At 46.7% G+C, this 71,115-nt stretch overlaps 3 protein-coding genes across 3 annotated transcripts; 2 read left to right on the plus strand and 1 right to left on the minus strand.

Moving 5' to 3' along the window:
• The first annotated feature begins 39,812 nt into the window (after window positions 1–39,812).
• Klk4 (kallikrein related peptidase 4) lies at window positions 39,813–44,603 on the plus strand. Its single transcript, XM_028858288.2, has 5 exons — window positions 39,813–39,876; window positions 41,990–42,155; window positions 42,396–42,646; window positions 42,729–42,865; window positions 44,167–44,603. Exons 1-5 carry the CDS (start codon window positions 39,813–39,815, stop codon window positions 44,317–44,319), a joined length of 771 nt encoding a protein of 256 aa, XP_028714121.1. The 3' UTR covers window positions 44,320–44,603.
• A 9,973-nt stretch (window positions 44,604–54,576) lies between these two features.
• LOC119086834 lies at window positions 54,577–58,882 on the minus strand. Its single transcript, XM_037200284.1, has 2 exons — window positions 58,257–58,882; window positions 54,577–55,210 (listed from the first exon to the last, which is right to left on the minus strand). The coding sequence occupies exon 2, from the start codon at window positions 55,055–55,057 to the stop codon at window positions 54,701–54,703; it is 357 nt and encodes a 118-aa protein (XP_037056179.1). The 5' UTR covers window positions 55,058–55,210; window positions 58,257–58,882; the 3' UTR covers window positions 54,577–54,700.
• An 8,229-nt stretch (window positions 58,883–67,111) lies between these two features.
• On the plus strand, window positions 67,112–68,078 carry LOC114683953 (serine/threonine-protein phosphatase PP1-gamma catalytic subunit B-like). Its single transcript, XM_028858343.2, has one exon. It carries the CDS (start codon window positions 67,181–67,183, stop codon window positions 67,904–67,906), a length of 726 nt encoding a protein of 241 aa, XP_028714176.1. The 5' UTR covers window positions 67,112–67,180; the 3' UTR covers window positions 67,907–68,078.
• Window positions 68,079–71,115: the final 3,037 nt, after the last annotated feature.

Below are 71,115 nucleotides of genomic sequence, written 5' to 3' on the forward strand. Positions count from 1 at the left end.
GACTGTACAGACGGGCTACTCTTGTCCTGAGAGCAAGAGTCGCATCTTACTGCAGCCCCATGGGGGCTTTTAAAGGAAAAACCCACAAAAGCCATAAGATTACAGTTCCCATACAATTTCATTTCACAAGATCATGGTCTGATCACAGAGTGGATACAGTCATGTCTGCATGTACATCCTTCCTGAAACCTCAAGGCGGGTATCAGGGCTGGAGTGGAGTTTACACAAAGGTCACAGTGGTCCTTCCTGGAACACCTGCAACTATCCCAGTCACAGTTGAGCACATGTCTTAACAGAAATCTCTTTACATTGTTACATTGTTACAGGGGTGGTTGAACAATGGCTGAGTCAGCTTGCCCTTGGAACTAGTTTTCTTTTTAGTTCCTTATTCTCCTGGGGCTTGGGTGGGGGGGGTGTAAGCCTGAAGGGTTCGGGTCTTTCACTATTTAAGCTATAAATTAAGTAAACAGAGAATTCAGCCACAAAAGGTACTATTAGGAGAGAGCAACCGCATACTCTTAATGATTGTCAATAATTATTGGGTGATATTAACTGGTTGTGGCCTATAATTGGATTGTGTACCCCAGAATTAAGTAATTTGTTTCAAATTTTGCAAGGTGACTCAGATTTAAACAGTCCAAGACAGTTAACAGCTGAGGCTGAAATAGAATTAGCCATGGTAGAACAAAAAAATTACAAAATGCCTGTGTGGATAGATTAGACCTCAAAAAGAGGTATATTTTAGTAATTTTGTTTTCAAATCATTTGCCTACTGGACTTATTATGCAGAGAGAGGACTGTATTTTGGAATTAATTCTCTTAGCTCACAAACAGAGCAAAATATTAAAAACCTATATAGAAAAGGTTTCTGAACTAATCATAAAGGGAAGATTAAGACTTTGTCAATTATCAGGTATGGATCCAGCTGAAATTGTGGCACCTTATACCAGTGCTGAAATTAGGCAGTTGTGGGAGATTAATGATGACTGGCCAAGAGCATATAGTAATTTCTTAGGAGAAATTAACAACAAATATCCAAAAAGTAGCAAATTCAGCTTATAAAAAGAACTGAATGGATTCTTCCTCACATAGTGAAGAGAGCACCTATTCCTGGGGCTCTTACATTCCATACTGATGCAAACAAATTAGGAATGGCTGGTCATAAAGCAGGGAACATCAGCAGGGTTGTTCAAAGTCTGCATGATTCGGTTCAGAAATCAGAGTGTATACCATTCTGATGGCTTTATTAGACTTTAAGGGACCTCTCAACATAATTACTGATTCTCAACATGCTGAAAGGGTTGTATTGCATATAGAGAGTGCTGAATGTCTTCCTGATAATTCAGAATTAACTTTATTATTTGTACAACTACAACAGACAATCTGAGAAAGAGATTGCCCACTTTACATTAGCCATATATCATCCCATAGTGGGTTGGCTGGGCCATTAGCAGAAGGAAATGTAGAAATTGATCAATTATTGATATGATATGTGTTGGAAGTCTCAGAATTTCATAAAAAACACCATGTTAATAGTAGAAGCCTAAAGAAAAAGATTTTATTGCTTGACAACAAGCTAAGGAAATTATTAAAAAACTGTCCTGCTCCTCAGCTATTGGTTCATAGTTCATGTGTTTCCATTAGTTTAGCTATTTGTCCCTGTGCTTTTTTCAAGCTTGGTCTTAACAATTCTCACTCCTCTTTCTCGCCAATTGGACTCCTGGAGCTCCACCTGGGGCCTGACTGTGGATCTTTGCATCTGTTTAGCTGAATCCTTAGGGGAGTCTTTGCCCTGGAGGAGAGGGGAATGGGGGGTGGAGTGGAGGAAAGCGGGGGGGGGGGGGGGGGGGGGAGTGTCAGAAGGGGGAGGACAGGGGAATCTGTGGCTGATATGCAAAATTAAATTATAAAATAAAATAAAATAAAATAAACCGTCCTGCTTATTCTTTTCATAACCAAGCTTCTTCACCTGCAGGAACTAATCCTAAAGGTACACAAAGGAATGAAATTTGGCAAATGGATGTATTTCATTTAGCAGGTTTTGGAAAATTAAAATATGTTCATCATACCATTGACGCTTATTCTGGACTCCAATGGGTATCTGCCTTAAGTTCTGAAAAGGCAGATTCTATAATTACACATTTATTAGAAACAATGAGTGTAATGGGTGTACTGGTACAAATTAAGACTGATAATGCCCCAGCTTATGTTTACAGTAAAATGAAACATTTTTTGCACGTTACAACATAAAACATGTTACCATACCAAACATGGATACCATACAATCCCATAGGACAAGCAATTGTTAAAAGATCTAATCATGCTCTAAAAGAGATGCTTGCTAAACAGAAGGGGAATATGAGGACCCCTAGAGATAGACTGCATAATGCCCTACTAACTTTAAATTTTTTAAACACTAATGAAACAGGAATAACATTGAGTTATTAAAGAATTGCTGAATTAAGTCAGTCCATGTATTATAAATCTTTTAACATCAAAAGAGTCCAGGGAAAGTGTTAAGTTAGGGCCAAGAATATGCTTCTATTTCCATAGGAGATAAAAAAAATGTGGATCCCATCAAAATTGATAAAAATCCAGCATGAACAAGAGAAATCTCCCTGATGCTGCAGCTGTGGAGATGCCTCTATGAAAGCCAAGACACAGGAGGCCTTTGGAGCAGACAACTAATCCCCCCACCTGGAGACATCTTAAGAATTTGTGTGAAAAAGAAATGATACTTCACATGATTCACAAGCCTCTAAATGCTACAAACTTATTTCTTGCCATGCTTTCCATGATAGCGGTGCAGGTAAAAGGGATGGATCATAATTATTGGGCTTATATCCCCAATCCTCCAATTAAATAGCAGTAAATTGGGGAGATAAGAATATTCCTGTAGTGGTTAATGAATCTTCTTGGCTACTTGGTCTTTATGACAACTGAGGTCCCGCTCAGCCAATGGAGGAGGGTAGAGTGATTGATAATTACACTGTTGGAGTACAAGGAATTCCTATTTGCATGGGAAATGGAATTCAATGCCTAAAAATAACCTCTCAAGTATGGCTATCCCTAGTCAATACTACCCAAGGTTATCATAAGTTTTATTTGCTTCATGCATCAGTTTTAAAGGACCAGAGATCCCAGGCGGTGGTAGCACACGCCTTTAATCCCAGGACTCGGGAGGCAGAGGCAGGTGGATCTCTGTGAGTTTGAGGCCAGCCTGGTCTACAAAGCAAGTTCCAGAAAAGGTGCAAAGCTACACAGAGGAACCCTGTCTTGAAAAAAAAAATTAAAAAATTAAAAAAAATAAAGGACAAGAGATTTATGCTACTAGTTCCATAACTCTACCGTTCTGGGAGATGAGGGTTACCAACAAGGAACCTGACTGGGCACGTTGGCAACAGTGTAAGAGTGAGAAACCTCTAGTGCTAATTAATATCTCCCAAGGAGATGTCATTGATTGGAGCCCTCACGGCACCCCTCAAGGAAATATTCTCACTCAGAGTTGAGATGGAAATGGTATAATATAAAGGGACCTGTGGAAATCAGTGCTTCTGTTAATGAACCTATTTGATGGCATGGAGTTGGAATGGCAAGTCCTCTCCTGCAATTTGGCAATTCAATTCAGACTAACTTGTGGAAATTGGCAAGTGCCTTCCACCCTCTTAAGGCGTGGGAAGGAAAATTAAACATTAAGGATGATAAGTACACTCTGTCTTTTAGACTAAGTCAAAGCCATTCTTTTATGGCATGTGTACCATTACCTTCCTTGCTACTGAAAGTGCCTGTACAATGGCACCCTAATAATTACAGTATCACTTGTGAATGCTGTACCCTACATACCTGGGTTAATTCTGTAGAGGGGCCCCAAAACAGCTTGACCACACAGCTGCCATGACAGACTTAGAGACCCAGACACAGATTCTGGCAGACCCCACTCAGTGGGGCCTGTGTCTAAGGGGAAATACCCAAGGCCCAGACACAGCTTCTGGCAGGCAACCCCTGGACCCAGGAAGAGCCATAAGCTGACCCCACCCAGTGGGGCCTGCATCTCAGAGGAAATGCCTGACATTCCAAACATTCCCCATACCCCTAGACAAATGCAGCCAGTCAGGGTCCTGAACCCTGGAAATTCCCTCCCCCCAACCTCTGCTATGATAAAAAAAAAAAAAAAACCCACCCTGCCTGGGCTCTGGGCTCTCTGCTCTCACTGCTGCAGCAGACAGAGAGCCCAAGCTAAGAGCTTGAGGATAATAAAGGCTCTTTGCTTTTACATGCGAGATTCAGTCTCCATGGTGGTCTTTTGGGGGTCCCTGAGATCTGGGCACAACAAGTTCTAGTATGTTTTTAAATTTGACCTTTGAAAGTTTATATATTTTTTGAGCAAGGCCAGCAATCTGGACACCAGTGAAGTTGTCGAGGCCATGGCAAGACTCTCCTGTGGTGAACCTGGTACAGAAGCTCACTGAAAGAATATTAAACAGAACATGTCATGTGGTTGGACTGGTGATTGCAGGTATTATGGGAATCATTGCATTGATGGCTACGCCAGCAACAGATGGAGTGGTGCTTCATAAAGAAATCCAAACCACTGAATTCATTAGAGATTGGCATAGACATTCAGAAGAACTTTGGAATGAACAAAATAAGATTGATAATGAGATAGTAAATGAATTAGCTGAGTTAAGGAAAGCTGTTGTATTGATAGGGGATCAGTTAAAAAAACTTTGAAGGAGCAGTTAAAATTAAAATGTGACCAGAATGTTTCTTTTTATTGTATCATACCCTTGAGATTTAATGAAAGAAAGTATGATTGGAATAAGGTTAAGATGCATTTGATGGGTCACCCTAATTCTTCTCAAACGGTTTATGATTTACATAAAGAAATTAAAGAAACTTTTGCAAAAAAAAAAAAAAAAAGGTATGTAATATGTCAGGGATGGACATTACAGAAAATCTTGCAGATACCATAGCCTCATTCAATTCTATGAATCACTTTTATTGATTTCTTATCCTAACAAGTGTTGCTATTATTCTAGCAATAGTAACTTTACTTTAAAATGTGTTTTGGTCTACTTACATAAGATTGTAAGACAAATAGATAGAAAAAAGGCTGTATTTACTTTAAGGCTGTATAAGCTTTAAGATAATTAATTTTGTATAAAGGAAAGGGGGATCTGTGGCAGCATTCCCACTGGGCTGTATCTGGCCTGCCCCCACAGAACAGCACCTAGCCCTAATCCATCTTTTGTTTCTGTTACTTTTTGTTTCTCTTGTTGCCCTCTATGTGAATCTTGTCTGAGAGTCTTCGAAGGATACAAAGCCTGTGCAAAAATTTGGTTCAGGAAACCCAGAAAACCGTGGTGCCTGATGAATCCAGAAATCTGCACTTGGCATTATATTTTTGGAGGCTTCATTCAGGTTGTTTTGAGTATATAGAAATGAACTGGCTAAACTGTAAATATAGAGAAAAATAAAAATGCCCTGGGTGAAGGGAAAGTACTTCAGTCCTTAGAGGCTAAATTCTCCTGCAGCTGCAAAAGGCTAGATTCATTCTTAAGGTGCCTCTGAGTTTTCATTCAGTGGATCAGCGTGAACACACCCACCCATGCTGCAACAATAAACACTAAAAACAACAAAGACGATGACGATGATGATGATGATGATGATGGTCTGATTCTAAGGCTTTTGGTGGGGTCAGAAAACTCAACCCTGTTAGCATACTCAGAACTTGTAACCCTTAGAGAAGAAACCATTAGCAAATGGCAGTCACTGTGTAAATAAAAATTGTTATGATATATCGCATGTGGAGGAGACCCAGCTCTCTGGACCAGGGTGTCCCACGCATGGGGGAAACATGCTGTGCAGATGTAGCGGCAGACAGTGGGCAGCAGCAGGGCATTCACTACCCAGGCGCTGTATTCACAACCCAGGCGCTGCATCCACACAGAAATGAGTTTATTTAAACGGGAGATGAAGAGAGAGATAGGGAAAGAGGGAGAGAGAAAGAAGAGAGAGGAAGGGGGGTTGATGATGCACACCTCATGGGAATGGAGAGAAAGAGAGGGGAAGAGAGAGAGAGGAAGGGGAGGAGAGTTCCTTAAAATGAGGCTTTTACATCAGGACGCAGGGCAGTACCAAGGGGCAGGTCAGAATATTAACATTCCTCCATTTTGATTATTATTAAAAAAAAAAAAAGATGAGTTATGGGAGACTGAATTCTGGAGACTGCTTCAAGCTGACAAGGGATGAAGTGGGGAGGGGGAAGCCAGGAGTCATATATGGCAGCAGGCAGGAGTGAAGAAGCATTCAGTTAGCTGTCATCATGGAAATCTCAGGCATCTCTTCCTTGAGTGAGCTAAGAGGGCAGGTTGCTAGGAGGGGAAAAAAATGGATTGTTACCATTGGCCTCATGAGCAGGGATAGCCATGGGAAAAGTGATAGCTGCCAGAAAGAATGGAACAGAGCAGTGCCCTGGTTGTACAGAAGAGGCAAGAGCGAGTGAATGGGACACAAGAACGGATGTGCCCTTCATTGCAACATCTTGGAAAACCAGGTTCCAGCTGCTGAGTAGGTGCCCACCTGAGCCTGGAGAGATGGTACCAGCAGTGATTTGAGGAATGATGTGTTCTTTAGGAGTGGAGGAGCCATCATACCTGCCATTTTCTCTATAGATGGGGGTGCACCCGTCCTAGTTGGCTTCCTTGGTTGGTGGTTGGCATCCACGGAGCTGGTGCCAGCTGGTGCAGGGGCTGGCATATCTGGAGAGTCTCTTGGCCCAGACAGAAGGAGAAAAACTGCAAAATATGCTCAAAACTGGGTGAAGTAAAAAATGGGCTCCAGAGATTGCTAGTTTTCATCAGACCAGATTTTTTAATACAGTAACAGAACTTTTCCCAGGAACCTGTAGGTATCTGTAAAACAGCCAGAATGGAGTTACATCATAGCAAAAGGGTTAAAAATCCATAGAAATTTAAGGACTCTTCTTGTATAATATTAGAGGGACCAGCCTTAATATTATATATCCCAGGGGCTCAGGAGAGAGAACTACTAATGGCGAGGACTATTATCAGGAAATATAATCTCAGCACACCGAGTTCTATAGTCCACTTGCTTTAATTCCTCTGGCATAACATCCTTTATACACAGCTTCAGTTCTGTTCTCATGTCTAGCTCCTTTCTTGCCTGATTTCTCTCTATATTTATCTAATGCCCCCTCTAGGTTCTATCTTAATTCCTTCATCTAGTTCTGTCCCTTCTAGGTTCTCATCTATCTTGTTCTTTCCCCTATCAGCTCCTCTCTCGTCTCCTTCTCTCTCATCTGGCTCTTCCTCATCTTGTTCTTCCTCATCTGGCTCTTCCTCATCTTGTTCTTCCTCATCTGGCTCTTCCTCATCTTCCATCTCGTTCCTCTAGTCCTCTCTTTTAGCCCTTCAATCTAGTTCTTCCCCATCTCAGTTTGTTCCTCTCAAGTTCTTACCCATCTCGTTCTTCCATTCTCTTCTCTCTTCTCCTCTGCCTCCTGGAAGTCTCGGTATATAAAGGGAGGGTCCGAGCTAAATTGTATAAAGCTATTACTTAACGTCCACCTCTCCTAGGCGGTGTCTCCTTGTGGAATTTACCGTAAATCAGGAGACTTGCATGTGGGCTGTTATCATTGTTAGGCCAGACTTGCCATGAGCTTCCAGGTGGAAGTTCTTCTGCAGCCATCCATCTTCTTGGAGGAGGTACAGGATGCTGCCAGGAGCTGGCATGTCTGTCTATCATCAACAGCTTTTATATTAAATGCCATATTCTCAGATCTCTAAAGATGTTTGAGTACTGGGGGAACAAAATCTGTTAGATTTATAAATTAAATTAATTTTGAGAGCATATATAAATTAAATATGAATATACAGGCTTCCCAGTTAGTTACAGCTTAATGAGGTTAGCAGGGACAGGGAGGGTTACATTCTTAAGCCTGAATAAACCTTGAGTAAGGAGACATTTCTTAAACCATTGACAGTGATACCTGAATCTATTATCATTTTAAGGCCCTGTAGCTATAGTTCTGATCTTCAAGTATAGCCAGATTATAATCCTGCATGATTTATATAGAAATAATTATTTCCCAAGGTCATACAATGCCTCCCTGGTTCTGCATAAAGAAAGTCAAGTGTCTCATCCTATTGCAGAATCGTTCTAGCCAATAAATATCAATTGACAATATTGGGTCTGGTTTCCTGGTACATCAATGACCATTTGGTAGCCAATTTTCCCCCTATGTCAGGGTTCCCATTCTTAACCTAGCCCTCTAGCCTTTCCTGGGAACAGGGAGCACAGGACAATGCATTCTCCTCCATAACTGCTTCAAGCTTAAATGGGACGTAGGTGGTCAGGACTCTGGCTAGTCAAAGGTAAGGAGGCAATGGGGTCATCTGACCTAGCTGTGGAGAAAGGAAATAATTATATCTGAACCACCTCAGCCTTCAGTAGGTCCATGTTGTCTCACAGGTTGAAGTCAGTAGCTGGTGCCTAGATGTGTCAATCAGCCAGATGGAAGCCCACTGAAGCAGATACAGACTAGAGACAAGAGTTAAAATTTATAAACTTATTTGGAATCTTTTGTGCTGTGGATATCGCTCTGTATCAATAAAATGCTGATTGGCCAGTAGGCAGTCAGGAAGTATAGGCGGGACAAGCAGAGAAGAGAATTCTGGGAACAGAAAGGCTGGGTCAGGAGACAGTAAGCCATGAGCCATGTGGCAAGGTATAGATTTATGGAAATGGGTTAATTTAAGATGTGAGAACTAGTCGGGCGGTGGTGGCGCATGCCTTTAATCCCAGCACTCGGGAGGTAGAGGCAGGCAGATCTCTGTGAGTTCGAGGCCAGCCTGGTCTCCAAAGTGAGTTCCAGGAAAGGTGCAAAGCTACACAGAGAAACCCTGTCTCGAAAAACCAAAAAAATAAGAAGATGTGAGAACTAGATAGCTAGAAGCCTGAGCCATTAGTTCAAACAGTTTATATAATATAAGAGTCTGTGTGTTTATTTTATAAGTGGGCTGCAGGACTGCGGGGCTTGGCAGGAGCTGGAGAGAAACTCTCCAGCTACAAATGGTGCCCAACGTGGGGCAAGAGTTTCCACCTAAAACCTGAGAAAAAAGATTCTAAAATAGAGCTAAAAACAGCTTCCTAGTTGTCTCTCTCAAGTTAGCAGCAGCCTGCAGGTTTGAGCTACTGTGGCAGGTTCCTGGTGTGTGCACTTGACTGCAGAATGGCGGGAATGTGGTGTCTACAAGCAACACATTACGCTGCGTGGTGGATTTAGTCTTTGCTAGTATAAAAAAAAAAAAAAGGTGTCTGGGCTACATGATGCTTTGATAGAATCATAGAACCACTGTTTCTAAGAGTTGATGGCTCCCAGAGTTGGCAGTAAACTACCACCGCCATGTTGGGAAGCTGAGGTGGGCAGAGCCACCAGCCAAAGTAATGCTGCAGTTTAAAACAATAGATTCACAATAAGACAGATTCTGATGGAACAAGACTTTAAATGCTTTACAATGTGTGTAAAAATGTATGTAGGCTTGGAAGAGAGAAAAAAGGAATATATACAGTTATATAAAGAAATAGAGAGTTTTAAAAAATAAAGTCTTTAAAAAGATAGTAAAGGTAGTATAAAAATAAACCATGTAAAGATAGATATTACACAGAGAATCTGGATTGTGTTGTCTTTGATATTCTTAACTACAGAAAGACATTTGATTGTAAAAGCTGTTGAGTTAAGCCAATATGTATATTTTAAAGATACCTTGACTTCAAAATTTGGATCTACAGATATGTTGCTTTGGAAAGGAGGCTCTGCTTTTGTTTCCACAGAAAGCCAGAGGCTATGGATTTGTTCCAGATTAAGATACATCAGGTTTGACCAGCCAAGACCTCCTGAAAGGTCTCCGATGACACCAAAGGCCCAGATGGTCCAACATCCAGAACGGTTTCAAGACAACTGGCTCAGACGATACAGTCTCACGGAATACTCCATAATCCTAAACTTTTCTTTGTGTCCCCATAAGATACAGTGCCCCCATCCAGCAGGAAGTAGTATGAGAAGCAATACCCAAATTCCCAAATATACCAAGCTCGATTTGGAGATGGAATTGGCTCACTTCTCTAAACCCAGGCATACTGCTAAAAGAAAAGGCTAAGAGATTCTTGTGTCCCAAATCAGAAGAGCCCTCTGGTGTGGAACAGAGAAAAAACAATGTTTTTATTTAAAACGGGTTGATTGTAAATGCAATCTCTTTCTAAAGAAAAAAGGGGGATAGTTTAGATATGATAGGAATGAAAAGGTAGATTAATGAACCTACTTTTAAAGAGTAACAACTTGTTTAAAAATGTTTTACATTGCTATGGATTTTAGTTTATTGATACAAATTTAAAGTTAATTTTGTTGTACTGTGTGTATATTTCTATTCTTGTTTAAGGTATTATGTATATACAACTCATTTAAATTGTAATGAAACAATTAGTCTTCTATGATAGTCAAACTTATAATCATTTTAAGTTTCTAGGTATACATAGATATATTTCAGATAGATAGGTAATCTTCAACTACTTCAAAGACCTACAGAATATGACATTTAAAATGTTTTAAAAATTTAGACTTTCCAAAGAATGAGACATATCTGATCCTGGCAGCATCAATTTACTTCAGAGAGGATGATGGGCATCAAAGACACTCTATATGGAGTTTATCTTCTTCTTGGCAAAACTAGCCATTTGGGCAAGAAACTGTTCTTGCCTGGACTGCTTGATCAACTGGACATGTAGGACCCATAGGAAGGTGACCACTGAACTTTGCTTGGCAAAATGGTCCTTCAGGTTCTTGCTTCACAGAGGAAACTGCCAGATATTCTACAGGACACAGAGAGAAACGACTGAGAGACTCTAGGCCTGTGGGCTGAAGACAGATGCCACAACTTTACAAAGGAACTTTGGATGACTGTCCAGGCTGCCAGCTGTCTCTGTCTACCCTGCAAGACTCCTGAAAGTTGCTTGCATCCTTCTCCTGTTTCTCAGGTAATAGCATATCCTGTCTCGGAGGAAAAAAAAATCCTGAAGACAATATAATCCAGACTCTCTGTGTCTGTTCTATCTCTATGTGGCTTATATTTTATATTATTTTTAGTGTCTCTTTAAAGACTTTATTTTTTTAATTATCTATTTCTTTATATAACTGTCTATCCTCCTCTTTCCTCTCTTCCAAGCCCACGTACATTTTTACATATAATGTAAACCTTTTAGGGGTTTATTCCCTCTGAATCTGTCTTTTGTGTATCTATAATCCTTTTCTGAGCATTGTAAACTGCAGTATGGCTAAGATTGAAGAGGCAGCCCTGGCTGCTGACTCTGCCCATTTCAGTTTTCCAATAGGGCAGAGGTACCCAGGAGAGCGACGCTTACCTCGCCAACTCTGGGGTCCATGCTGCCATCAGGTAGCATGCAGCTGGCCCATTTACCCTTTTTTTCTGTATGAGTAAAAGCTAAATAAACTGAACAGATAAGGAACATATAAACGGAGGCATTTAAAAGTCATTCAGAAAGAAATACAGGTGGCCACACCCATTCGCACATAGGAAATAGACTTTTTGAAAGAAAGGGAGAAAAGTTCCCCTGGGAAACTTTTACAGTTAGTGAATTGGAGCTTGGAGGCGGTGCTGTGGAGGGGACCGGGAAACGGAGTAGCAGTGCAGCTGGGTGGGAGAGGGGGACCCCTGGACTGTGGCATGGTGCAAGCAGCAGCAGAGGAATGAACCCAAGCCATGAGTCAGCGGCAGTGGTGGGGGCGGGGTGCCCCTCAGCCTCTCTGTCCCTCAGTCTCCCCTCAGCCTCCCCTCAGCCTCCCCTCAGCCTCCCCTCAGCCTCCCCTCAGTCTCCCCTCAGTCTCCCTGCCCCTCCATCTCCCAACACTGGCTCAGTGGCTGCTGCTATCACCACCATTATTGTTACTGGTAAAAGGTAACCCACAGCAGCCTCTGCAGCCAACAATGAGATGCTTATCTGAGTGTGGAAAGCTAGGGAGAACCTTCCCACCAGTGAAATTGGAACCACTCCCTGACCTCCCTCTGGCCAAGAGATCATCTGCCCTGAGCCCTGGTGCCCAGCAGGAGGAGCCAGCTTTCCAAGGTGCAGAGGCACAGGCATCTTGCCTCAGAGTCCTGCACATTATGAAGGAACATGCTGTCAGCCAGGGATCAGCCACATCGATTTAACAAGTCAGAGAGTGGCCACAAGGTGGAAGAAACCACAGCACACTGTTCCAAACCCACAGGCAGGCTCAGGTGTGGCTTTTGGGGACATGTGCCTTGCATGGGGAGTCATGGGTCTGAAGCCAACACTGTCAAAAACAAGTAAGTGAACCAACAGGGGGATGGCAGCTCATGCTTGTAATCCCAGCACTTGTTAGCTGAGGCAGTCAAGGGAGAAGGAAGGAAGGAAAGAAAGAAAATCATTGACGAATTCTAGGCAGGGGCTCTACCACTGAGCCACACCCCAGCCCCTCACTGGGGGATTCTAGGCAGGGGCTCTACCACTGAGCCACACCCCAGCCCCTCACTGGGGGATTCTAGGCAGGGGCTCCATCACTGAGCCACACCCCCAGCCCCTCACTGGGGAATTCTAGGCAGGGGCTCTACCACTGACCACACCCCTAGCCCCTCACTGGTGGATTCTAGGCAGGGGCTCTACCTCTGTGGCACTTCCAAAGCCCTCTTCTTGCTTTTTATTTTGAGGAAGGGTCTTGTTATATTGCCCAGAGTGGCATTAAAGTTGCAATTCTTCTTCCTCAGCCTCCCAAGTGGTTAGGATGACAAACCTATACCACAGGGCTCAGTATTTAACTTTTATATTTTGAAAAGGGGTGAGGTGGGGCAGGTGGGAAGGATGATGTGTTTACCACTCTATACCTATTTGACAAACATTTTATTTTCTCCCATTTGAAAATATTTCCTAATCAACAAATTACATGAGTTTTATTGGGGCTGAGGATGTAATTCAGTTGGCAGAGTTCTTGTGTAGCATGCACAAAACCCTGGGTTCCATCCTGCATAATCCTGGCACAGTGGCACATTCCTGTAGTACCAGCCCTTAGGAAACAGAAGTATGAGGATGAGGATTCAAGATCATCCAAAAAAAAATTTATTTTACTCTCTCTCTCTCTCTCTCTCTCTCTCTCTCTCTCTCTCTCTCTCTCTCTCTCTCTCTCTCCAAAAATACTTGGGATCAATCCTCTGTGACTTTGGACAATGACTCTGTTTTCCCTTAGCCTCAGTTTCCCCTCTTTATTGTAAAGATGGCAATCACGGTAGTCTTCTCTGGTGGATGGGAAAATATGGCCGTTAACCTGGGGAAGGTGCCATCCAAGCTTGCCTTCAGCAGCCCAGTGACAGTGACCACATCATCATCAGCCACCAAGTGTGACCTCTTTCCACTGCCACCACTAGTCCCGTAGTCTCCTTATGAGCCTGCGCTGTGCCCTTTTATAAAGCCAGTGTCTCCATGGCCTGCCCTCTTTCCCCTCCACTGTCCCTGTGTACTCCTCTCCCCCAGCAAATCTCTCTAATGAGGCCTGTTACATGGTGTGACTTTGTGGTGTTTGACCCCAATCTGCCAAAGCTCCCTTCCTCCCGCTGCAAAACCCTAACATGGTGTCACGTGACTCGGTAGGGTATCCTGATGCCTATATGCTCCCCGCTTGGGTGTCTAAGCCACACTGGGACCCTATTCCTTTTCCTCCTTTTCCTCCTGTCCACTTCCATTCAGGGCAACTCTTACATAAGGAGAGTTGAGGTTCAAGAAACCCTCACTTATAACAGTCCCTTCAAATAGGGTTGAAAATTGCTCCATAGCAGGCTGTCAAGAGCCAATTAGAATTCCCATCAACCCTGTAGCCACCCCTCCTTCTTCAGTCCATGACATTTTCACCTGCTTCCTCCATGGCCAGACAGAGGCCATTGTAAAGAATGGCCAGACACAGGCTATTGTAAAGAATGGCCAGACAGAGGCCATTGTAGAGAATGGCCAGACAGAGGCCATTGTAGAGAATGGCCAGACAGAGGCCATTGTAAAGAATGGCCAGACAGAGGCCATTGTAAAGAATGGCCAGACAGCTACGGAGGCTGCACATATTGGTCTTGCCAATACCATGTGCCACATATGCATCCTCAATCCAATTCCCTCCTCTATTGACAAAATGGGGCCCTTGGTCTCTGTATCATGAACCCAGGTGGGAACAAGTGTTACCAGCAAGGTCAGAGTCTGAAGCACCTGGTGAGCAGGATTAAATCCAGAGAAAATATGTCCCAGTTCCTCAACCCCTGAAGATAGGGGAAGTAGAGGAGGCAATTCAACACTCCTCCAAGGTCATAACATCCCCTCTCCTAAATAATACAGTCCTGTCACTCCGTCTCCTGCTTCAGACTCTGACCTCAGCCTACCAGCTCCTTAATATCACCCAACCTGACCACTTTGGGGATTGCTGGCTGCGTGTTCCTCTGGGACTGCTCCCAACTGTCACTCATAGCCTTTCCCTCATCAAATAACCTTACCTCACAATTCACCAACTGCCCCAAGTCCAGTGTTGCCATGACACCCTACATTTTTATTATCACCCTCTTTGGGATGGCAAACTGCTTTAAGGTATCCAGGACACATTTTGTAGGGGCATTAAATTTCTTGGACTGCAACAAAACCTTAACCCTCGACGCCCCACCTCAGCCCCAGTGCCCTACCATCCAGGACACCTTGATTCTTTGTCCTACTAAAGTCTGCCATTGCCTACCTGCTGATTGGCCAGGAGTTTGTCCACTAGTATTTATTTCTCTTCCCCAAGTTAGAAGTGATACATACAGAAGAGTCCCTACTGGTTCCAGTTGTGGACTCAATGGCTGCCCCACATGGTAGAAGGGTGGTTCAAATCCTGCCCCTTCCAGCTGTTACAGGAATAACTGCAGTTATCACCACAGGACAGCAGAGCTAACCACTCCCCTGAGTTTGTATCATCAATTTTCTTCCCAGATCATCCAGGACCTCCAACATGGTCCAAACCATGCTCACCCTTCAAGAACAAACTGACTCCTTGGTAGCAGTGGTCCTCCAAAACCAATGGGGATTAGATCTTCTTACAACTGAAGAAGGTGCCCTTTGCCTATTCCTCCAAAAGGAATGCTGCCTCTATGCCGATCAATCAGTTGTAGTAAAACACAAAATCCAACAACTTCAAACAGACCTCCAAAAACATAAGGAACAACTCAATGCCTGGCCCTTGAGAACCCCATATGGAAGTGGACACTCCCCTTCCTGACCCCACTCTTTCTCATTTTCCTGCTTTTACTAATCACACCCTGTTTTATCAATTTCTTCTCTATGTTTTGAACAAATTCAAAAAATTTCTAATCAAACAATTAGTCAGTTACAGGACTACCAACCCCTAGTCACAGAGCCGGAGACTGATAACCACTCAATAAGCCCTGATGGTGAGGATCAAGAGTGCCCTGAAGATGTCGATGGCCCAGACAACAGGAAGCAGTCTAAAGAGCACAGCATGGCTATCCTTGCCTCACCAGTCACGCCTAAATATTTCCTTACCTTCTGTAATAAATAAAAGGGAGGAGTGTTAGAAAACCCTCCCTTCCACCAAGCCAGGCTTCAGTAACCCAGTGACAATGGCCACATCATCATCAGCTGCCGAATGTGACCCATTTCTCCCTAGGTGCATGTGCTAGACCCCTTATAAAGCAGGCACGTTCACATCCTGCCTCTTTCCCCTCCTCCCTCACTGAGAAGCAGCTTCTGTGTACCCACCCCAATAGATCTTCCTAGTGAGGCCTGTTGCACGGTGTGACCTTGTGGCATTCCTTGGCCCCAATCCACCAAGGTGCCCTTCCTTCTGCTGTGAAATCCTAACAGGGGCCCTGAACACTGTCACAGTGGAGTCTTCATGCAGTCACAGTTAGTATCAGTATTTTCTGCCCTTGAATACACAGACGCAAACAGAATCAGCAGCATGACCCAGCTACACACGCTGAGGACTCTGACTGGCGTGCCACAGAGACACCTGCCCTTCAGCGTTTGCGCCTCTACTCAACACTCAAGTATTCTCTCCATCATTCAACGTGCCTGTCCGCAGATGGCCAGACCGAGAAAATGTGGCACCTGTGTTAAGTAGAAGACGCAGAGAGTGGCAGGGGAGCAGCTGGTTTCCCAGACAGGCACTGAGGCCTGTGCAGATGGAAGAAGAGATCTTTATTCTCTTCTTCATTTCTCCGGTGTAGCGGAGAAAGAATTCCGGGCTCCCACCACAGGACACCGAGCCCGCGTGAAGGAGTAAGTGCATCATGGAGTCTCCTGGGCAACCAAAGGAAGGCCTAAGTCCTGTGACATGTTCCCAAGGCTGGGTGTTACTGTGATAGATGAGCTAGCTACAGGGTACAGGCCTCTAGGGCCCTGGGAGGTCATAACTCAGCCGGGGACGACAGAGATAGGGAGAAATATTTTTTGTCCTCTGCTGGCATGCTTGCTGTCTGATATGGACTCTGGGCTTGGGTGGGAATGAGGGTCGGGGTGAGGAAATGGAGGTTATGGTGGAGAGGTGGATGGGGTGGGACTGGCTGTGTCTTCCTTGTCTAGGGTTTGGGTTCTCTTTAGCTGAGACTTGTGTGTAGACCTGAAGAGATGGTTCAGTGGTCAAGAGCATGTAGTACTCTCCCAGAGAACCTAAGTTTGGTTCCCAGCACCCATGTCAGAGTGATCACAACCATTTGTAACTCCAGATGCAGGGGGTCAAGTGCTCTCTTCTGATTCCATGGGCTCCTGCAGGTATGTGCACACACATATACACATAACTAAAAATCTTAAAATTTTGTATGTGCTTGTACACATTTGTGTGTTTACATGTGTGCATACAAATGTGAAGGTCAGAGGTCAACATCCGACGTCTTCCTCAGTCACTCTCTGTGTTCTGTTCTAGGGGCAGTGGACTTGGAAGAATGTAGCTGATAGTTGAGGCAGGCTAAAGTCTCATGCAATAGCCAGCTTTATTCAGAGCATCAGACAATTTATACTCTGAGGAGTTAAGTGGAGTCACATGAGTAAAGTGTCCAATCACAAGGGCAACCCACACGTAGCAGACAAACTGCATAAGGCAAAAGCATGTTTTTCCTTAGAGGCACCTAAACAAATAACACTAGTCAGTTGTAATGAATAATCCGAAGTAAACGCACTCCTATCCATTGCATTTGGGAGGGGCACAAAAACACATTCCAAGAACAATTCCACGTTTAGAAGAAATGGAGGTCATAAGACCCTTGCCTTGTTTTCTTGGAGTTTTCTCATAAGCACTCAGAATTCTCCTCACATGACTCCATTCTCGGACCGTGTTCTGACAACTGTCCATCTCAACTTTTGAGGCAGAGTCTCCCACTGAACTGGGAGCTTGCCCATTCAACTAGAATGACTGACCACTGAACTTCCAGGATCTACCTGTCTCTGCCTCTCTGGCACTGGGATTGTAGAATGTATCGCTGCACCTAGCTTTTGATGTGAGTACCAAGGTTCAAAAATGTCCTTATGATGTTTGACAAGCACTTAACTGACTGAGTCATCTCCCCAATAACAAAAATATGTTACAGCATTTGCTGGGCTGAGGCTTGGCTCATTTGCTAGAGTGTTTGCTTAGCATGCATGGAGCTCTGGCTTCCATACCAGCTCTGCATTAAACCGGGTATGGTGGCACATGCTTGTCTTCCTAGCTTTCGGCAAGTGGAGGCAGAAGGATTAGGAATTCAAGGTCATCCTCAATAACAGAGCAAGTAGGAGGTCAGCCTCGGTGCCATGAGACCCTTTCTCATAGAACAACAGGAAAGGGAAGACAAACGAAGATGAGAAGAGCTGCTGGATGCTCTGAGGTGGTCCATTCTGATGAGAGTGACTGGAGCAGCGTCCTTGCATGCACACACACCAGTGCACAGGGACTAAGTACCTACAGAAACGGAACTGCAAGTCCCCCAGGAACAGGTGACATCTCTGGCTCACCTCATCTTTTACATCGGTAGCAGGGACTGAAGTTGCCAGCCACTGTGCCTTGTGCATACAAAACATTGCCATACATACCCATAGGAACCTCACACAACACCGAGATGTCATCATTGCCTTACTGAGCAAAGCCAAGACCAAGCCACAAATACTCAGCATCTGCCCCAGCTCACACCTGAGCCATTGTCTTTATATCTAAGAGACCCAAGATCAGGACCTGGACACAAATGTGAAGCTTCAAGCTGGGATGACAGTAGCCCACGTGGATTCCAGAGCACAGCAGGATGCCGGGTCCCTGGGAATCTCCAATTCAATCTCCATGATCCTTGTGTGTCCATCTGGCACCACAGGTGGCAGTGCAGCACAGTGGATGCACACAGGGGCAGCGCACCAGAGAATTCACTTGAAGCCCCACCACCACCTGTGGCCCGCAGCTCCTGCTTCTTTCTCTAGTCTCCAGGGAGAAGGTAACAATAGTTGCTGCCCTGTGTGATGTGAGGAGATTGAATCAGATAACAAGGGTGAAGAGCCCGAACAGTGCCTATGTAAAACAAGCACTGGATAAGAGCAGGTATTGAGGAGGAGACGGTGATGATGATGATGATGATGTGTCAATGATAGTGGTAATAATTAGGTGATGGTGGAGATGGAGATGGTGGTGGAGGTGGTGGTGGTGGTGGTGATGATGGTGGTGGTGGTGGAGGTGGTGGTGGTGATGATGGTGGTGATGGTGATGGTGGTGGAGGTGATTGGTGGTGGCAGTGGAGGTGGTGGTGGTGGTGGTGGTGGCGGTGGGGGTGATGGTGGTGGTAGTGGTGGAGGTGGTGGTGGTAGAGGTGGTGATGGTGGTGGAGGTGGTGGTGGAGGTGGTGGAGGTGATGGTGGAGGTGGTGGAGGTGATGGTGGAGGTGGTGGTGGTGTTGGAGGTGGTAGTGGAGGTGGTGGTGGTGGAGGTGATGGTGGTGGAGATGGTGGAGGTGATGGAGGTGGTGGTGGTGGAGGTGATGGAGGTGGAGATGGTGGAGGTGATGGAGGTGGTGGTGGTGGAGGTGATGGTGGTGGAGGTGGTGGAGGTGGTGGTGGAGGTGGAGGTGATGGTAGTGGAGGTGGTGGAGGTGGTGATGGTGGAGGTGGTGGAGGTGGTGGAGGTATGTGTGGTGGAGGTAGTGGAGATGGTGGAGGTGATGGTGGTGGTGGTGGTGATGGAGGTGGTGGAGGTGGTGGGGGTGTGTGTGGTGATGATGACGACAGTGATGTGATAATAAGGGTGATGAGGTGACAATGGCTGTGATCATGGTGGGACGATGGCAGTGGCAGTAATGACGATAACTGAGTCCATGGTTGTCTCAATTAGAGTTTCTGTTACTGTAATAAAACACCATGACCATAAGCAACTTGGAAAGGAAAGGGTTTATTTCGCTTACATTGTTAAAACACAGTCCATCATAAAAGGAATTCAGGACAAGAATTCAAGCAGAGAAGGAACCTGGAGGCAGGAGCTGATGCAGAGGCCGTGGAGGGTGCTGCTTACTGGCTTGCTTCTTGAAGTCTCCTGTTTATTTCATACTATAATTGTGGTCCACCTTAAATTATCCATCCCAAAATCCTTAGAAATACAAGCCCTTAAAAATCTCTTAGACCCAGGGCTGGAGAGATGGCTCAATGGTTAAGAGCACTGTCTCCTCTTCCAGAGGACCTGAGTTCAATTCCCAGCACCCACATGGTAGCTCACAACCATCTGTAATGGAATAAGATGCCCTCTTCTGGCCTGCAGGCATATATATATATATATATATATATATATATATATATATATATATGAATTCAAAAAAACTCTTAAACTCATATGAATATCAAACAAGTTGTTGGAACATGGTCTGTGAATGAAGCTATGTGAGAAGAATTCTGAGAGCTTCTGAGAAAACTCCAAGAAAAAGACAAAGAGATGTTTTTAAAATCTCTTTAATTAGATGGCTAATTCCTCATGTGAATATAAATTGGATGTTCAAACATTAAACTTTATAAAAGAGGCAAAAAAGATTTTTTTCCCTGTGCAAGGAAAATCAGAAGTAAAAACAGTGTCACCTACACTAGTGACCTCAGCTCCCTTACTGGAGCCTCTTTTATTTTGGGTTGTGAGCCTAGCCTTTAACGGCTGAGCCATCTCTCCAGCCCATGGAGCCTCTTTTAAATACGTATCCTTCATGGCCTGAAAATGACCCTGAAGCCTGGGTCATTTGGAATTTGATAATCAATCTAATACTGAATTTGTTAATTGCTGTGGATATCGCTCTGTATGCTGTGAATGTGTTGCTCTGATCAGTTAATAAATAAAATGCTGATTGGCCAGGCAGGGAGTATAGGCGGGACAAGCAGAGAAGAACATTCTGGGAACAGGAAGGCTGAGTCAGGAGTTGCCAGCCAGAGACAGAGGAATCATGATGTGAAAGTACCAATAAGACACAAGCCACGTGGCAACTTACAGATTAATAGAAATGGGTTAATTTAAGATATAAGAACTAGATAGCAAGAAGCCTGCCATGGCCATACAGTTTATAAGTAATATAAGTCTCTGTGTTTTTACTTGGGTCTGAACAGCTACAGGAGCCAGGTGGACACCAGAAAACTTCAGCCACAGTTAATCCCACCAGTCAAAAATAAGACCACTACCACAGTTAAAGCCAAATTTGAAGTGAGCTTTAATTAAATACTGGCCAGGTGGATGGGCTCTGGCCAGGTCCATCTCTGCTTTTCCAGAAAATGGCCCCAAGTCATGGTTTGCAGGGGCTAAAAAAAGGCAAAACCCCCAATTCACTGTGTTTCCCAGTCAGTCCAATCAGGGGCAAGCATACATCCTGCCTGTGAAGTTCCCACCCAGATGTGATCAAGCATGTTGGATGCAGGTAGGTCAAACAAACTTGTTTAGTGAGTAAAAACATGTGGCTTGTTCTCTCCCATAAACAACAGCCTCCAGCATTTCGGGAACTATCTGTTCTTGGGCAAGGGGCTTAAAGGTCAGAGGCATTTTTGTTTCATGGATCTCTCATGCATAGTAATTAAAACTTAGACCATCACTTTGGTTCTCACAAATTTTCTCACTTTTTGATGAGGACTTAGGAGAGCCTACGAAATGCCAACTTGACAATCCAGGCAAGCTAGGGCACTGCTGGAAAAAGCAATCGGCCTGCCAGTCCCTCCCCAGCCTCCCAAGTTGCACTTAATATTTCCAGTGACATTTCAACAAAATCAAAACATTTGTCAGGATTAGATATGGATATAATGGAAGATTTTTTAAAGGCTTGTGCTTTCTATGGGCCTACCACCCCATATTGTTATGAATATCTTTCTGGTTGGAGCAGTAATGTACAATGGTTGCCACGTGATTTTTATATAATTGCCAAAATGGTTCTTAGCCCTTTCCGATTGCTTCAGTGGCAAATGTGGCTTGAGGATGAAGCCCGTGAAAAGATTCGACAACTAGGACTGAGGACGTAACCCTGCAAATGTCACCTATAAAATAACACAGGGACTGGTGGATGGGTATCCACAGATTATCAGCTTGCAGCCCTCCTGCATGTTAGAGATGTAGCTATGGCTGCCTGGCTGAAAACTGATACAGGGTCTGACTTTGGGTCTAGTTACATAAAAATTATACAAGGTCCCTCTGAGCCTTATGTTGATTTCATAGGGAGACTCAAAGATGCTATTGAAAAGCAAATAAAAAGGAGAAAAAGTTCAAGAATTATTATTACAACAGTTGGCTTTTGAAAATGCCAGTGAAGATCGCCAAGGAGTTATCAGGTCTTGGAGAAAGAAAGGAAATGTTATGGACTTTCTGAAGTTGTGTAGCAGTGTGGGGACCTACCAACACAGAGCAAATTGCCTCTTTAGAAATCTATGCTGTCCAAAGACAGATGTCTGCAAAGTGTTTCTGTTGTGCCAACCTGGCCACTTAAACTATGTAAATTGCTCTTAGAGCAAATGAATGTGCAAAATTAGAGGGCATAAATTCAAAAAATGGTAACATTTGTGCTAGCTTCAGATTGTAATCAATCTAGTCATTCACTGCAAGCTGCTACTCAAGGAAGTGCAGCTATCCCTTTCCCTAAAGATACTAACATTTCCCCTCTTCGACGTGCTTTTAAGTCACATACAGGGCATTGGGGACCTATACTGCTGGGGACAGTTGGACTGTTAATGGGTTGCGGCAGTTTATGCATAAAAGGAGTCAGAGTTCATGCAGGAGTCACTGATGAAGGTATACGGCAGAAACTGCAGTCATGATCACAGAGGAGAGCAAGCTGCCTGCGTGCATCCCAGGTCTTAAGGGTCCTCAAGGCCACGCCCCAGGGGTGTGTACTTCAAGGTCATAGACAGATAAAGGAATAACCTGCTGCATCTCTAGGGGCAATGCTTCAAGGTCATAGACAGAACAGCTACCCACTACATCTCCCCTAAATGATGTCTAAATAAGAGAGTCCTAAAGTAATAACCTAGACAAAAATAGAACTACACAAGAACAACATCAAATGAGAGACACAATCTAAAATCCAGAGAAGTCCAGAACATATGTAAATGGCATGTTACAGAGATTATTCCAAAAGCTGTCCTATCCTGAAGAATCTGAATCTAGTACTTAAAATGTTCTATCTAAGATATGAGAAGATAGTAACTGTAACTATCTAGTCTTTAACTCCATCAAACATCGAGAAGAAACATAATAATACCTGAGAAAACAGAAAATGCAAGCAAGCAATTTCTGAAATTCTTGCAAGAATTGACACAGACAGCTTGCAGCCTGTACAATCACCTAAAGTTTCTTAGCACTGTTGAGGCATCCATTTTGGCTACAGGCCTAGAATATCTGACAAACTATTTTCAGAAACAGGAATTTTGAAAGACCATCTTACTCTGTCTTGGCAAGGTTCAGTAGTTGCTTTTCCTTGTGTCCTGCTCATCTGGAAAGAACAGCATTTGTACTGTCAGCAGTTGAGGCAAGGGAAGATCTTTGCCCAGCAGGCCATTTGTGGCAAGAAGAAGACAACTTTTAAACGGAGTGTCTTAGAAGCCCAACATTCTCTCGGGAGTAGATCAGTGCTGCCAGGACCATGTGTCTCACGTCAACAGAATTCTAAGTATCAAAACATTTAAATGCCATATTCTCTAGGTCTATGAAGTGTCTGAAGATTACCTATCCATCTGATATATGTTTCTGTAAATCTGGACAACCTAACATAACTATAGAAACAACAAGCATGGATGACTATAAATCTGTAAGTCTTCTCTACCTAAATAACCTAAGGACTAAGGCTTCACATTAATAAGGTAAACAGTCTGTAAACAGATGTACCATATAAGGACAATGACCTCAAAACTGTGACAATACACAAAATGTCTTAGTGGCAGAAATGTATAGTACAATATGACAACAATCCTAAATATGTATCAGCATACAAAATATCCTAAGCAGAGGTAGAACATACATACAGTATGACAAATATAATCTTACACTTGTATCAATATACAAAATATTTCGAACAGGAATAGGTAGAGTTTTGTATTTGTATTAATATACAAATTGTCTTAAATACAAATATAAAAAGAGTTTACATTTGTATCAATATACAAGAATCCATATCAGTGCAAATTATCCAAGGCTGATGCTTTTCTAAATCAGTTTATTAGTAGATACAATAATCTACCTTGATATCCTATATGTAGTCATTCCCCTTTTTCTTTTCTTAAGAAGAATGCTGAGTCTAAATTATATTGTTCCACCCCCAACCCTATAACCATTTATCCATAACCCCGAGAAAAATGAAACCTTTGGGAAAGGGAACGTCATTTTCTTAGAATTGTTTCCTGCTATTTAGGGGTAACAGTATCTGTGTGTGTGTGTGTGAAGCCAGCTCCCACTTTTTCCCAGGGTACTCTTGAGGAGAGAGGGATAGTGTGAAGAAGAGACAGACAGAAACATAGGATAGCCTTGGGAGGGCCTGGGTCAATATCCACCAACCCCTTCTGTCTCTTCTAAAGGGCTTTTATAGGAATGCCAAGGTGTGGGGCAAAAGACCTCCCCCAGCACAGCCAGTGCAGACCCTTCCAAACAATTGTTAACCACACAGATGGTCAAGCCATCCACTAATGCAGCCCTGATGCATAAAGCAAGCTCAGATCTCACTAGGAAATCTCTGTGGGCCCCCACATGTGGGGTCCTATAAGAGAGCTTACATAGTTAGGTCTCAATAGGACTAGCTATAGAATCTACAGCCAGTCTCAAAGTAATGAGTAATGTTATCTAAGATTCTGGCTAGAAGTGTAGTATGATGGACAATCTTATCTTGGAACTGTCCTGAAGAGTTTTTAGTCCAAAGCTGATCATTGAGTGATGTTCTTAGGTACAATGGCATCATTCTGGACCAGGTAGAGTTGTTGTTGTGGGGCCCCATCTTCCTTCTGGAGACTTCAGAGATGGATGTGTGAGGTTTAGATGCACGTGCCAGATAAAGCATGAAATCCACAGAGTTTGCTTAAAAAGCTGGGAATTTATTAGGGGATAAAAACTCACTATAGCATGGGAGATTTATCCTAGGGTCCTAGAAAGCCGAGCTATGATCCACGCCATTCTGCCTGGTCCACTTCAGCATCCAAAGCCATGAGAGAGAACGAGCTGCCTATATGCATCCCAGGTCTTGAGGGTCCACGAGGCCACACCCCAGAGACTTGCACTTCAAGGTCAAAGACAGATGAAGCAGTCACCTTCTGCTTCTTTAGGGGCAGTGCTTCAAGGTCATAGACAGAACAGCTGCCCACTACACCCCCTGACTGGCTATTTAAAGCAGGAGAAAAAGATTGCACAGTTATTATTATTGCTTTATGTAATCCCTTCACAAAAAAGAATGCACTTCAGCCGGGCAGTGATGGCGCACACCTTTAATCCCAGCACTCAGGAGGCAGAGCCAGGCGGATCTCTGTGAGTTCAAGGCCAGCCTGGTCTACAGAACGAGATCCAGGACAGGCACCAAAACTACACAGAGAAACCCTGTCTCAAAAAAAAAGAAAAAGAAAAAGAAAAAAAAGGCACTTTGTGAGAGAGGATTTGGTAGTACAGATAAAACTGTAGTTTTAACCACCTTATTGAAAGAAAATGATAAAATATTATTGGATTTAAAAAATAAGAGGAAAAAATTTTTCAAAATAATAAGAGAAAAAACTTTTCATGATTGTTTGATTCTGGAGCTGATAACTATAGAAGGATGGGCCCTAAATGGTCTGTCATGGGGGTAAATTCAACTCTGTCAGGATTGGGAACTATGAGCTCTAACAGGATCAAACAAAGTGCTACAAAACTACAATGCACAGTCTAGAGGGCTTGACAGTCGTCTTTCAGCCTTATGTCACTTCTGCTCTGATTAATCTTTAGGGAAGAGACTTTCTACAACAAACTCTTCTTCTCCCTGGAATTCTCCAATTTTTGTAATTAAAAAGTAATTTGGCAAATGGAGATCATTGATCAATTTACATAATGTTAATGCCACCATGTGGCCGAGGGGAGCTTTACAGCCAGATTTACCAACACCAACACCAACACCCCACACACCTACTATTTCTAAAGATTGGTCTTTAATATATTTGGATTTAGAAGATTGCTTTGTACTAACCAACCTATCTGGCTTACTGTGCCAGCAGAGAAACCTACTGTTGAGGGGGCAGAGAACCACTGTGGACATACTGTGCTTAAGAAATAAGAAAGGGTAGATGTCAGAACATGCTCCATGAAGGAAGTTGTGTGAAGAGGATTCTGAGAGTTTGTGGGAAAAAAAAAAAAAATCTCCAATAAAGAGACAAGAATCTTGTGACCTCCGTTCCTCCAATACATGGGTTGTTCTTGGAATGTGCTTTCATGCCCCTCTCAGGTATAGTAAACAGAAGTGGGTTTGCTTCCAATTACCCATCATCTTACTATTATTCAGATGATGTTTCCAAGCACAGGTTGTCCTCGTGACTCTATACAGCCTAAACTCATGTGACCTTTGCTCATATGACCTTGCTTAACCTTCAGAATACCCTCAAAAAATAAAATAAACATTTGAATAAAGTTGATTATTTCAGGAGACTTCAGCCTGCTTCATTTTTAGGGCTTGCTCTCCCAGGTTCACGCTGCTAACTAGAGCTGTAACACAAGTTGTATATATTCAGCATACCATGATACCAAGTAAGCATCCTAATTCCAAAAAAGAAGACTCAAAGCCATAGCAAATGAACAACCACACCAAAGCACAATCAAACTCAGCAGAGAAAACACCTATCATATAACTCCAATGACTGTCATCTGAAACTAGGAATTCAATCTTCTGGAACCTGTTAGGTCTCAAATCCAGGACAAAAGGATGAGCTGCCTATTTAACGTATCAAAGTGGACCTGGCTGCCAGGGCCCCCCAGCATCCCTCAGTCCCTATTGCAGGTAGGGACTTGGGGATGCTAGGAGAACCTGAAGGCCAGGTCAGTTGTGATATGTTAAACAGGCACCTCAGCTGTTTGTCCCAAGTTTGAAACTTAATATCCCAGGCTTTTTGTTATTAAGTAATGAATGATTAAGGGGTGATGTAATCATCTATGACTACTTCCTGTTGACATTGGGGTGTCATTGTTGGGGACTCAAAAAGATGAAATGTTGGCCAAGTCCAGGAAGAGCAGGCTGTTTCACCCACTGTCCCGGCTCTGCACAACCACTGTTTGTAATCTGCACTGAAATCCACATTGTAGAAAAGGCAGTGGACTCACACCTTTGAGTCATAGTAAAAGCCTGGGAATCTAAAAATGATTTTGGTTAAAAGCATTAATACTTTTACATCTAACCAGAAACCTGGATGTGTATAGATTAGACAGATGTTTTTAGCACAATGGGAAGTACTTTTAAATCTATACTTAAAAGACAATAAAAGGGAATTTAAAATCTTGAGCCTGTGACTATGATAACACCATAGCTAGCTATTTAGAACTACATTGATTAATGTTAAAACTTTGAACTTTCGAGTCTTAGTAGAACAATAGCATAGTGAGTGAAGACATCTGAAACATTTTTTTCATTTTTTTATACCTTAAGTCACTTTCTTATCACAACTTAAGCTTTCACCTCCTCAGAACTTTGTAACTTGCATTTACACACTTTAAAACACCTTCTTAGACCCCAAAACATATTCTTAGATCCTCACAACTTAAGCTTTTGTATCCTCAGGCCTTACATAAACTTTACACCTGTTTTCTATCCAATCATTCCCCATGAGACACAGGTGGTGATTACTGAGAGCAGTCATTGTAAAGCGAGTTCCTTTAAATGAAGGAATAGAAACAAGTTACATTGAAATCTGTTTTGTGAGTTTATCTCTTTTTTGCAGTCAGACAGAAAGGTAAACTGTGTCTAGATCTAGTAGTAGCTCCTGGAAAGTGAGGCCTGAGGCCTGATTTTTACATATGAAGAGAGCTGAGAAGGCAGCTGAAGTCTTGGTTGCTGCTGGTAAATTGACAAAGCCATCACTAGCCTAGTCGTCAGCACCATCAGAGATCTAAGAAGGGTGAATTTCACCTGAGTAAGCAGGAAATCCATACCAAGCAGCTTCCAAATCTATTGAAAATGACAGGGACTTACTGGCTACTTGGACAATTACCCTAGGTTCCTCCGTGGTCACTGGGGACAGAGGTCCCAGGGCAGTTGCCAGGCCAGAAGACCTGACAGACTTTCCTGTGGAGGGCAACTTCTGGGGAGACTGGCCTACCTTGTCTATGCAAATCAGGGTGATCAACTCCCCAGTGTCCTGCTTGTCCACAGCCTGGACAGGGTCTGGCAGCAGCTGAGGTGAAGGGCAGTGGTTTTTTTTTGTTTGTTTGGTTCCCCCCCGCCACCCCCACTGGCCAGCTTTGCCACATTTAAAGCAAGCTCCAGGTGGAGGTTCTTCTGTACCCATCTTCTTCTTTGGAGGAGATTAGGATACTGCTAGGAGCTATTATGTCTCTCTATAATGAAAAGGCTTTTTCATTAAACATTTTAAATACCGTATTCAGCAGATCTCTGAAGAGTTTTCAGACCACCTGTCTGTTAAGTATACCTGATTTAGGCTTAACTTTGAAACATATACAGGAGGCTAAATAAATCTTGTTCCTGTAGTTAATTACATTAGTACTTAACATGACTGCAAGTATAGTTCTGAACACATTAAACAACTTGGCCATTTATAAGGTGACTGACTATTGTATTTTTTAATTATCCTTAACAGTTTATAATAAGTTAGTAGTTTTTATACTAGGATTTTACATTCCATCCCTTTTAGGTTTAGCCTTAAAAAATAACAGCTCTTGAAATGAAGCTCTTCTAGTATCAAAACAAAAATTTTTAATCATAGATACATAGATACATAGTCCATAGAGAGACTGACAGCTTTGTTGATGCTTTTATAGTGTACCATTAGAGAATATTGCAGGGATTTGTATGGCTTAGTTTATCCAAGTAGTTAAAACAAAGTCAGTAAAGACAAAGAAGCTGAACAAATATTACTGTGAACCTGAGTAGACCTTGAGAATTTATAAATCTTATTGTCAAATATACCTTATTTATCAAATATATTTTGTTACTTATCTAAATTTTCTAGCAGCTTGGTGTGGAACAGTTAGTGAAGACATAAATCTTAAATCAGCTTCTGTTAATCAAAATAGACCTTTATAACATTAAATTTTTATCACCATATAAAGTATCTTCTAAACCAGAGTTGAATCACATATACAGCATGTTGTAGCAAATATAACTCTAAATTTTTATCATCATACAAAAATCCACACTAATCCAAAATATTTTGCAGACTTGTTGTTGCTTCCTTAATTTAAAAGGAGATACAATGATAAACATAAGAGCTCATTAGGACTGAGAAGTTTTATAATTGTTGCTTTATGCCACATGGTCATTTTAAGACAGTGAAGACAAATGGCATGTACCCTTTAACCTTAGTAAAGATGGCTGCTAGTCATGTGATTGCTTACATCTTGAAAGTCATCAGCTAAGATGGAGGAGAGCAACATGGTTGCTATATAAAACATCTGTTTTCCTAAACAAGAGTTGAACTAAGTTGTACATACAGTATACTCTAGATAAGAGTTGAATCACATATATGGGATGCCATAGCAAATTAAAATTCCCATGTATAGGTTTTAATTATAAGCCTTTTGTGATAAGTTTAAAGCTAAATTTTGTCTCTGATCTTACAATTCTTTAACCACACCCAATAAATTTACAAATCCTTAGATAAAGACTGTATATACAATAGTGATAAGAGATTTCTTGAGAGCAAACGACAGAGAAATCATAGATATCATAGATAGATATCATAGATACATATCATAGATATCATAGATAGAAATCATAGATATCATAGATAGAAATCATAGATACAAAATATTTAAGAATCAAAAGCTGTAAAATCTTTTTTATTTTTTTGTTTTTTGTTTTTTTGTTTTTTCGAGACAGGGTTTCTCTGTGTAGCTTTGCGCCTTTCCTGGGACTCACTTGGTAGCCCAGGCTGGCCTCGAACTAACAGAGATCCGTCTGCCTCTGCCTCCCGAGTGCTGGGATTAAAGGTGTGCGCCACCACCGCCCGGCCAAAAGTTGTAAAATCTTATAGATAAAAGAATTTAGGAATTTGCTTGTGCAGTAGCAGAAGTTGTTACAATCTGCTAGAATCTGGAATGAAGCTATACTGAGGCCAAGCCGTTTTCAGTAAGACAGTGAGGCTTTAAGAAAATCTCTGAGACTACAATCCACAGACGCAGAGAAGCTAGCTAACAAAGAGGACCCTAAGAGGGACTCATGGATCTCCCTGGGAAGGGGAAATAGATGAGATCTCCTGAGTAAACTGGGAGTTGGGGGGGGGGGGCGATAGAGTAAGTAGGGGATGGGCCTGAGAACATAAGGGAATGGGATGGTCAGGCTAGAGCAGGGACCGAGTGGGAGAGCAATGAAAGAAATATCTTGATAGAGGGAGACATCATGGGGACAGGGAGAAGCTTGGTGCTAGGGAAGTTCCTAGGAATCCAAAAGGATGATCCCAGCTTAGACTACTAGCAATAGTGGAGAAGGTGCCTGAGCTGGCCTACCCTGGTAATCAGATTGGTGACTACCCTAACCGTCATCACAGAGCCTTTATCCAGTAACTGATAGAAGCAGATGCAGAGATCCACAGCCAAGAACCAGGCCGAGCTCCAGGAGTCCAGTTGAGGAGATGGAAGAAGGATTATATGAGCAAGGGGGGTCAAGATCATGATGGGGAATATCTACAGAAACAACCAAACCAAGCTCATGGGAATCCAAACTCTTGACTGACAGCTGTGGAACCTGTGTGGGACCAGACTAGGCCCTCTGCATACATACGGGAGACAGTTGTGTGACTTGGTCTGTTTAAGGGGCCCCTGGCAGTAGCATCAGGATCTATCCCTGACGAATGAACTGGCTTTTTGGAGCTCATTTCCTATGGTCTGACACCTTGCACAGTCTTGATGCAGAGGGAGGGGCTTGTTCCTGCCTCAACTGAATGTACCAGGCTCTGCTGACTCCCCATGGGAGACCTTACCTTGTCCGAGAAGGGGATGGGGGATGGATTGGGGTAAAGGGCAGGGGTGGGAGGAGGGAAGAGAGGGGAATCTGTGGTTAGTATGGAAAATGAATAAAAATTTTTATTAATGAAAAAAATCTGAGTCCAAAATAATTGAGTCTGAGGAGGAAAGGCAGTGAAATGAACTCCAGCATAGGGAGGGGTAGGCAGCTAAGAGACAGAGAACAGTGTGGCCATAAGGGACAAGGAGGAACAAGCAGGGACTCCACCCAAGCGATTCCAATATCGTGGAAGCCAAGGGAGCATAGGGAAGCGGGAGGGCCTTAGCAAGCAGCTCCTAGGCGGAGACAGGAAACTTGAAGTGTGCAGGCCAGGGGGCTCAAGGAGAAATAAAGCCGGTAGCTCCAAAGAGAAGAGGTCACAGACCCAGGATGTGGAAAACGTGGGAAAACTAGACCTTAGTAGGTAGCTCCCAGGAGGAGGTAAGAAGTTCCAGGAAGGAGCTGAGAGGAGCCATGAAAGGGCAGAGGGGGTATGTGTGGTGGTAACAAGAATTTCAATCCGACTCTTCCCCAGGCCGACTAAGAGACTTGTCGGGGGAAGTGTCCCAAATAACAGAGAAGAGGCTTCCCTTTCCATGTGGTGCGGCCCAGAGGGCAGAGGGAGAGGGGACACTTACTGAGCAGGCGAGGACGGTTAGTTAAGGTGGAGGGAAGAAGTGGTTGAAGAGGCAGACTCCAGAATTGAATGTGGTGGGTGGCAAACCCAGCAGAAGCAAATGATCTGTCCATCCCCTAGGCAAGCTGGCTCAGCAGCTGGGTTCAGAGCAGCCAGTGCCTTGGGGAGGGAACTCATTTAAGCCACTGTTAGAATTCTGCCCTCACTCCAGCTGCATGACGGCACAGGCGCAGTTCAGGAGTTAAGCAGAGTATTGCGTCTTATGTCATCAGTGTGCGCTGGCGACTTCGTGCACACAGCGTGGTCACGTGGTCACGCAGTCAGCGCGTGCGTGGTGTAGCTCTGGAAGCCCGCCTGTGCATGTTCACAGGGGACCCTTAAAAAGCAGGACGCAGACCCCACCCTCTCTCTCTGTTCTGCTCTGTCTCTCCCCACCCTCTTTCCCACTCACGCATGTGCTCCTTTCCCAGGCCTGGTTCTTCTCCACCCCCACCCCTTCCTCCTAATAAAGCTCTAAAACTAATACTGGGTTCTGTCGTAAGCATGACCTTTCCACGCCGTAACCAGCGCCACCACCACCGCTCTCTTACCATTCATTTCAGCTACTCCCTCAGTTTCAGCACCAAATGAATGAAAAAAAGAAATAAAAAGCAAAGGACATGACTGCTCCTAGGTGTGATGGAGGAGAAAGTTTACTGTAGATAAAGCGGGGAGCATAGGTAGAAACAGGGACGTCTGGGAGAGTCCAGAGTGGACATGACCAGGCTGAGTGGGACCATGTGGGGGAGGGGGAATTGAGGTGCAGCAGCCAGGAGGCCAAAGGTACAAAAGGGGCTGGTGACCAAAATGGTTGGCTCACATAGGGAAGAGCAGCCCAGCCCCCTGGGTTGGAGAGTTGAGGGTAGGCAGCTGGATATGCAAGCCGTACCCTGTAACAGGTATGGACCAAGGGATGCTGGGAGAGTCTGAAGACCAGATCTGTTGTGTTACGTTAAATAGGCACCTCGGCCATTTGTCTCAGGTTTGAAATTTAACAGATCCAAAGAACTTGTATAACAAAGTTCTTTGAGGAATGTTTCATGTCTCATAATTTAAATATGACAACAGAGGCTTATAACATTTAACCTTTAATATTATCTCAATTATTGCTACATTAAATAAACCCCAAATATCTACTTACTGTATACACAAGCATATTCCTTCCAAATAAGGGAAAAACCTGTCCATTACAGTCCCCATTTCTGTAACTGGCCATGTGGCCTTACCTGGTATGACTACCTTCCTGTATTTACCCATTCTGTATCTCCTCCGCTCTCAGCAAACCCCTCAGCAGGTCCTGGGTCCTTTCCTGGAGGGGTGGCCCATATCTTCATTCCTGAAAGGTCTGGGTCATCTGTCCCTCTGCCGGGACTATGCTGTTCTAATTTCCCACTGACCTTAATCACAGGACATGGTAACACCAAGAGGTGTCCTAAAGGATCTCCTACCCTCCAGACATATTCTTTCTTATTTCCACGATGGAGAAGCAGCCCAGTTTCCCTCAGGTAGACCAGATATATCACTCCTTCGAATACTGTTACACCTTTCTTAGCCAGCTGGCTCAAGGACATCAGGACCTCAAAATAGCCAGGAGGAAACTCTTAACTTCCAATGGGCAGAAGGGTTTCTTCTGAATTCTAAGCCTGCAGAGCATACAGTTGTAAGAACAGGAAGCAAACAGTTTCCTAGTAGGTCATAGTGAATGGAATCCTTGCCATTTCCACACCTTGACTCCTGGAGCCATGCATCCTGGCTGTGGGAGAAATAGGACCATATACTGGATGAACACGTAGCCTTCTGGATAACCTTGCCCTGGCCCTCCAGGCTATTACCACCAAACTGATGTTAAAGGTGGATCTTTAAAAAGCCATTCCATTGCTCTATCAATCCAGCTGTTTCATGATGGTGTGGGAGATAGTAAGACCAGTAGATTCCATGGGCATAATCCCACTGCCAGATTTCCTTAGCTATGAAATGAAATCCACAGAAACAATGCTGTGTGGTGTTGGATAAGGCATTCTGTAAGTATGTCCCTGGATGGTCATTTTGGCAGAGGCAATAACATCCAGGAAAAGGCAACCCCATAGCCAGAAAAACCATCTATTCCAGTAGGGGCAAAAGGCTGTCTCCTCCATCATGAAAGTGGTCCAATGTAATCCATCTGCTGCGAGGGAAATAATGCCATACTAGGGGTTCCTGTCAAACCAAAATAAGTGACATGCTTTCTTACTCCAAGAGAGAAGAGCCAGGGCACTCTCACAGTCAGAGCAAAGCAAAGTCCAGCAGTGAGGATCAGTGTCAGACATCTGGGACTCGTGATCGTCCAGGTTCCAATGGGTTTGCACAGCACACACAGCAGAAGCCGTGGAGGAACATGCTTACATGCTTCTCCACGGCTCTGCTTCAGCTCCTGCCTCCAGGTTCCTGCCTTAACTTCCCTCAATGATGAATAAACATTTTTCTCCTCAAGTTGCTTTTCGGTCATGGTCTTTAACACAACAATAAAGACCTTGACTAAGAGAATGGTTATACCTGTTTTTATTGTGTGTGTGTGTGTGTGTGTGTGTGTGTGTGTGTGTGTGTGACTTTCTTGCCTCTGATCTTCTTTACCTCCATGTCTCTTTTTATCTGTCTACACCTCTTTCCAATCCTCCCTCCATCTCCAGTCAAAAGGGTCAAAAAGGCCAGACAGGAAATGAAACTGTTAAAACTGTCAGATGTCTCTAGGTCAGCACTGTGAAGGTAGATAAGGCCACTAATGGGAGTGTGTGGCCGCATTGCTGACTGATGTGTGGTCTTTACAAGAGCGGCTCAAAACCTCCTGACCTTTTTATGCTGGTGCTCAATTAAAACAGGAGCAGGAACAGGCCACCGAGTGTAAAAAGCGGGCCAGATGCACGTGCAGGGAGTGTGAGACCCCAGGGAGCTGGATGTGTTTTACACAAAGTCCGAGACCACGAGCAACATGCAAGCCTTCCCCGGTGTGGGGCTGGCCGGGGTCCCTCCCCCTTTCAGAAAGAATATAGAAACGAAGGCTTTGCCATAAGAAAAGACCCACCCTTTAATATTGGCAGGTGGCAGTGTTAACCAGAGTGATGGAGTCCAGATTCAGTGATAAAAACAGAACTGAGCATCACAGTCCCTCCAGTTCCTGGAGAAGTCAAGATGAAGACCCTGTGACTCCTCCAAGGGTGCTCAGACTTTCTCTCTTTTCTAAAAATTTTAATTTTCCCCCTGGGATGCTCAGGATGCAAGCCAGGGCCTTGTGCATACTGAGAAAGCACTCTACCCCTGAGACACGTCCACATCCGCTCACTGGGGTCACAGGCTCTGCCACTGATCCGCACCCCTGTCTTTCGTTTGTGTTTTGATAAACCAGGTTCTCACTACAAGGACTTCAAATGGGGCACATTCAGTAGTGTACTGTTCTGGGGAGCACTAGGGACAGAACCCAGGTCCCCTTGCATCATTGAGTTGCATCCCAGCCCACAGCAGCAACCACCTCTGAGCTGACTGTGGGGTGTTTACTGATGCCCCTCTTTTCCCACCCCATTCACTCGCCCCCAGCTGTCCTTCCCACTGTTGGGGTCCAGCTATGTTCTCCGTGCCCAGCTCCAGGTCAGAACTTCCCCAGGGCTGCTGAGAGCTGCAACTCTCTCTCCTCCAAAGTCTCCCCATCTTCACTTCTTGAGGGGATCCTGAAGATTGCTCCAGCTTGGCCCTGGCTTCTCCTTGGTAGCACGTGGATTTTCCCACTGGCTCCCCCGTTCTGTGTCCATACTTAGGACAGAAATGCTGCTCTTTGTGGAAGGTGACAGGACAGGCCCCAAGACAGCTTCATGGCACTGAGTAAAGTGGGATGGCCACATGTCCTTGCCCTTGAAGTAAGTTCAACTTCAACTCACAGCTGTTTTGAAGGTTTAGCAAGGAAAATTGAACAAGTCACCTGATGCTGCCTGGGCCCCCAGCTGGACCCCAGCCAGGAAAGTCTGGGATTCTAAAGTGGAGGAGTCTCCTCGGTAGGGTAGGAGCCTGGCTCACCTGCCTGCAGCAGCAGGACCTGTTTCTCCAGTTCTGCAGGAGTGGGCTCTGCCTGGCACCCTGCCCCAGGCCCCGGTGCCTCCAGCCTTCCCCCTGCCAGGCTGCACCTCACTTGTATGTAGAGATAAGGGCAGACGTTCAGGTGAGGGATGTCCTGCCTGGGTGTGTCCCAAGCCCCCCATATCCTGTGTCCCTGCAGGAGCATGCCACCTGTCCAACTCTGCAGCTGCAGTTTTCTGAGAGACAACGGAACTATGTGATCAATGCACACTTCATGCTCAAGCTACTAAGTCTCAAGTTCACTGCCACTTTGCTGCGTGGCCTTGGGCAGCTTGTTTGACCTCTCTGTGTGTCTGTCTCCTCTTTTACATGGTGGAGCATTATACTGGGTCTCAAGGGGTTATGTTTATAAAGCAACTCCAACAATACATACAAAGGAGTAGGTGATATAGAAACATTAGTCTTCCATTCTGTTTTTGAATGATGATGATGATGATGATGATGATGATACCCCTAACTCCCAAGTTTCTCAGCATCTGACTTTTTGGCCACCTTCTCCCTGTGCAGGATCTGTCCAGCTCATTGTCTTGTTCTGTTCAACCATCTAAATCCCTCCAGCCTCAGCCTTTCTCTAACTGTCAGTGTTTACTTGCCTCTCTGTGCCTCAGTTTCCTTATCTGTAAAAGAAGTGCACAGGTCTCTCTAATCCACAAAGTCATCAGAAGAGAAATGAGTCAGAGGTTTAGTGTCTCCAAGTCAGAAAATACAAAATACTTCAAAATCTGAAGTTTTAGAACACCGAATGACACCTTCAGTTGGTGAATTCTATGCCACGGTTGGTGTTAGGAAGAGCGTGCTACCTGCTGTGTGCGGTGCTTCACGCCTGTCACCCCAGCACTTAAGAAGCCAGGGCAGGAGGATTCTCTGGGATTCAAGGTCAGCCTGAGCTGTAGAGTGATTCTGGTTCAGAAAAAGTTTAAGAGGGGGCCCAAGATGACTCAGCAGGTCGAGGTGCTCATCCCAGATCTGAATTCCATCCCCTTGACCCACGTGGTAGAAGGAGAGATCCAGTTCTGCAAGTTATCCTCTGACTTTGATAAGTGTGCATTGGCATGCATGATATAAACAACATAAATAATAATTAACATAAATAAACACATGAATGTGATCATTTTTTAAATATTTTAGTTTTAGTTAAGTGTGTCTACGTCTGTGTGTGGAGATGTAGTGCAGTGCCCAAGAAAGCCAGAAGAGGGCATCAGGCCCCCTGGAACCGGAGCTACAGGCATTTGTGAGCTTCCTAACATGAGTGCTGGGAACCATGTGGTTGTAACTGCTGAGCCATCTCTCCAGGCCCACTGACTTCTCACGTGTTTGAAAATACTTGAGAACAGGGTGGAGGAGATGTCTCAGTGGGTAAAATGCTGCCTTGCAAGCAGGAGAACTTGAGTTCCATCCCCAGAAAACAGATGAAAAAATTAAAATTAAAAAAAAAGCCAGGTGTGGTGGTGCTTATAACCTCAGCCCTGGGGAAGCAGAAACAGGAGGATTCCTGGACTCAGCCTCACTGAATCAGTTACAGGCCATGGAGAGACCCTGCCTGAAAAAAAAGGGGGGGGGGCAACATCTGAGGAATGATGGCTAAGGCTGACCTCTGGTCTCACATGTGCTTCCCTACACACATGTGCACCTGCACACACATAGCACACATGTACACAACACACATGCACACACACACAGAGAGAGAATACTCCATAATCCCAATTTCTTCTGACCCAAGCACCCCGGGTGAGGAATCTTCCAGTCCTCCCGTGTGCAAACCCTGAAGGTAGGGCCAGAGGGAGTGCTCCCCAGAAGTTAACTAACTACTATACTACTGTGTGTTGCTGTTTTCCCTGCCCTCTGCCGCCCTCTTTCTGTCTGCCTCTGTGCTCTCTGGTTCCTATCTGTGGGCCTGCATCCATCCATCTAGCCTCCAAAACCAAGACACAGGGGTCTGTTCTCAAAGGACTCCCAGCCTAGAGGAAAACATGTTAGGAGAATTAACAGACAAACAAAACTGTGCACAAGTTGTTCCACTGGGCTCTGAGAGATGTGTAGGATGCTATAGAAAGTCAGCAAGGGCTGGAGAGACGCTCAGCCGTTAAGAGCACTGGCTGCTCTTCCAGAGGTCCTGAGTTCAGTTCCCAGAGCCCACACGGTGGCTCACAACCATGTGTAATGAGATCTGGCGCCCTCTTCTGGCCTGCAGGCACACATGCAGGCAGATCACTGTATACATAATATCTTAAAACAACAACAAAAGGGCTGAGACATGGCCTGGCTCAGAGGTCGAGCCCCTGTCTGGAATTCCTCAGTGAGGACTGTGGGTGTGGCTTAGTGGTGCAGCTCCTACCCAGAGACCCCAGTGGGGCTAGCGTGTGGCTCAGCTGTGTGTCCCTCTGGGTATGTGTTTCTGCTCTTCCCATTTTCAGATCTCCAAGTTTCCGTCTCTCTGAGCCTTCACCTCCTTCTGGTTTGGTGTCCCTCTCCCGGTCCTCTTGGCTCACATCTGTCCCTCCTTGTCTCTGCCCTTCTGCACCCCACACCTCAGACTGTATTCTGCCCATTGGAGTGGATTTCCATCTTAGTGCAAATAACTCCAACAGTGAGACCAGCAACACCCCCACTGCCTGAGTCTGTTCCCAAATAATCCTAGGTCACCTCCACCTGACCCAGTGAGAAAAGAGACAAAGAAAACACCACGTGCCTCTTTCCTCTCCCTTTAGCTGGCCCCCTGTCCTCAGTAGGGGCCTCATCCTTCACAGTATGAGCGTGTATGTGAGACCTGATGCACCAAGCACTACCACCTGAACCCCCGCATCTCTCACTGGACCTCAGAATCTCCCTCCAGGATCACAGCGTCTTTAATATGGACCATGGCAACTCCCGTCTAGGTGATGGCATTTCACACCTCAATCTCAGCATTTCCTCCTCAGTGTGGTCCTCCCTTCCACCCCCTGCCTCTGTCCCTCCTCACCAAGAGTGATTTACAAAGTAGACAACTCACATCACTTCCCCTACCACTGGGCCTAACATACAACCTAAGCCCTTAACCTTGATGTTTAAACCATTTCTGCAGGCTTCCTTGTCTGTCCTGTTTCCCATGGAAATATCCACCAACAAACTCCAAGATGTCTTCTGCGACCCTCACCTGTCCAGTCCCCACTCTTCCTCATAGCTGTCTGGCTCCCGGCTTAAATATCCCCTTCTCAGACACTGCCAACCACCACTTATTTCCTGATCCCTCACGGTTTTCTTTATTGTCTGTCTCCCCACCCTCACTGGAACATGAGTCCCAGGAGACATCATCATTTTTCCCGGCCCTGGCTCCAAGCACAGCTGCTGGATTGCTCTTGACACACTGGTTCCCAGGAGCCTCTGCGCTGGGACACCTGCAGAGTGAGGATCTGCTTGCAGGGTTATCTGAATTCAGGCTAGTCCTGGGGTGATGGTTACCCTGATCCTACCTGGGAAAACGGAGGATCAGGCAGCTGGTCACGAATAAGGTTCCCAAGGAAGTACGAGATGCAGGCTGGATTTGATGCCGGGCAGTTTTTGGAAGACACACAGGAAGAAACTCATAAAGAGAGAGAATATGGGAGTGATGTAGGGGAAATTTCATTTGGTGAATAAGAGGAGCGTGAGAGATGGAAGGAGTGAATGAAAATGCATAAGGGAGGTTGGAGGGGGAGAGAAAAAGATGCAAGAGAGGCTGGGATGGGCACTGTTCCCTTCCTGAGTCCTAGACTCCATCAGGCAGCCTGAGGGCTTTGAGCTGGAGTCTGCAGCACCTGACGTGTGGAATGTGTCCCCTGGGGGGCAGGGCCAGCCCCAGCTGAGGAAGCTTATAAAGCCCTGTGGGAGCCCCTGTGGGTAGCAGCTCTGCTCAGCCCAGCCGCAGAATCGCAGGTTCCACAGGATCGGGAGCCCAGAAGCAGCAGGTGAGGATCTCTCTCTCTCTTTCTCTCTCTCTCTCTCTCTCTCTCTCTCTCTCTCTCTCTCTCTCTCTCTCTTTCCCCTTAGAAGCTTCTCTCCAGTCCACTCTAAATCTTTGGCTCTGGTCTCTGCCTCTCAGGCTGCCTCTGACCAGAATCCTCTTGAATGCCCTGTCTGGGTCTTTCTTGTGTCCTAAATGAAAATCTATGCCTCTGTCTCTCCATTTCCCCCGCTCCCTGTTCCTAGATATTAAATGCTTCCTCCTCTTCCTCCTCCTTTTTTCTCCCCCCACCCCATCTCCTTCTGCCCGTTATATCCCACAAACAAGAAACGAGAGGGGGGGGGACAGGGGGAGATGGAGAGACTAGGACTGCCACCCCCAGACTCACTGGTCTTCATTTCCAGGAGCCAACATGATGGTCACTGCGAGAACCCCCTGGGGCTGGTTCCTAGGGCATCTCTTCCTCGGGGTCACAGGTATCTGAGTGTGTGTGTCATGACGTGTGCCTGAGGGAAGAGTGTCAGCTAACATTCAGGCATCACTCAGTGTCTCACTGCTTCTGACATCATACGCAGTATGATGTGACTAGTGGATGGGTGTAAGGTCATGCCTGCAAAGGGTGGTGGGTCACAGAATTTAGTGATCGTTTGTGCCACTAAGGGGAAAAGGGGTCTGTGCCTAGTTCCTGGGTAACTAGATGATCTATCTTCTTTCTTTCTTTCTTTCTTTCTTTCTTTCTTTCTTTCCTTCTTTCTTTCTCTCTCTCTCTCTCTTTCTTTCTTTCTTTCTCTCTTCCTTTCTTTTAAACTCACTATGTACACCAGGCTGGCTTCATACTTACAGAAGTGAGCCTATCTCTGTCTCCTGAGTGCTGGGGTTGATACCTGGCCCATTTATTTATTTTTAAAGAGTCTTACATAGTCCAAGCTGGCCTTCAATTCACTAAAGCTAAGAACAACCTTGGACTGTTGATTCTTCTGCCTCCACCTCCCAAGCGCTGGGATTACAGGTGTGCACCACCATGCCCAGGTTACTTGGTGCTGGAATTCAGACCCAAGGCTCTGCGCATGCTTAGTTAGCACTCGACCAGCTGAGCTCCGAGCCCCTCTGGGATAATGATGTCTGGGTGAATGGGCTGTGGCTTGGTGTGACTGTGGTGAGGCTGGGTGGAGGCACAGTTATGCCACAAAGTTGAACAGCTCCTGGAGTAGCTGGCTGAGTGTCCCGTCTCGTCTGGGCCAGCTGGGTGAAGGGGCCGTGTGTTCTGAAAGTTTCCTGGCATGGCTCTGTGTATGAGACATAAATGGTTCCTGGGTCCTGAAGACTAGCCTGAGACTGCAAGCTGACCCACCCTCCTGACAGATGACCCTGCATCCAGTGTGCTGATCCTGACTCCCAGACCTAAGGAGGCCCTGGACCTTAACTTCTCTCAAGGGACCTGACCCCATCCCTCTGAGCCTTGACCCCACCCCTCTGAGCCCTAACCCCACCCCTCTGGGCCCTAACCCCACCCTTCGGAGACCTGACCCCACCCCTCGGAGACCTGACCCCACCCCTCGGAGACCTGACCCCACCCCTCGGAGACCTGATTCACTCCAGGCACCACTTGCTTGGTGACTGGGGACTAGTCCCTCTGTATCCCAAAACACCAATGACTCTCTTGGTAATTCTCCTATCCTCTGACCCTGACCCTTATGAACCCTAAAGCTTCAGCCACACTCCTGTTCTCAGACTCTGCCCTTAAGAACCCTGGTCCAGCCTCTTCAGCCTGTCTCCGGCCATGCCCACATCCCTGAAGTAAGACCTTGTTCCCTAAGTCCTGGATTCGCCTCCTGATTCTGTCCCCAGAACTGCCCAGTTTATGTGGTGAACCCTAACCGCTCTCAGGAGGCAAAGACCTTGATCCCTAATTGACACCCTGTCCCAGTGAGCCCTGCCTGCCCCAGTCCAGACTCTGACCTGACCACCCACCTTCAAAGCGCTTTCCTTTCCTTTCCCACGACTCTCCCAGGACCTGGGAAGCCCCAACCACATGTGTGTGCACTCAAACCCCACCTGGTCCAGCTTCCTCATTCTGCCCCCAGCCCTGGCTCCACCCCTGAAGCCCTGACCAAGCCTCCCTGCACTAAATCTTACCCCCAGAAACCCTGAGACTGCGTCCTGAACCTGTCCCCAGCAAAGGCCCAGACCCTAAAACCCCGATTCCATCATAAAACTCTTAACCAAGTCCTTACTCTGATATCCTACCCTTGAGAGACATAATCCTATCTCTTGAACTGATCCCCTGGCCTGGCCTTGCCCTGAGGCTGTAACCACTCCCCTTCACTTAGACCCTACTAGGAGGAACTCTTACCCAGGATTCAGTTTGTCCCCAGTCAAGACCCAGCCGCTGTCCCCCCCACCCCTCCCCCCACACACACACACAGTGCAACTTCTGATCACATCCCTTCACTCAAACATCACCACCATAACTCTGAACTCTCAACCCGCCAGTGCCCGCAAACCCTGCTCTAAACCCCGTCCCATCCTAGAAGCCATGAGAGTCCCTGCTCCTCACCCCATACCTCCCAATTCTAACTCCATCCCCAGGATCCTTAGCCTCAAGTGCCAGCGGCCGGATCATACAAGGCCAGGACTGCCGTCCACACTCGCAGCCCTGGCAGGCGGCACTGTTCTCAGAAGACAATGGTTTTTTCTGCTCGGGCGTCCTGGTGCATCCGCGGTGGGTGCTGTCAGCAGCGCACTGCTTACAGGAGTGAGTGGGGGTGGTGGGTCGGGATGCCGAGGGGAGGGGGGTTCCATGTCAGACTCGGCCTGCAGAGGGTGCTCAAGGGGCCACAGCGTTGGCAGATGTGACGGGAGCCCAACCTAGCTGGACCAGGACAGTCTAGTGGGGAGAGAAAGGCAAAGCGGGAGGTCGCCGTTGCTTTAGGGTGGAGGATGAGACGGGAGACACAGGCGCCACTGCACAGCTCACCTGCTGGGTGATCCTCAGTTCCTACACCGTGGGACTGGGCCTGCACAGCTTGGAAGGCTCCCAAGAGCCTGGCAGCCGGATGTTAGAGGCCCACCTCTCCATCCAGCACCCGAACTACAATGACCCTCCTTACGCCAACGATCTCATGCTCATCAAGCTCAACGAATCAGTGATGGAGTCTAGCACCATCAGACGCATCCCTGTGGCTTCCCAGTGCCCCACCCCTGGGGATACCTGCCTAGTCTCCGGCTGGGGTCGACTAAGGAATGGTGAGCTTCTGGGAACATGACTGCCCTTTCTCCTAAGTTTCCCACTCGCCAAATGGGCCTGACCCCCCATTCTGTGTCCCAGGGAGACTGCCCAGCCTGCTGCAGTGTGTGAACCTCTCAGTGGTGTCGGAGGAGACTTGCCGGCTGCTGTATGACCCTGTGTATCACCTAAGCATGTTCTGCGCTGGAGGAGGACTGGACCGAAAGGACACATGCAATGTGAGATACAGGGAGGACCGAACAGGATGGGGGCGGGGAGATGCAGAAGGTACACCTGAGGCACACTGAGATGGGCTACGAGAAGTGGGGGGGCCAGGTGTGGTGGCCCACTCAGCAGGGGAGGCAGACACAGGTTTATTTCTGTGAGTTCAAGGCTAGCCAGATATACATACACAGTGAGACCCTGTCTCAAAAGGAAGGGCCAGGAGGGAGGTAGAGAGGAACAGGGAGGCAGAAACACACAGACCCAGAAGCCAGGCATGGTGGTTCAAACCTATAAGCCTAGCCTCTTTTTTTTTTTTTTTTTTTTAATTTTATTTTATTTTACAATACTATTCAGTTCTACATAATAGCCACAGATTCCCTTGTTCTCTCCCTTCCTGCGCCCCTCCCCTTCCCCCCAGCCCACCCCCCATTCCCACCTCCTCCAGATCAAGGTCTCCCCCGAGGACTGGGATCGACCTGGCAGACTCAGTCCAGGCAGGTCCAGTCCTCTCCTCCCAGATTGAGCCAAGCGTCCCTGCATAAGCTTCAGGTTTCAAACAGCTAACTCATGCAATGAGCACAGGACCTGGTACCACTGCCTAGATGCCTCCCAAACAGATCAAGCCAATCAACTGTCTCACCTATTCAGAAGGCCTGATCCAGTTGGGGGCCAAGCCTAGCCTCTTAGGAAGCTGAAAAGGAAGATCCAGCCTAGACAACTAAGTGAGATTGTGTCTCAAAATAAAATATAAAAAGACAGCTAGGAATATAGACCAGTACAAAACATCTGCCTAAATCCTCCAGTGAGGGGCTGGGGTGTGGCTCAGTGGTAGAGCCCCTGCCTAGAGTCCCCCAGTGAGGGGCTGGGGTGTGGCTCAGTGGTAGAGCCCCTGCCTAGAGTCCCCCAGTGAGGGGCTGGGGTGTGGCTCAGTGGTAGGGACCTTGGTAAAGGCACTGAATTCTGTTTCCAGTACTACAAAACAGAAAGAAAAATAAACATAGTTAGAAACAGAAATAGCCATTCTGAGAAAGTAAAAATGAAGAAGACATAAATATATATGTGTCCCATAGAACACAGTGATATAGGCAGATGAGCAAGCCCTGAAGGAGACAGACAGACAGACAGACAGGGCCTCAACAAGCCTCAGGGAAGCAGCCGGCGGTGTGGACACATGGCTCCTGTTCAGGTGGCCTCTGGGCTCTGGCAAGGGCATGTGGCTGGCTTCCTCCTGTCTCTGTCTGCCATGCTTATGTGAATGCTGGGACCTCGTGTGTACCTTCAGCTCATGCTTTCCTGGGTTCTCTCTCTCTCTCAGGGGGACTCTGGGGGTCCCATAGTGTGCAACAGATCCCTGCAAGGCCTCGTGTCTATGGGACAAGGAGAGTGTGGGCAGCCTGGCATACCAAGTATCTACACCAATCTCTGCAAGTTCACCACCTGGATCCAGACCATCATTCAGACCAGCTAGCTGTGGACTGACCACACGGCCCACATGAAGCCTGCTGAGGGAACCAGAGACTCAGATTTGCTTCCAACCCTCTTCCCTCAGACCCACCCACAAGTTCAGGCCACAACCTCCCTCCTCAGACTCAGGAGTTCAGGCCACAACCTCCTCCCTCAGACACAGGGATCCAGGCCACAACCTCCTCCATCAGACACAGGGATCCAGGCCACAACCTCCTCCCTCAGACACAGGGATCCAGGCCACAACCTCCTCCCTCAGACACAGGGATCCAGGCCACAGCCTCCTCCCTCAGACACAGGGGTCCAGGCCACAGCCTCCTCCCTCAGACACAGGGGTCCAGGCCACAACCTCCTCCCTCAGACACAGGGATCCAGGCCACAGCCTCCTCCCTCAGACACAGGGATCCAGGCCACAACCTCCTCCCTCAGACACAGGGGTCCAGGCCACAGCCTCCTCCCTCAGACACAGAGGTCCAGGCCACAGCCTCCTCCCTCAGACACTGGAATGGAACCCACCTGCATTCTCCTCTGTGTGCAGCGTCCTCTAGCAGCCTAGTGTTGACCCAGCCTTGCCACTGTTAGGCTTGCCCCCACCCCAAACACCTGTTGTCTCCTTCTCAGGGATCCACAAATAAAAGGCCTTTTAGTTCTGTTTGAAGTATTCTCCTTGTCTCCCTTTCCACTCACGGGATATTCCAGCACATGGTTTTCCCTTTCCACTGGGCTCTTGTACAGCAGCCTGTCGACACCAATTCTGAGGATGTCCTCTCATTTCCAAAGGTGGGGTTTCCAGCTTTACAACCTCTGCTGTGATTGGTCTGCTTGTGTTTCTGTCTTTGATTTTAAGATTCATTTTTTTAATTTTTAATTTTTAAAATTGTGTGTGTGTGTGTGTGTGTGTGTGTGTGTGTGTGTGTGTCCCATAGAGAACAGAGAGGGCAGCAGATCCCCTGGAGTTGGAGTTGGAGTTACAGGAGGTTGTAAATCACTGGACATGGTTTCTGGGAATCCAACCCCTATGTCTTAGGGTTTTGATTGCTATGAAGAGACACCATGACCATGGTACCTTTATGTGTTTGTTTGTTTTTTGTTTTGTTTTGTTTTGTTTTCTTGCTTTTTTGAGACAAGGTTTCTCTGTGTAGCTTTGTGCCTGTCCTGGAACTCACTCTGTAGCCCAGGCTAGCCTCAAACTCACAGAGATCTGCCTGGCTCTGCCTCCCAAGTGCTGGGATTAAAGGTGTGCGCCACCACCACCCAGTGGCAACTTTTTCAAAGGAAAACATTTCATTGGGGCTGGCTTAGAGTTTCAGGTTTAACCCACTATCTTCATGGTGGAGAGCATGGTGGCATGCAGGCAGACATGGTGCTAGAGAAGGAGCTGAGAGTTCTACATCTTGATCCACAGGCAACATGAAGTGAACTGAGTCCCACACTGGGCATAGCTTGAACACATGAAGCCTCAAAGTCCACTCCAACAATGACATGCTTCCTCTCACAAGGCCACAACTACTCCAGCAAGGCCACACCCCCTCACAATGCCACTCCTTATGGGCCAAGTATTCAAACACATGAGTCTGGGGGGCCATACCTATTCAACCCACCACATTCGATTCCCTGGCCCACATAGGCTTATAGCTATAACATAATGCAAAATAAATTTAATCCAACTTCAAAAGTCCCCATAGTCTATCACAAGTTCAACAATGTTTAAAAGTCCAAAGTTTAAAGTCTCTTCTGAGATTCATGCAATCTCTTAACTGTAATCCCCTATAAAATCAAAATAAAAAATATTTCAACATATAATGGCACAGGATATACATTATCATTCCAAAATGTAGGAAATGGAGCATAAGGAAGAAATACTGGACCAAAGCAGGACCAAAAACAAGCTGGGAAAACTCCAGACTCTGCATCTCTATGTCTAATGTCAAAACACTCCAGATCTCCAGCTTCTTTCAGCTTTGCTGACTGCAACACACTTCTCTCTCTTAGGCTGGTTCCACTTTCTGTTAGTAGCTTTCCTCATCAGGTATCCCACAGCTCTGGTATCTCTAACATCTTGAGGTCTCCAAGCCAATCCAGGCTTCACCTTCACAGCTTCACAAAATTGTCTCTCTGTGCCTCCATTCAGGGATACCCCTGACACATGCCTGGGCTCAGTGGCTTTCCTTAGTTGCAGAGGGAAATTCCATAACCCCTTTCTTGTATCCTTGACTCTAAAGCCTGAACCACATGGCTGAAGGTACTAAATTTCCGTTGCTTGCTGGGGCTGGAACACAGTCTCCTTGTTCAATTACATCTTCACCAGCTTTTGTTTTCCATGATTTCCTTCATTGCCTAAGCTTGGCTGTCCTTGAATTTGCTCTGTAGACAAGACTGGCCTTGAACTCAGAGATATGCATGCCTCTGTCTCCTGAGTACTGGGATTAAAGGCATGTACCACCACCCCTAGACCCAAGCTGTTCTGTAATTCCTTTTCACAAGTTGGAAGCTTAGCCAGGTAAGATCTTGCCATGAGGTCTCCACTCCCTTTATTCCATGTCTTAATCTGTTTTTCTCCTTAAACACAGGATTTAGCTCCATCCCACTTTCTGGTGTCCCCTTCTCCTCAAATTGTACATTTTGTATTTTTCCTTGCTCAGCTTTTTCCATTTCATTATAGATCTTCATTAAGAGTGAACACTAATAACCATACAACAGAGTCAATCCTAGGCTGTTTTGAGATTTCCTCTGCCAATGGAATTAATCCAAAAGCTTCACTTTAGCCTCAGGTAGACTTTTCAGACAAGAGCAAAAAGCAGCCACATTCTCCACCCAAATATCACAAGACTGCTCACTAGGCCACGTACTAACATTCTTCTCCTTTGGAGCCCCTTGATCCAGGCCCCCACAGTTCACCCTCAGCACCAATGTCTTCCATGATCCAACTAACAAAGCCCAGTAAGTCTTTAATGCATTCAACTGCATTTCTAATCCAAAATACCAAAGTCCACATTCCTCCAAATAAAAACATGGTCAGACCTATCACAGCAATACTAATTTCTGTCTTAGTCAGGGTTTTCTATTGCTGTTTAGAGACACCAAGACCATGGCAACTTTTATAAAAGAAAACATTTAATTGGGGCTGGCTTGCAGTTTCAGAGGTTGGGTCTATTATTGGCATGATGAAAAGCATGGCAGCATGCAGGCAGACACGGTGCTGGAGAAGGAGCTGAGAGTTCTACATCTTGATCCACAGGCAACAGGAAGTGAACTGAATTTCACACTGGGCATAGCTTGAGCATATGAAACTTCAAAGCCCACCCCCACAGTGATGCACTTCATCCAACAAGGCCATACTCCCTAATAGTTCCATTCCTTACCTCCAAGCACACAAACACATGAGTCTATGTGGGGGGCATACCTATTCAAACCACCACACCCTATTTTCTTCAAGAACAGCCAGTGCTCTCAACCACTAGCAGTCTCTCCAGCCCCTGTTTTTGTCTTCCTTCCCATACTTTAAAAATGTTTCACTGTATCTGTCTCAGAACCCAGCTGCTATAGCTGGAAGCTGATGGGAAAAATCTGATGCCTGCTGTGAGACCCAGAGACAGAGACAGGGGCACACTGAACACGCATAATAGGAGGAACTGCTATTGAGCTCCCCATTGATAAGTTATACTAGCAAGGTGGTGCATATCTGTAATACAAGCATACAAGAGGCTTGAAGTAGGGAGATCAAGTGTTCAAGGCCAGCCCAGGTTACATAGAGAGACCCAGTCTCAAAACAAAGAAACAAACAAACCGGATTTGTGGACATACTCATAAAGGAATTATGGAAATGTCTACCATCTTTTATTTATTTATTTAGTCTTGATGTCCTTTACTTTGTTCTGCTTTGAAACAGGATCTTATGTAACCCAGGCTGACCTGGAATTCATTATGTAGCCAAGGATGATCTTAAATCCTGATGATCCTCATGCCTGCACCTCCCAAGAGTGTGGGTGACAGGTGTGCACCTTCACACTCAACTATCAAAAATTTTTATGTATCATTTAACAGATTCTAAGATACACAAAATATAGAGTAAGTTACTAAAGGGAGCATTAACAAGTTCCTCATCACAGAATATTTTTACAGTGACTCAGAGTAAATGATAGAACAACCAAGACAGAAATCAGTATGATTCAAACAGTGTAATCAGCACACTTTGCTTCCTTGGCATCTGTGAAACGGGGCATCCTTTGTCTATAGAACATATAATCTCTCTCTCTCACACACACACACCTGCCAAGATGGCTGACACTGCCGAATGTGACCAGCTCAAGTGTCAATTATACAAAGAGCAGGAATTTTAGAGAGGGCTTAAAATGTATACCAATTTAGAAAGCAGTCTAGCAGATTCTCTGTTTTTAAGTGTGTGTGTGTGTGTGTGTGTGTGTGTGTGTGCACGTTTGTGTGTGTTTCTGTGTGTGACACTGTGGATGCATGTGTACCACAGCACATATGTGGAGGTCGGAGGACAACCTTGAATGTTGGTCCTTGTCTTCCACCTTGAGACAGTCTTGTTTTCTGCTATATTCAGCAGGCCAGCTTCTGGGAATTCTCCTATCTCCACCTCCCATCTCACCATGGGAGTGCTGGAATTACAGATATGGGCACTATTATGTCTGGATTTCCTGTGGGTGCTGGGGATCCAAGCTCAAACCCTGAGTGATTGCATAGCAAGTGATTTACCCACCAAGCCATCTTCCCAGCCCGCTGGCAGATGCTTACACATGTGTCTGCTTGATGGCCAGCAGTTCCACCCCTGGTTGTTTATCTAAGATCCATGGGAAGAAATTAAGAACAGAAGCCTTGATTAGGAATGGGGAAGGCACTCAGTAGAGTACTTACCCAGCATGCATGGAGCCCTGGGCTCCATCCACAGCACTGCATAAACTGGGTGTGGTGGTGGATACCTGCAATTCCTCCACTTGGGAGGTGGAGGCAGGAGACTCAGAAGTTCAAGGCAGTTCTCAGTTACTTGGCCTAGTTTAAGGCCAGTCTGGGCTACATGAGACCTTGTTGTCCCTACCCCTCCCATACAAACTTTTTGCTTAGGAATCAGGTTGAAAATAAAGCAAGTGTTTACCAGTTAGTGAATGACATGGTGACTTGGAGGTGAAATGGGTGGCACTCAGTGTTTAAAAGAAACAGAACTGCTGATATAAGCAACGATATGGTTATGGTTATGTCTGAAAAAACCCTTGTACCAGGAAGCCACACACAGGCCGTTATATACTGTACGGATCCATTTACATGGGGTTCTAGGACCCGCACAACTAGCCAGAGGCGCCTAGGTGTGAGGATGGGTGCTGGGATGAAAGGGGAAGCAAGTGTGCAGCTTGGTTTTAACTTCAGTTTGGTCCATCTTGGCCAGCCAGTAGGAGGTGTCGGATCCCTGGAGCTAGAGTTACAGACAGTCCTGAGCAGCCTGATATGGGTGCTGAGAGCCCAACTTGGGTCCTGCAAGAGCCGTACATGGTTTTCACTACTGAGCTAAAAAGAGAAAGCCAGAAAGAGTCTTAAGGCACAATTATGTAAATAAGTTTGCCTGTGTGCATGTCTACAGGGAATTTCTTGATTGCTAACAGACATAGGAGGACCCAGCACACTGTAGGAGGCACTATTCCTTAGGCAGGGGGTCCTGAACCAAACTGTCAAAGAAAGGAGTAATCTGGCTGAGAGCAAGCAAGGGTGCATGTTTTCTGTGTTTGTTCTTGAGTTCCTGCCTTGACTTCCCCAAAATGAAGGACCGTGACTTTGAATTGCCAGCCAAATCAACCCTCTCCTACCTTAAGTTGCTTTTTGTCAGGGTATTTTATCACAGCAACAGAAGGCATCAAAACATGCTGGGAAGAGGCACAGGAGAACATGCAGAGTTGGTGAAAATTTACAGGAGTTGGTATAACTTTACAGTAGTGAGAGTTTCACAGACGCAGGCATTTGCCAAGTCTCATTACATTATTCATTTGAAATCTGAGCACTATACCATGGATTCCTCAATGAAAAATTATCCCTCAATTAAGGAAACCACACACAGTATTTACAGAAATGAACCAGATACCAAGAGGCTCCACGAAGCGAACCTCAGCAAAACCAACTTTATAATACACACAGCACTTTGTCTGGCCTCAAAGTAATTGCATCAGAAATCATGACAAAGTGGCAATCAGAAAATCACCACATGTTCATGACTGGGGAAAAAAACACAGCTCAGATGGGACACACAATGGAAGTCAGAAATGATTTTCAAGTGAATAGTTAAGAAAGGTGTGTTTACTTTAGATGCCTGCCGCCTGTTTAGAGAGAAATGCATAGCCATCTTCACACAGTTAGAGAAGGAAAAAAGGTGAGAAATCATTACTAAGTCAATCATCTTTAGAAGAACAACAGCAAATAAATCTCTTTTAAAAAGATGAAAAAGGAAAGAAATATTGAAGAGTCTGGAGAGATGGCTAAATGGTTAAGAGCACTGACTGCTTTACAGAGGTCCTGGGTTCAATTCCCAGCACCCACGTGGTGGCTCACAACTGCCTATCACCCCACTCCAGGGGATCTGACGCCCTCTTCTGATCTCTGTGGGTATCTACACTCATGTACAAGCACATGTGTACCAAAGTAAGCATATTAAACATAGTTAAACATAAAATAAATCTTTAAGAACAATTTCAGCCACAAAATTTAACGTATTTTATAATTAGATTGTCCTGGAGTATCCAGAATGGGTAACTCCACAGAAACATGCCCGAGCTGGAAGGAGGGGAGAGTGGGGGATAACCACGCATAGTGTGAGGTTTCCAGATTTAATTATGACGATGGCAGCTGGTGCCTTGAGGCTCATGTGTGAAGGTGTGCATGTGCGTCAAGTGTCTCTTGAGACAGAGTCTCTTGCTGAACCTGGAGCTAGGCTGTCATCCAGTGAACCCCAGAGATCCTCCTGTCTTTGTCCCCAACAGTTCTGGGGTTACAGGCAACCACCACTAGCTTTTTACATGGGTGCTGGGGATTCAAACTCAGGACCTCATGCTTACATTACAAGTGCTCTTCCCCACTGAACCTCATGTAATGGAGGTTTGGCACATCTTGCCCTGAAGAGAAGATACATGGTCTGTTCATTCCCATAGGACAACGACAGACCCCAGTGAGTTGGTCGATGTTCAACCCTAAGGATCAGGATGAAGCCCAGGTTGGGGAGGGAAAGCCAATGTGTCTCTATTAATATTGTAAGGGTCAGTGGACCCTTGTGTCATGTAGTGATTTCCTCTGAATCGAGCTGCTCCCTCCTGGAGGGAGGAGATGGCGCTCATGAGACTCAGGAAGTAGATACAACTTACAAGTCTTGAAAAGTTCTTGCAACTTACAAGGTTCACAAGAACGCTCCCCCAAGTTATACAAGCAGTGACGATTCAGGGATAATCTTTTGTGAGTTGCCACCCCTGATACAGACTAAGCCACCAAGATATAGCTGCTGTCCTTCTTGGTCACCTTATCTCTAGCTGTTGTCTATAGCATAGCCTCTTTTCTGGAGTAGATGGAGGCTCATCGTTAGGAACCATGAGTTCTTACACATACCTTGACTTGTTACAATCATCTGTATTAGAAGCAAGACTATGTAAAAGGACAGCCTTACCCTGTGTGTGGTCCTCCAGAAGGTGGGGCCTTCAGAGGAGTCAGCTGGAACTGCCAGACTGGCTTTGACTTCCCAGTGCCTCGGCCTTCTCCTCAGGGGCTCATCGTCCGGTGTAAGCCCTTTCCTGTCAGTACGAGTGTTGCCGGTCATTTCCTTCGAGCCCCGACATCTGCTCACATCCAACTGACACTTGCCACAGTAGCAACGACAGTCCCAGGGCCTGCCTCCAGAGGCTCTTATCTCCGAAGCCAATCTAGCCACAAATTCGGATTCTGGAGTGTAGGCCTCTCATGCCCCAGATCAGACTGTGCGCCCCAAGCTCTGAGCATCAGCGTATCCTGTGGGCCCCAGAACCTTCACTTCCATTCTGATGCCCCACATTGAGGCAGGCCCCACTTGCAGACCAGGGCCAGCTACCTCCTGTTGGTATAAATAAAAATTTTGAAAGCCAGCCATGCCACTGGAGGCAGGAGGATCAGAAGTTCAAGGCCAAGTTGGAGGTCAGTCTAGACTACATGAAACAAACACAAAAATCACAATTGAACTTTGAGGCTGGGCATGGTTCACATGACTGCAGTCCTGGCGACTAGGAGGTTAAGGCAAAAGGATCAAGAATTTAAGGCCTCTCTTGTGAGGAAAGAGGTGGGGAGGGAGGGAGGAAGAACCGGAAAGCCAAGCACAGCAGAGCATGCTATGATCCCAGCATGTGGGAAGTGGAGGCAGGAAGATCATATATTCAAGGTCATCATTAGCTATGAGTGATTTTGAGGCTAGCCTGGGCTACATGAGACCCAGGACGGAAAGAAGGAAGGAAGCAGGGAGGGAAAGAGAGAAAGAGAAAGCCAGTGAGTCACCTGTCCCCCTAAATCCACCCTGGAGGAGCTGTTTTTGTGCTAGGACAGCAGGGGTGAATAATTGTAGCAGGAACTGTCTAGCCCACAAAACCTAAAATCATTACTTTCTGGACCGTAACTAAATGTTCGCCAAGCTTTGGATCCCACAGTCCTGATGATCTCAACCCAGACCCCGGAGGCCCAGAGCAGGCGAGACCAGGATGGGTGACTTCAGGTTCAGACCTCAGCTGTGCTCACCATTTCACCGTCGGCATCAGACCACAGGCTCCACGAGGGACCCCAACACATTCAGACAGGTGGATACACAGACCTGTGCAGACAAGATAGAATCCCTAGAGATGGAGGGAGGGAGAGGGAGGGGAAAGAGGAAGACAGAGAGAGGGAAGAGTAAGAAGAAGGGATGAAGAGGTGGGGGAGGAAGGAGGAGGGGAGGAGGAGAGAAAGAAGAAGAAGAAAGGAGGAGAAAAATAATTTTGTCTACCTGAGAAGGATACACCCAGGCAGGTGCCTTGATGGGGCCACAAACTGGAGGACACAGCCCGACTGTGTCGCGATGACCCGTATTAGAAAACGTGAACTCATTTCCACTTGTTCCAAATCTATCTCAAGCATCTATTGTGTAAGCAGCAGGGTTCTGGGGGCTTTGGATAAGCCAGTGGGAAACAACGAGGCTCGTCTTTATCACGGTGAGAGACTCCATAGCAGGAAACAAGTGTAACGAAGTTAACTGTCTCATAAACTAGATGTGTAATGAGATGTCACTGGTTACTGTCAATCCCCTGCACGAAGTTCAAGAGCAAGGGAGGTCAGGAGTGAGGGGAAATCTTGGTGTCCAAAAAAGACAAATGTCCCATAAACCGACTTAAATTGGTCCATCCAGACAACAAAATCCTACTCCACACAAAAGGGAATGAGCAGCCAGTGTAGTGGCACACACCTATAATCCCAGAACTCCAGAGTCTCAAGGCAGGAGAATCAGGAATTCAAGGCTATCTTCAGCTACATAGCAAGTCGGAGACCACCAGCCTAGGCTATACAAGACCTTGTCTTGGGAAACAAACAGAATTCAACAAAGCTGGATGTGATGGGCAGGTCTAAAATCCCAGAACTTGGGAGACTGAGGAAGGAGGATCTCAAGTTTAAGGTCAGCTCGCATTATAGAGTGAGAGCCTGTCTCTAAACAAAATCAGATAAAAACTGCCTTTAGGGCCAAAAACCCAAACCAGGAGCTTCTGGGAACTTAACTGATCTGAAAGGAGGCATAGGAGAATTTGGGGGATGATGGGAAATTCTGGAATGTGGTGGCGGCAGTGGTTGTAAGGCTGGGGAGATGGCTCGGTCAGTAGAGGATGTGGTGGCCTCCTCTAAGTCCAGCTCAGAAGTGGAGACAGGGCAAGCTGGCTAGCGGGAGCAGCCCCATGGGAGATCTCCAGGTGGGAGGGACCCTGCCTCAATAGCAGGAGGAAGAGCAACTGAAAACGATTCTCAACATCAGCCTTGAGCCTATATCCATACCCACACATGCGTGCACACACACACACACACACACACACACACACACACACACACACAGAACACCTGAGGTCATTCTGTGGTCTCCATGTGTACCACACCCAAGACTATACATGCCAAGTTTTGCAGGCCTGGAAAGCCTCCCCAAAAGTGAATTTTACTTTGTGTAACTTATTTAATTTTTTTTTAAAAAAAAAGTTTATTTTTTTTTAATTACGTGTGTGAACATGGACTTGTGAACTTGAATTTGTGAATGTGAGTGCTGGTGTGCACCAACACCAGAGAAAGAACTGGATCCCGGAGCTGGGTTACAGGCAGGTGTGAACTCCCGGTGTGAGTGCTGGGAGCCAAACTCGGGTCCTTTATAAGAGCACCAAGGGCCGGAACTGCTGAACCACAGCTCCAGTCCACTGTGCCCAGCCACGGCTCCGGTCCACTGCGCCCAGCCACGGCTCCAGTCCACTGTGCCCAGCCACAGCTCCAGTCCACTGCGCCCAGCCACGGCTCCAGTCCACTGCGCCCAGCCACGGCTCCAGTCCACTGCGCCCAGCCACGGCTCCAGTCCACTGCGCCCAGCCACGGCTCCAGTCCACTGCGCCCAGCCACGGCTCCAGTCCACTGTGCCCAGCCACGGCTCCAGTCCACTGTGCCCAGCCACGGCTCCGGTCCACTGTGCCCAGCGTCCCGCCTGGGCCATGGGGGTCAGACCAGGTCTTCATGCTTACACATGACTACCTTTTTGACTGGGCCATCTCCCCAGCCCCTCGGTGAGGTTTTCACGTCACAGGTCCTCGCTGTGTGGCCCCAGACAAGTTCATCTGTCTCTCTGTGCTTCTGTTTTCCACTCAGTGAGATGGGAGTATTATTAAGACCTGTCAGATGTGATTGTTATTAAAAGGTGTCAGCGATGATCAAATGCTCAGAGTAACATCCAGGCAGAGGCAGAGCCCTAGTGCACCGGCCACACACACCATGGTTCACGTCTGTCATTAACTCACCCTGAGGCTTCTTTGTGACTGCATCTCTGGTCCCAGGTCAGACCCTCTCCCAATCTGTCTTGTCTCTGGCTTTCACTGCCCCCTAGCTCCCCTAGCTCCCTGTCTCCCTTTCTGTCCCCCTGCCTCTCCTCATCAGAGGTGTGACTCTCTTTGTCTGCCTCCCTGAGGCACGGTGGAGACAGTCTCAGACAGTGCCAATGGTCCCAACTTGGAGGGAGATGCTGGCATCTAGTGGTCAGACCCAGAACTGCTCCCAAACACTCTACAGTGTCCTGGGCAGGGGCCTGGTGAGAGCTGACCGTGGATGGGGGCTGAGAAGACCACGGAGAAGCCCTTTAAATGGTGCCTTCAGGGTCACAACGGGAAATGTGGGGTGGATGTCGTTCTTGCAGCTGGTCCTGACTGGAGGCTCCTAGGAGGTGTGGAAGGACAGAGGGACCCAGAGGGACCAGGTCAGTACAGAAATCATGGCAGAAACCTTTGGAGTCTGGCTCCAAGGATGCCATTCAAAGGATAAATGCTCCCTCCCTCTGCCCCTCTGTCCCTCTCCGTCCCTCCCTTTCTCTCTCCTCCCTCTCTCCTGTCTCTTCCTGTCCTCTTCCCTTATCTCCCCATATTTTGTGTCTCTCTGTCTCTATCCCTCTTTCCATCTCTGTCTGCCTCTCCCCACCTCTCCTTGTCTCTGGATCTCTTTTCTCTGCATCTCCTGTCTCCCATCTTGCTGCGGGCCGCAGAAATATATCGTAAGAACTCAGCTGGTTATGGCAAAGTCACTACCTGGAGGGATCAGGGAATTCCTCCAGAGGAAGCCAAATCCCAAGGAGTTTTTGGTGTTACTTGGCTTGTTATATATCAGCTGTCTTCTGTTATGAAAATCATGTGTGCCTTCATAGTTTTCCCTATTGACTTTCCCCTAAGAAGGACTAACAGTGTAGACTGATCACTCTCTGGACATACACATTCCAGGAATTTGGAGAACAGCCTCAGGAAAGGCTTTCTCTGGAACCAGTTATCTCCCTTAGCCACTCTCAAGGACTACAGGAAACACCACCCAGATGGACGCCCAACTGCCAAAGACTAACAATGATAACAGCCCACCTGAAAGTCTCCTGACTTAAATTCCACAAGGAGACACCACCCAGGGGGGCGCCCAACTTCCAAGGACTAACAAGTGATAGCAGCCCACGTACAAGTCTCCTGACTTACAGTAAATTCACAAGAGGACGCCGCCTAGGCCAGGTAGACACTAAGTAATAGTTTTACACAATTTAGCTTAGGCCCTCCTTTCTTACAGCCTTACTAACTTTATAGACCTCTAGCTACTTACCTAACCACTTCTAGGAATATTTAGATAAACTTCTGTGCTAACAGCTATGCTCAGCCAGAACTCCCAGTTCAAGCCTCGCTGTAATTATCATTATTGGTAGCATCTGGCCAGGTCCATCACCGGATGGAGGAAAGTACCTTATCAGAGATACCTCTGTACTCTCTAAGAACAGATTTAAGCATCCAGGCTACCTGTTTGAGAAGGCCTGGCGGATGTGCCAATTAAGCCTTACTTCCTCCTTTCCCAAACCTTACCTCCAGTTCCAGATCTCCCTTTAACTATCACCAGAGACGTCTAGCTGTACACAGGTTGCCTAGAGACTGAGCACACTTTCCCCCACCCTGCAGAAAAAACGGCAGACAGCTTGGACAGATAGGAGCCACAGGAAAAAAGAAGACAGTTTTATTTTCTCCCATTGACCTAGCAACTTATAGATTTTTAACATCCCTTACCAAACACATTTAAGGTTATAGTTGTGCACGTAAGACCCCTCTTCTTAGACATTACCCATATTTAGCCTTTAGTTGATTCATTAGTCACTTCCCCTTTGGGTCACAAATGGCAATTAACAACTAGTGCCCTTCTTTGTAATTCTTATCAACCCTCCATTTGATCCTGATAGTGGACAATCACTGCCTGAGGAAGTTCAGGCTGAGTGTCCTGGGTGGAGGGGAGGATTGTGATTTTGGGGAGATATATAACTGTAAAGCAGAGGACAGAGAAGGAGGAGGGAAGAGAATGGAAGAACGAGATGGGTAAGAACTTGAGAGGAACGAGCTGAGATGGGGAAGAACTAGATTGAAGAGCAAAAAGAGAGGACTAGAGGAACGAGATGGAAGATGAGGAAGAGCCAGATGGGGAAGAACAAGATGAGGAAGAGCCAGATGCGAGAGAAGGAGATGGGAGAGAAGCTGATGGGGGAAAGAACTAGATAGATGAGAACCTAGAAGGGACAGAACTAGATGAAGGAATTAAGATAGAACCTAGAGGGGACAGTAGATAAATACAGAGAGAAATCAGGCAAGAAAGGAGCTAGACATGAGAACAGAACTGAAGCTGTGTATAAAGGATGTTATGCCAGAGGAATTAAAGCAAGTGGACTATAGAACTCGGTGTGCTGAGATTATATTTCCTGATAATAGTCCTCGCCGTCAGTAGTTCTCTCTCCTGAGCCCCTGGGATGTATAATATTGAGGCTGGTCCCTCCAATATTATACAAGACCATCTCCCTTGTGTGTGTGTGTGTGTGTGTGTGTGTGTGTGTGTGTGTGTGTGTGTGTATGTGTGTATGTCTGTGCCTGTCTGTCTGTGTGTGTCTGTGTCTGTCCATGTGTGTATCTGTGTGTCTGTGTATGTCTGTGTGTATGTCTGTGTGTGTATGTCTGTGTCTGTGTGTGTATGTATGTATGTGTGTTTGTGTGTGTGTGTCTATGTGTCTGTGTGTGTCTATGTCTGTGTGTATCTGTCTCTATGTGTGTCTGTCTGTGTGTGTGCCCCCACCCAGAAGAGAAAGTCACACACACACACACACACACACACCCAGAATTTGAGTTACTGGTGGTTGTGAACCACCTAATGCGGCTGGACACTGACCTTGGTTCCTCTGGAAGACCAGCAAGTGCTCACCACGCCATTTCTCCAGCTCATCTTTCTCCTTCTAAGGACACTTACTATCCCCTCAAAGGTCCCCATTTGCACAGACTTAGGTTACCCTCCTCTTCTTCCAAAGAATACAGTTTCAAAATCTGCCCTGTGGGCTGAGGCTTCTGTGTCTGGGCTGGGTAACAGGTCAATGCACCTAGCTTTGAGTGGTGTGTGTACTGAAATGTGTGCCATACCCTCCTCATGAGGCCCTGGGGAAGCTGAGTGAGCCAGCTACAAAACAGGCTCTATCTGGCCATTGGCGTCACCACCCCGCACCTGCAGAACCAGCTCACTCCAGGCTGGAGGACAAACGGTGAGCTCAAGTGTGTTTGTCTCAGGGTCCACTGCTGCCAAGCCAATGTTTCTGACACTGTGTCCCTTGTCACGTGGAGTCCCTCCAACATCCCACAGTGTCTAGTTGTTTCAGGGTTGCCTGTGGAATTCACAGGCAACTGACCACTGAAGAGTGCCCTGGGCAACTTACAGCCAGCTACACCACTGAAGAGTCTGAGCTCCCAGTCGACATTTTACCTCTTCTATAGCTTCATGGAGGCTCAGAGGAGGCTCCAGTGAGTATTAAAGAGTTGTTAGGGGCGTAGCCTGGACTATGACAGCTCTAACAAGCTAAACTTGGCGGCTCACCCTCCGAGATCTATTAAAGAGACACAGAATAGAGAAAAGCAGAGGGGATGTTTGTTCAGTGTGCCACATTAGGAAGCAAAGCAAAGAGGTCCAGTGACATCTCTGCGCCTAAGTTCACCTTCAGGTTCCTGAGCCAAAGGTTTGACTTTCAACAAAAGGCAAGAGGCAAGCATAGCGGAGCGGCGGGGTCGAGGTGTGGTGCCTCCCATCGTCCTCAGCTGCAGTCTGTCCTTTCAGGCGCTCTGACAAGCTCAGAACTGTCAGAAATCTCTTTCCAGGAGAACCTCCCCCCTCCACAACCTAGTACTTCAACCTTGGCTTCTCCCAGCATGCAACTCCCAGGGAGACTCCAAGTTCTTCCAGTCTTTTATCCCCATAGTCTGATAGCCAGGGCACAAGTGTCTCTCTCCTGGCACATTCTACAAGAGACCGTTAGTGGTTCTCTCTTCCAAGAGTCTCCTCTAGGTGAGCACAGCCACTCTGATCTAAGATCGATATGCCCAAGTCCAACCTGAAGAAAAGAACTACACATTGCTGGGCCTGGTGCCGAGCAGAGCGCATTCCTGAACTCCCACCCTCCTGGTCTCCCTCCCGTGCCAGCCTTGCCCCACCCTGCAGGGGAGCTGCCAGCAAAGACCGGGCCAGCACACTGGCATCAGTGAACGTTCCAAGATGAGCAGGGCAGGAATTCAGAAAGGCCTGTCCGTGCCTGCCTCTGGGCGTACAGTTTACCACTGGTCTCCTTGACGCTCCTCCATGACAGTCCTGGGTTGATTTGTCCTGCAGTCTCACAGGGGCTGGAGATCACCCCAGACTCTTCACCTCTTGGAGCTGCCGTGTCTCAAGACTTGCTGTAGGTCCCTCTACCCTCTGTCTGTCTGTTGTCTGAACACTGCCTGACAACGCTCACCCTACCGTTGTGGGCTCCTCCTGCCTCCATCTGTGCGGGGAGGAGTGTCTGTGTGTGTGTGAGGGGGGTCTGTGTGTGAGTGAGGGGGGTCTGTGTGTGTGTGAGTGAGGGGGTCTGTGTGTGTGTGAGTGAGGGGGTCTGTGTGTGAGTGAGGGGGTCTGTGTGTGAGTGAGTGAGGGGGGTCTGTGTGTGTGTGAGTGAGGGGGTCTGTGTGTGTGTGAGTGAGGGGGGTCTGTGTGTGAGTGAGGGGGGTCTGTGTGTGAGTGAGGGGGGTCTGTGTGTGAGTGAGGGGGTCTGTGTGTGAGTGAGGGGGGTCTGTGTGTGTGTGTGAGTGAGGGAGGTCTGTGTGTGAGTGAGGGGGGTCTGTGTGTGAGTGAGGGGGTCTGTGTGTGTGAGTGAGTGAGGGGGGTCTGTGTGTGAGTGAGTGAGGGGGGTCTGTGTGTGAGTGAGTGAGGGGTCTGTGTGTGAGTGAGGGGGGTCTGTGTGTGTGAGTGAGGGGGTCTGTGTGTGAGTGAGTGAGGGGGTCTGTGTGTGAGTGAGTGAGGGGGTCTGTGTGTGAGTGAGTGAGGGGGTCTGTGTGTGTGTGAGTGAGGGGGTCTGTGTGTGAGTGAGTGAGGGGGTCTGTGTGTGTGTGAGTGAGGAGGTCTGTGTGTGAGTGAGTGAGGGGGTCTGTGTGTGTGTGAGTGAGGGGGTCTGTGTGTGAGTGGGGTCTGTGTGTGAGTGGGGGTCTGTGTGTGAGTGAGTGAGGGGTCTGTGTGTGAGTGAGTGAGGGGGTCTGTGTGTGTGTGAGTGAGGGGGTCTGTGTGTGTGAGTGAGTGAGGAGGGTCTGTGTGTGTGTGAGTGAGGGGGGTCTGTGTATGAGTGAGGGGGTCTGTGTGTGAGTGAGTGAGGGGTCTGTGTGTGAGTGAGTGAGGGGGTCTGTGTGTGTGTGAGTGAGGGGGTCTGTGTGTGTGAGTGAGTGAGGGGGTCTGTGTGTGTGTGAGTGAGGGGGGTCTGTGTGTGTGTGAGTGAGGGGGTCTGTGTGTGAGTGAGGGGGTCTGTGTGTGTGAGTGAGGGGGGTCTGTGTGTGTGTGTGAGTGAGGGGTCTGTGTGTGGTGAGTGAGGGGGTCTGTGTGTGAGTGAGGAGGGGTCTGTGTGTGAGTGAGTGAGGGGGTCTGTGTGTGAGTGAGTGAGGGGGGTCTGTGTGTGAGTGAGTGAGGGGGGTCTGTGTGTGAGTGAGTGAGGGGGTCTGTGTGTGAGTGAGGGGGTCTGTGTGTGTGTGTGAGTGAGGGGGGTCTGTGTGTGAGTGAGGGGGGTCTGTGTGTGAGTGAGTGAGGGGGGTCTGTGTGTGAGTGAGGGGGGTCTGTGTGTGGTGAGGGGGGTGTGTGTGTGAGTGAGGGGGTCTGTGTGTGAGTGAGGGGGTCTGTGTGTGTGGTGAGGGGGGTCTGTGTGTGTGTGAGTGAGGGGGTCTGTGTGTGAGTGAGGGGATCTGTGTGTGTGTGAGTGAGGGGGTCTGTGTGTGAGTGAGGGGGTCTGTGTGTGAGTGAGTGAGGGGGTCTGTGTGTGAGTGAGTGAGGGGGTCTGTGTGTGTGTGAGTGAGGGGGGTCTGTGTGTGAGGGGTGGTCTGTGTGTGAGTGAGTGAGGGGGGTCTGTGTGTGAGTGAGTGAGGGGGGTCTGTGTGTGAGTGAGTGAGGGGGGTCTGTGTGTGAGTGAGGGGGTCTGTGTGTGAGTGAGGGGATCTGTGTGTGTGTGTGAGGGGGTTTGTGTGTGAGTGAGGGGGTCTGTGTGTGTGAGTGAGGGGGGTCTGTGTGTGTGTGAGTGAGGGGGTCTGTGTGTGAGTGAGGGGGTCTGTGTGTGTGTGAGTGAGGGGGTCTGTGTGTGTGAGTGAGGGGGTCTGTGTGTGTGTGAGTGAGGGGGGTCTGTGTGTGAGTGGGGGGTCTGTGTGTGTGTGAGTGAGGGGGGTCTGTGTGTGAGTGAGGGGGTCTGTGTGTGTGTGTGAGTGAGGGGGGTCTGTGTGTGAGTGAGTGAGGGGGGTCTGTGTGTGTGTGAGTGAGGGGGTCTGTGTGTGAGTGAGTGAGGGGGGTCTGTGTGTGTGTGAGTGAGGGGGGTCTGTGTGTGAGTGAGTGAGGGGGGTCTGTGTGTGTGTGAGTGAGGGGGGTCTGTGTGTGTGTGAGTGAGGGGGGGGCGGTGTGTGTGAGTGAGGGGGGTCTGTGTGTGAGTGAGGGGGTCTGTGTGTGTGTGAGTGAGGGGGGTCTGTGTGTGTGAGTGAGTGAGGGGGGTCTGTGTGTGTGTGAGTGAGGGGGGTCTGTGTGTGAGTGGGAGGTCTGTGTGTGAGTGGGGGGTCTGTGTGTAAATGAGGGGGGAGTTGTTCTTCTCTCCCACCACCCTGTTCTTTCTTCAACAGCACTCTTCTTCCCCCAGGCACAGGAGTCAAAGACCTCATCCTTCTTTCCCAGACCCTATCCCTCCTCAGACCCAGGAAGGCCCCAGCCCTTCTCTAGTAGACTCACATGTCACTGAAGAACGGATTTACTTACCCTGTGCTTCCATTGTCTTAATCTGTGAAATGGGTTTGTTTTCAATATGAAACAAGGAGAGGCCTTAATTATATAATAATTCCTCAATGGAAAGTAGTTATTTCAAATAAAAGCATATCAGTTATTCAAAATGCATATGGATATATACAATTGTAGAGATAATGTCTAAAATAATATTTTTAAATCGCACATATTCACACAACTAGATAAAGACAGTCAAGGGTTATACCTTTATCCACCCATAAAGCCTGTAAGAAGAAATTTGGACTCATGGACCCAAACTCTAGAGGTTCAGCATTCATAGATTGATGCAGTGGACCACATTCCAGGCAAACCTCAGACACAGAGCTGCAAGGCCAAAGTTGTTGAGGACATGGCAAGGAGTCAGGATAGGAAATATGTTTGTCTCCTAGATCTGCCAGAAAGCCAGGTACCTGAGGCTGAAGGTTACTCACCATATGGGGACATGGATTACATTTGAGGGGAGATGATGAACACAGAGAGGGAGTGAACAAGAGAGGGAAAGATGCACGCACACACACACACATACACACACACAGAGAGAGAGAGAGAGAGAGAGAGAGAGAGAGAGAGAGAGAGAGAGAGAGAGAGAGTTCATCATGCAGAAATGCCAAACGGGGCTTGCAGAATCAAAGGGTCACGATCCTTTCCCTTGTGATAGATTGATTTGTCTCCTCAAGAAGAAAGACACACACACACACACACACACACACACACACACACACACACACACACGTTCCTTAACGATAAGGCAAATCTTCACACCCTCTCATCATTGAGCCCCAGACCCAGAGCCTGGGGGAAGTTACACAGATGTGATAGAAGAGGGACATGATGAAGGTAGGGAGCTTATCTTGTAGGGAAGAATACAAGCATGCAAGCTGAGTGACTTTAGAAAGAAATTCTGGGGCTGGAGAGATGGCTCAGAGGTTAAGAGCACTAGCTGCTCTTCCAGAGATCCTGAGTTTAATTCCCAGCAACCACATGGTGGCTCACAACCATCTGTAATGAGATCTGGTGCCCTCTTCTGGTGTGCAGGTGTACATGCAGATAGAATGCTGTATACATAATAAATAAATAAATCTAAAAAAGAAAGAGAGAGAGAGAAAGAAAGAAAGAAAGAGAGAAAGAAAGAAAGAAAGAAAGAAAGAAAGAAAGAAAGAAAGAAAGAAAGAAAGAAAGAAAGAGAGGGCGGAAGGAAGGAAGGAAGGAAGGAAGGAAGGGAGGAAGGAGGGAAGGAAGAAAGGAAGAAAGAAATTCTGCATGGTATCTTGTGTTTATATGTCTTTAGAAAAAAATAAAAAGATACCCTCTGTCTGGACTGTCTCTCAAGAATGTTGGACCAGGCAGGGTATGGTGGCACACACTTTGAGTCCCACCACTCAGGAGGCAGAGACAGGAGGATATCTGTGAAATCAAGACCAGCCTGGTCTACAGAGTAAGTTCCAGGGCCAGAGTTACATAGTGAGACCCTGCCTCAAAAAAAAGGAGGAGGAGGAGGAGAATGTTGGTCTAGTTCTCCACAAGAAGAAGAAATAGATGCTGGGTCTGTAAATTTGGCTAAAAACCAATAGTTGAAGAGATTACAAGCCATTTTGCTAATGGACACAATATCAAACTTGAAATTTGTAGATTAATGCAGCTCTCAGACCTCATCAAAGAAGTTTCTTTGTGCAGTGAATGGTGGTCAATACGCAGAGAATAAGTGTCAGTGGAGTGCCAAGTCACAAATGGGCTATCTATCATACACACACACACACACACACACACACACACACACACACGAATCAGAGATGATCACAGAAGAGGGAGTGTAAAGACTGTAAGAATCAGAGGTCAGGAAGGATCAGAGCAAAATGGTGTCTTCTGAATATAGCCGGACCGCTGCACCCACGAACTCACAACAACTATGGGTGCCTGCACAAGACCTATGCAAGATCAGGCCAGGCAACATTCTAGGATGAAGTCAGAAGAGGTTCACAAGACCCCACCCTTGAAGAACTATGGACAGTATACAGCTCTGACAGAGGAAGAGTTAGTTCTCGTTAAAGGTGTGGCCTGGTAGGTTGACTACTTACTCTGTAGTGGGTGGCCCCACACTCATGAGCACGTGAGCAGCACAAATTGGACTTGGTGGGTTATTTAAACAGAAGGAGGAGGAGGAGGAGGAGGAAGGAATTTGGAATGGGGGTGTGGATCTAGGAAGAATTGAGGGGAGAATGTGAGAGTGAATGTGTGATCAAAATATATTGTATGCATGTGTGAAATTAACAAAGAATTTATTGAATACTTTACTAATAAAAGAGGAATGTTGAGCCAGCAAGTAGGTTTATTGCTGCACGCCGCAGGAAAACTCAATTGAATTCAGCTACTATCACAAAAGCTACTACTTGGAAAAGTCAAGGACTTCTCCAAAGGTCAAGCCATGGCTTAAGAAGTCTTGGTGATATTTTGGTTTTGTATATATATTAGCTGATTCCTAAAGTGATTTTTCTTGTAATGCTATGCATGCTTCCAAGAACTCCTAACAGTGTATTTATCTAAAATGCCTATCAAGCATCCAAGGCCAAATGAAATGACACCGGTCTCCTAGGTCAGGAGGATAGCTTTATTTAATTTATGTAATTTAGGGTGAGACCCTCCTTCCTTATAGCCTTACTAATAGACTCCTAATTTCTTACCTAACCACTTCTCTCTCTCTCTCTCTCTCTCTCTCTCTCTCTCTCTCTCTCTCTCTCTCTCTCTCTCTCTCTCTTTGGAACTGAGGATCGAACCCAGGGCCTTGTGCTTGCTAGGCAAGCGCTCTACCACTGAGCTAAATCCCCAACCCCTCCTAACCACTTTTCAGGTTGTAGATTGAGCACATAAATTCCCTTCTTGATATACTAATCAATCATTAGCTCTCTATTGACCTCCTCCTTTACCACTCCCCTTTTGGGTTGTAAAAGAAAGCCTGACAGTCACTGCCTGAGGAAAATTCTTACCTGCCTTTATGACCCCATAACAATTCAAGCCTGGTGACCTTTCTCTGCCAGAGGATTGCTATTGCTTGGGTTTATAACTGGATTCCTGAGAGACTTAGAGAGAACAGAGAGAATAAGGAGATGGAGAGGAGGAGAGAGAGAGGAAAAAAAGAACAGAATTAGATGGGTAAGAACTGGAGAGAAATGGACTAGATGGGAAGAACAGCTAGAATAAGGGCTAAAAGGGAGTACTAGAGAACAAGATGGAAGGTGAGGAAGAACCAGATGGGGAAGAACAAGATGAGGAAGAAGGAGATGGAAGAGAAGCTAAGATGAGAAACAACTAGATAGGTAAGAATGAGATGAGAAGGACTTAGACGAGGCAGAACTAAGATGAGAGAATTAAGATAGAACTTAGAAGGGACAGCAGATAAATGTAGAGAGAAATCAGGCAAGAAAGGAGTTAAGTAAGAGAGCAGACTAGAAACTTGTAAAGAGAGAACTGATACAGAATAATAAGGTGTATGGACTAAGGAGTTTTGTGTACATAGATTCATTTCATCATGATTAAATTATCAGCTGGTTGTGGATTCTTCCCAAACCCTGGGAGGGAACTATAGAGGGGCCAGACCCCCTAGTTTCCGATAGTTTATAAATCATGTCTCCTCCAGAGTGGCCGTGATTAATATCCAGGATGCCAGACGAACTGTGTTCCCAGGATTGTCTTGTTTAACTTCAGGAATAATAAGTACTGTGGGTCCCTGAAGAGGAGTCCTGACTGCCATTCAAGAGAGTAAGGAACCCATTTCCATCAGGGAAGAAGTCTAGGAAGATTGGCTGGTAGCTTTCCTTTCTTGTAAGATCCAGGATTTCTGACTGTAGCTACAGTTCAGTGGGTAAAGAGCATGAGGACCTACCCATGTTTGAGTCCCAAATTTCATGTAAAAAAGAAAAAAAAAAAAAAAAAAAAAAAGGCAAAGCCAAGTGAAGTGGTGCATGCTTGTAATCCCAGCCAGCCTGTAAAGTCATGTTGAGGAGGCTGGGGAGGTAGAAACAAAGGGCTCCCTGGGGCTCACTAGCATCCAGCCTTGCCCACTCAGGGCCTGTTCTCTTGCTGTCTCTCTGACAAGACTGGTCTGCTGCATCCCTGTGTCTCAGGAGGCCCTGTATGGCCTCTCCTGAATCCTGTCACTAAGAATCTACTCACCTCCCATCCATTATATCTGCTGCTTTTCCCCTCTGCCACAGGTGCCTTACAAGCACCTACTGTCTTGGCACTGGCCAGGTTTTTTGTCAGCTTGACACAAGCTAGGGTCATCTGAAGAATGATAACCTCAATCAAGAAAATGCCTCCATCAGATTGCCTTTAAGAAAGTCCATTGGGCAGTTTCTTGGTTATTGATTTATGTGAGAGGACCCAGCTAGCTGCAGATGATGCCATGCATGGAGAGGTAGTCTTGAGGTATATAAGAAAGCAGGTTGGGGCGAGAGGAGGAGGAGGAGGAGGAGGAGGAGGAGGAGGAGGAGGAGGAGGAGGAGGAGGAGGAGGAGGAGGAGGAGGAGGAGGAGGAGGAGGAGGAGGAGGAGGAGGAGGAGGAGGAGGAGGAAGCCGGGAACCGGGGGCGGCTGGGAGTGGGGGGGGTGGACCCGCCGCGGCTACTGCTGCTGCTGCTGCGGCTGCTGCTACCACCGCCGCCGCCGCCGCCCGCCACCACTGCTCGTGGGGCTGTGGGGCTCGCGGTGTGAGGAAGGAGGAGGACACGTGAGGCCCGGGTGAGCCGGCGGCAGTGCCGCTGCGGGAGGGCCGGCGGCGGGACGGCGATGGCGGATGTCGATAAACTGAACATCGACAGCATCATCCAACGGCTGCTGGAAGTGAGGGGGTCCAAGCCAGGCAAGAATGTCCAGCTACGAGAGAACGAGATCCGAGGACTCTGCTTGAAGTCTCGGGAGATCTTCCTCAGTCAGCCTATCCTCCTAGAACTTGAAGCACCACTCAAGATATGTGGTGACATCCACGGGCAGTGCTACGATTTGCTCCGGCTGTTTGAATATGGTGGCTTCCCTCCCGAAAGCAACTATTTGTTTCTCGGGGACTATGTGGACAGAGGCAAGCAGTCACTGGAGACGATCTGCCTCTTGCTGGCCTACAAAATCAAGTATCCGGAGAACTTTTTCCTTCTCCGGGGGAACCATGAGTGTGCCAGCATCAATAGGATCTACGGCTTTTACGATGAATGCAAAAGAAGATACAACATTAAGCTGTGGAAAAAGTTCACAGACTGTTTTAACTGCTTACCGATAGCAGCCATCGTGGATGAGAAGATATTCTGCTGTCATGGAGGTTTATCACCAGATCTTCAATCTATGGAGCAGATTCGGCGAATTATGAGACCAATTGATGTACCAGATCAAGGTCTTCTTTGTGATCTTTTGTGGTCTGACCCCGATAAAGATGTCTTAGGCTGGGGTGAAAATGACAGAGGAGTGTCCTTCACATTTGGTGCAGAAGTGGTTGCAAAATTTCTCCATAACCCTCCTTTTTAAACTGTAATGTGTGCTGGTCAGCCTGCCGGGGGCTGCTGGCCTCCTCCATTTTGGTTACCGCTGGCACTTGCTGGTTATAGCAGCGAGTGAGAGGCACTTCATTCTCAAGAAAGCCTTTTTGTTTTTAACCTGTTCCTTTGCAGACAACCGGTGATGGTGTTAAGCTGTACACCTCGGCAGTTTAGCCTGTCCGAGGAGGATGTGTACAACTGATCTTTTTTTAATTTAGTACAAATCATGAATAATGTAAATGCTTCTTTTCTTTAGGAGATAAAGAAAGCCCTAGGGTGCGTGAGTCTGTACATGTAATTGTCATAACTGCATTCTGTTGATACGAACCACTGTGAACCATTTTTTAAGTTTGTTTGAAAGGGACTGCTCTTCCTGTCTTGTCATGTACAATAGTGTCGGCAGCGTCGGCCAGCCGCAGGAGTCGCCTGCCGCCCGCCCCACTGCCCAGATTGTCTGAAGCACACACACCCCACCACCCCACCCCACCCCTAATGACAATTAAAGCCATTCTTTCCATGTTTGTGACTCCTTCCTGAAGCCAAAGGTTCTGTTGGACTGTGTTAGCACACCTTGGACACAAGGTGGCCAGGGCATCGAGGCTGCGTGCACAGGCTGCCTCCTCCGTGGGGACGCAGAAGCAAGTTGTTTTTATTTTAAATAGCAGTAGTGATATAGTGCTGGGTAAGCTCTTAGTGATGGGAGTTAATGACACTTTGTACGGTTCCCAGATAGTCTTTTCATAGTTGGATCAGGCCTGAACCCGTCCGTCCATTCAGAAAGCTTCAAATTATAGAAACAACACTGTCCTATACGAGTGACCGATGGCGCTTTCTTTGGCTACATTCTTTATTCTGCGGTGACGCTGAGGCTTATAAATCAAAAGGAACTAACTTGCCATCCACCCGTTTATACAGAACTCACAGTATCTATGACTTTTTTAAACTATGACCTGTTAAAATGAATCTGTTTCCACAGATGCCCGTGTACAATGCCATGTGCTGAGAATGACTTCAGACTTATTAAATGCAAGCTTGTTAATCTGAAAAAGAAAGAAAGAAAGAAAGAAAGAAAGAAAGAAAGAAAGAAAGAAAGAAAGAAAGAAAGAAAGAAAGAAAGAAAGAAGGAAAGAAAGCAGGTTGATAGACTACTAGCAATAGTGGAGAGGGTGCCTGAACTGGCCTGCCCTGGTAATCAGATTGGTGAATACCCTAACTCATCACAGAACCTTCATCCAGTAACTGGTGGAAACAGATGCAGAGATCCACAACCAAGCACCAGGCCGAGCCCTGGGAATCCAGTCGAAGAGAGGGAAGAGGGATTATATGAGCGGGGGGTGGGGGGGGGGGGGGGGGTGGGGGGGGTGGGGGGGTGGGGGGGTGGAGTGGGGTGGGGGTGGGGTGGGGGGTGGGGGGGTGGGGGTCGGGTCAAGATCATGATGGGGAAATCTACAGAGACAACTGAACCAAGCTCATGGGAATCCACAAACTCTAGACCAACAGCTGTGGAACCTGCATGGGACCAGACTCCCTCTGCATATGGGAGACAGTTGTGTTACCTGGTCTGTTTGAGGGGCCTGTGGCAGTGGGATCAGGATTTATCCCTGGTACATGAACTGGCTTTTTTGGAGCCCATTAAGTATGGTAGGAAATTTTGCTCAGCCTAGATGCATGGGGGAGGGGCTTCGTCCTGCCTCAACTAAATATACCTGGCTTTGTTGACTCCCAATGGGAGTCCTTACACTTTTGAAGGAATGGATGGCAGGGATAGATTCAGGGGAAGGAGGAAGAAGGTATCTGTGGTTGGTATGCAGAAGAATTTTTAAAAAATTCTTAAATGAAAAAAAAAAAGGAAGAAAGAAAGCAGGTTGAGCAAGCCATTGGAAAGAAGTCTCTATGGAGCACCCTGGCAGACCCCTGTCCCACTATGAGGCCAGAGGCTAATTCTCCAAAACCTCTGAAGAGTTATTCAATTTTTTTATTATTTGTGTGTGTGATGTGGTGCGGTGCGGTGTGGTGTGTGTGTGTAAATGTGTCTGCCGTTATATGCTTCTGTGTGGGGCATGAGGACCAGGGGAGGACTGCATGTCCCTCTCTATCATTCTCCACCATACTCCTCAAGACAAGGTCTCTCAGTGAACCAGGAGCTCCCCGGTGGTGGCCAACGAGGCCCTGTGGTCCTCCTGCCTCCACCCCCAACACAGATGGGGATTTCCTGTGTGTGTGACAGTGCTCTGTGTGTTTGTTTGTTTGTTTGCTTTGGTTTTTAGAGACAGGGTTTCTCTGTGTAGCCCTGGCTATCCTGGAACTCTGTTTGTAGACCAGGCAGGTGTTGAACTCACAGAGATCCTCCTTCCTCTGCCTCTCAAATGCTGGGATTAAAGGCGTACGCCACCACCATCCAGGCAACAGTGCCTGTTTTCTAAAGGGTGCTGAGGATTGGAACTCAGATCTTCTGCTTGCATATCAAGCACATTTCCTTCCCAGCCCCAATTTCCAGCTTCTAATGCAGCTGGAACAGTTTCAGAACGCAGAACTCTCCGGCTCCCACCCTCACGTGTGCAGAATTGCCTTCCTTTGTCATAATGCTCCTCATGATAAATGCTGTTGTTCATAGACTTGCCTACCCAGCGCCCTCCAATCAGGAAATGGGAGTCTCCATGACTAAGCCCCTAGTATGTCAAAGTCGGTCTTCATGTGGAGAATTGGGGTTCACTGACCTCCCTAGGCACCTTCCACTCCCATGCTGTCTCCACAGATCACCACATCCTCTCAGGCCAAGAGCATCCTGTCAAAACAACAACAACAACAACAAAAACCAGCCCAGTGTCTTCTCCTCAGGACATCACTCAGACCCAGATTTGGGATTTGGTTGGATTTTAAATCTCATTGATGTGTCACAGAAGAGAATCAGAACAAAAGCCTGGCCACTTCCTTGATTAGCTCTCCCCAGCTGCACCCTAGCCCATTCTCTCCAATCCTCATCCTCTGTCCTCAACCAACTCAGTATCTGAAGTGGTCAGAGAAACCCAAATGCCAGCACATCCTGATGCTCAGTCAGACCCCACGCTTGTCACTGTGGGTCCCTCTCAACTAGGGCCACAGAAGAGTCCCCACCTCCACCCCTGTGCCCTGCACATATCATGCTAAGTACCAGGCACCCTGACTAGTCCTTGTTCTAGACATGCCTGAGACCCTGGG

Source organism: Peromyscus leucopus, chromosome 1 (assembly GCF_004664715.2).
Source record: "Peromyscus leucopus breed LL Stock chromosome 1, UCI_PerLeu_2.1, whole genome shotgun sequence".
NCBI lineage: Eukaryota > Metazoa > Chordata > Mammalia > Rodentia > Cricetidae > Peromyscus > Peromyscus leucopus.

What these genes read in the sequence shown, in the direction of transcription:
- LOC114683953 (XM_028858343.2), top strand. Translation starts at nt 67,181, where the DNA reads ATGGCGGATGTCGATAAACTGAACATCGACAGCATCATCCAACGGCTG.
- LOC119086834 (XM_037200284.1), bottom strand. Translation starts at nt 55,057, where the DNA reads ATGAAGACCTGGTCTGACCCCCATGGCCCAGGCGGGACGCTGGGCACA.
- Klk4 (XM_028858288.2), top strand. Translation starts at nt 39,813, where the DNA reads ATGATGGTCACTGCGAGAACCCCCTGGGGCTGGTTCCTAGGGCATCTC. An exon ending in CTGGGGTCGACTAAGGAATG is followed by an intron (nt 42,647 to 42,728) that starts GTGAGCTTCTGG and finishes TCTGTGTCCCAG; the next exon opens with GGAGACTGCCCAGCCTGCTG. An exon ending in ACCGAAAGGACACATGCAAT is followed by an intron (nt 42,866 to 44,166) that starts GTGAGATACAGG and finishes TCTCTCTCTCAG; the next exon opens with GGGGACTCTGGGGGTCCCAT.